At 28.8% G+C, this 58,466-nt stretch overlaps 5 protein-coding genes and 1 non-coding gene across 9 annotated transcripts; 2 read left to right on the top strand and 4 right to left on the bottom strand.

Moving 5' to 3' along the window:
• Window positions 1-6,647: 6,647 nt before the first annotated feature.
• On the bottom strand, window positions 6,648-10,431 carry LOC137812230 (protein neprosin). The gene is made up of 7 exons (XM_068614149.2): window positions 9,675-10,431; window positions 9,000-9,086; window positions 8,640-8,900; window positions 8,362-8,526; window positions 8,208-8,261; window positions 7,940-8,086; window positions 6,648-7,330 (listed from the first exon to the last, which is right to left on the bottom strand). Exons 1-7 carry the CDS (start codon window positions 9,837-9,839, stop codon window positions 6,953-6,955), a joined length of 1,257 nt encoding a protein of 418 aa, XP_068470250.1. The 5' UTR covers window positions 9,840-10,431; the 3' UTR covers window positions 6,648-6,952.
• An 18,656-nt stretch (window positions 10,432-29,087) lies between these two features.
• On the bottom strand, window positions 29,088-33,194 carry LOC137812228 (uncharacterized). 3 transcript variants are annotated; one of them, XR_011081242.2, is made up of 3 exons: window positions 32,753-33,192; window positions 30,618-30,668; window positions 30,285-30,522 (listed from the first exon to the last, which is right to left on the bottom strand). XR_011081242.2 is itself a non-coding variant. In XM_090298890.1 (2 exons), the coding sequence occupies exon 1, from the start codon at window positions 33,020-33,022 to the stop codon at window positions 32,753-32,755; it is 270 nt and encodes an 89-aa protein (XP_090155016.1). In that variant the 5' UTR covers window positions 33,023-33,194; the 3' UTR covers window positions 29,088-29,728. The 3 variants fall into 3 exon arrangements, 2 of the variants coding, with proteins under 2 accessions (XP_090155016.1, XP_090155015.1); XM_090298890.1 differs by lacking the exons at window positions 30,285-30,522; window positions 30,618-30,668 and adding an exon at window positions 29,088-29,728 and having other exon boundaries at window positions 32,753-33,194; XM_090298889.1 differs by lacking the exon at window positions 30,618-30,668 and having other exon boundaries at window positions 32,753-33,194.
• A 3,263-nt stretch (window positions 33,195-36,457) lies between these two features.
• Window positions 36,458-40,202, top strand: LOC137812224 (beta-amyrin 28-monooxygenase CYP716A378). Of its 2 annotated transcripts, none has more exons than XM_068614145.1 (4): window positions 36,458-37,232; window positions 38,202-38,657; window positions 39,004-39,191; window positions 39,730-40,202. In XM_068614145.1, exons 1-4 carry the CDS (start codon window positions 36,740-36,742, stop codon window positions 40,027-40,029), a joined length of 1,437 nt encoding a protein of 478 aa, XP_068470246.1. In that variant the 5' UTR covers window positions 36,458-36,739; the 3' UTR covers window positions 40,030-40,202. The 2 variants fall into 2 exon arrangements, with proteins under 2 accessions (XP_068470246.1, XP_090155014.1); XM_090298888.1 differs by lacking the exon at window positions 36,458-37,232 and adding an exon at window positions 37,884-38,010.
• A 721-nt stretch (window positions 40,203-40,923) lies between these two features.
• On the bottom strand, window positions 40,924-44,120 carry ZKT (protein containing PDZ domain, a K-box domain, and a TPR region). Its single transcript, XM_068614147.1, has 7 exons — window positions 43,460-44,120; window positions 43,027-43,133; window positions 42,819-42,916; window positions 42,590-42,666; window positions 41,918-42,038; window positions 41,352-41,411; window positions 40,924-41,279 (listed from the first exon to the last, which is right to left on the bottom strand). The coding sequence occupies exons 1-7, from the start codon at window positions 43,864-43,866 to the stop codon at window positions 41,139-41,141; spliced, it is 1,011 nt and encodes a 336-aa protein (XP_068470248.1). The 5' UTR covers window positions 43,867-44,120; the 3' UTR covers window positions 40,924-41,138.
• A 594-nt stretch (window positions 44,121-44,714) lies between these two features.
• Window positions 44,715-50,767, bottom strand: LOC137812226 (Protein kinase superfamily protein). Its single transcript, XM_068614146.2, has 6 exons — window positions 50,038-50,767; window positions 48,661-48,959; window positions 48,364-48,499; window positions 46,040-46,176; window positions 45,532-45,655; window positions 44,715-45,305 (listed from the first exon to the last, which is right to left on the bottom strand). The coding sequence occupies exons 1-6, from the start codon at window positions 50,099-50,101 to the stop codon at window positions 44,926-44,928; spliced, it is 1,140 nt and encodes a 379-aa protein (XP_068470247.1). The 5' UTR covers window positions 50,102-50,767; the 3' UTR covers window positions 44,715-44,925.
• A 5,237-nt stretch (window positions 50,768-56,004) lies between these two features.
• TRNAQ-CUG (transfer RNA glutamine (anticodon CUG)) lies at window positions 56,005-56,076 on the top strand. Its single transcript has one exon. It is a non-coding gene; the product is annotated as a tRNA-Gln (tRNA).
• The last annotated feature ends 2,390 nt before the right edge of the window (window positions 56,077-58,466 follow it).

Here is a 58,466-nt window from a genome sequence, read left to right as displayed (position 1 = left end):
AGTAATTCATTCTTAATTTTTATTTAAAGATGTTCCTATCCTATGTTTAATTTTTAAGAATGCTGTAATTAAACATTCGTATTAATTATGATTTGACTAATTCATATCCACAGCTTCGAAATAAATCAGTAATTTTTGTATTTTATTTTTTCTCCTTTAGCTTTAATTTTCTTAATAATTATTATTTCCATGCTTTTCTTAACTATCTTTTTCCACTGTTACATCTTCTTGCAATTATTTTTTTCCTTATCCTTATTAATTAAATGTACTTTTTGATTATGAAGCTTTCATGATTTGTATTCCTTTATTTAATTTCCGTTAATGGGGATTTTTTACTCTTCGGCTTATCTTTATTTTCTTTTATTACATTCCTTCCAATAATTTTTATTTTATACGTAACAATTTGTTATTTGAATGCACCTTTGTTAAGTTCTTGTTTTTACTCCACATGGAAATTCCATAATTCACTATATTTAACTATTTTATTATTAAATTTACTTTTTATAACTTATAGACTAATATAACGTTATAATATTCTACAATTTTTTATGGATACATATTGTTTTACTCTAAAACACTTTACTACATCCACATATGCAAAATATGTTAACTTTCATTCCACACTATGATAATTGACATATTTTTTAAGATCTTAATTTGTTAATTTTCTTTATTGACAATAATTTTTTATCTTTTCTTATAATTGAATTAAAATTGTTTTTATACAATTTATAATATTAGAAAATTTCGAGTTATGTTACGTATTTTTTTATCATGTTTAAATTAATAATATATTTGATTTTGATTTGTGTTGAACTAAATTTTCTATAAATTGTTGTTTCCAAAAATAATATAAAAGTATTTTAATTTGTAAGATTTACTTAAATTTAAAAGTTCACTTCATAATACAATATCATAATTATTTAAAACATATTGTTAGATTTGTCAGACCACCAGACAACTCATTACATAGTCTTCCACACAAATTATTAAATAAGAATATGTATTAGAGATTTCATATCAACTAAAAATAAAAACATTTCAGAATAGATAAATTATTTTCATATAAATTATCCATTTTAATTTATTTCCTCCTATAACAAACATAATTTATACAATACTCTTTTTTTTCCTGAAACAATACTTTAATAAGTCTGAGGGTAAATTTTAAAACGTGCTCCTCCGAGTGAAAGATATTTTATGTTATATGCATAAAATTAACTTATAAAACAACTTTCTAAACTTTGCCATTTTTTTATCGTATAGTTACAAACTCGACAGCCATTACGAATTAACTATATTTTAGCACAGTTGCATGTGTTTATGTCTTTTAAGTTGTTCCAAGGTTGTCTGTTAGTTAAGATCAGTTATTCAAAATCATTTATATTCTAAGTTAGATTTTATATATTTTCAGTTTTACTGTTTTTAAAAGTTCAAAGGTAAACACAACAGATTTTAAAAACTGGCCATTTAAAAAATATCTTAACGAAAAAGCTATAACAATTAAACTCTTAAGGTGTATTTAGATAGAAAATTCTAAAGGGATAAATTTTTTTATAGAAAAATTTATATAGTTTATAAACAAAATAATGTTTGGGTAAGATTTTTGTGGAAGAAAATGAAAATTCAGAATTTTGTGATAATAATTATATTGCTTCAAATTCCACATAAAAAAATAAAATTTTGAAATTATTCATATTTAAGCATGTCTCTTTTCTTCGTATTCTCAATTTGATTTGATTGGAGTGTGATCCAATTGACTGAAATTGAGACATTATATTTTTATTAACATTGATATGAGTTTTGTATTTAAATTATTAGACTTAATTGTGTTATTATTGTAAATCATTGTTATTTTTGTTTGATATTAATCAAAATCATTGTGGTAAGGAAACTAATTTTTTGCTGTGTATGAATTAGATATTTCAATTGACTTGTGTTCCCTTGTTAGTTTTTATATATTTGTACTGATTATTTTTTATTATTAACATAAATTAATAATATTTTTTATCAATAATTTGTTAGAATTATTTTTCAACCAATAATAATTAAGATTTTCTTAAAAAAAACCAAGTTAGAACATCTTTTCGACAAACATCCATGAAAAGTTGATCAACAACATAATAAAATAACTCTTGATCAATGTTATTAAACAATTATGGTCGATATTAATTTAAAAACAATACTGATCAATGAAAAAAAAATATCAATAATAGATCAAACATCCTATTATTGATATTTTTAAATTATTAATAATTATCTTCTTCTTTTTTTGCATTGAGTGCTAATTGAAATATTTTATTGAAATAGAAAGATAAAATTTAATGAATTTGAATTATTTTATCCAAATAAAATTAAATTTCTTAAAAAAAATTAATAAAAAATTTATTCAACTAATAATTTTATTAATGAATTAAGGAAAATAAGAGGTATGTGGATTTGGCTTTCTACATAGATTATTTAGTTTTGATGCCTTATTGTTTAGTAATTGTAATACTTTTATATCTAAATAGTTTTTCATTTTATATAAGTCATTGCAAGTATACATAGAGACTATGTTGAGTGATTATGTTCATTATAGATCAAACTCATTTTAATAAAATGAAAAACTTTTTAAGAGGGTGTGTTTAACCTTTTCATCAATCACATTTTAAAGTACAACATCCATTTGTATGTGTGTTTTATTTAATTAAAGTTGTGGCTAGTATAAATATTTTAAGTGAAAAAAACATGACAATATTATTACAATTCATTCACCCTTTTTAATGTACACACTAATTATACTTTATTTATAAACTTTGAAATAATTATTTTGTTTTTACTTTTAATTTTAGTATAATAAATTCATTTGAATGTCGTTATTACATGTATTATGTATTGTATCATAATCATTATTTGTGCAAGCATTATATTTACATATTAGGTTAAATTTATATTTACTTTTTTGTATGATAATTGAATGTTAATATTAGTTGAATGCTTCAAGATTAAATTTCATTATCGCAAGTTTATATGTTGAAGAAATTTAATTATAATATTTATTTATTTATTTTATATTTCATAGATTCAATAAATAAATATTATTTTGATTACAAATTTTAATTTTTGTATGCTATATTTAAATATTAATTAATAAATTAATATAGTTTTGATCAGTAGTTCAACTGGGTTATACTTAGATGTAAATTCAATTAAACTATAATCATTCATAAATGTTTGTATTTGTTATTATTGACAAATCTATCAGTAACTAATATGTATAACATGGAAAAAATATAATTATGTTTAGTCAAAACAACTTTGTTTATTTTCCTGTAGCTGAAGTAATTTTCAACGTGATAAAAAATGCGTCTCACATTAATTGTATTTACAATAATAATTTTTTTCGAAAAATATTGAGAAATCTAGTGTAAGTCAATTACAAAGAATTTCCAAACACGTATAAGAGATATTTTAATAAATTAATAACCTAATTAATATTTCAAAATATATTTTTATGATTTTTTAAATACATTTAGAAAATAATGAAAAATGTGTGCATAAACGAATTAACATAGGCATTATTTAAAAATAAATACAAAGATTTTCTATGAATTTTTGAGTTTTTTTTTATATCATTTTTTTTTCTATACTCTTCTGGCTAAAACAAATATTTTCTTTTCACGATTCATTATTATATGCAGATTAGTTTCAGATCACCCGTGTAAGAGTTGAAATTTTAGTAGAAATCAATTTTGAAGGATAAAAACATTTAGAAATAAGTTATTAGCATCCATAATTTATTTTATTAACAAATTTATCTTTAAAATATTTTTTTTCTCAAAACTCTGTAGAATATAAACAATGGTGAAATTGCTACCGAAATAGCATACTCAAACAATTTATTTTCTTTAATAACATACTTTGTCAAATATTTACCCACAACATATTGTGCCAAATAAATACTGAAATAACATGGTTTGCTCTAACAGTTTAAAATTTAACTTTATTTTGAATCTGACTCTTTTATTTAAAATAAATGAAACATAATTTGTAATTTTAAGTTTCTTCAAAAATATTTTAAAAATAATTTAGAAAATTTTATTTTTAAAATTTTATTTAGGAAAATAATGATATAAAATATAAAAATTTTAAGAAACAATTATTTATAAAAATACATACTTTAAGCAGTAAATATTTAGAAAAATATGTAAATAAGAAAAAATTGTTAACAAAAAGTAACATTTATAAATTTTGAAGGATTTTACTTCAGAAATTGTTGTTTAAAAATTTCATAGAAAAAGGAAAAATAAAATATTTAAAAATAGTGGAAACTATTTTTTATAATTTAAATTATTGATCTGTGAATGAATGATATAATAATTACTTTTGTAAATGATTATTCAAAAAAGTAATAATTAATAAAAAAACTTTTATATTATTCCCTATTTTTTATCCATATCATTACTATCATAATTATTTTATTAATTGTATGTATAACTAAAAAAAAAAAAATTATATCAAAATTTGAAAATACTTTTAAATTTAGGATTTCTTTTTACATTGTTTACATTTAAATTTATTTAATTTATATTTTTTATAAATAAATAGCTATTTAATATTACATTTATTTAATTCAATACAAAACTAAATAATTATTTTTTTAAATATTTAACTTTATAAAAAATTAAATTATCACAATTTTCTATTAATTATTAGTTCTACAAATAACTATTTTTTAAAATAATTATTTTTTAATATATTTATTTAGCACTGTTCTCTAATTTTTATCCATATCGTTAATATCATAAGAATATTATTAATTGTGTATGATTATAAACAAGTTTTAAAATTATATTAATAAAAAATTGAAAATTAAATTATAAATTTTTTTAACATTGATTCTTTTTTACATTTTTACATTTATATTTACTTAATCTATATTTTATTTATACATAAATAGCTATTAATATTACATTTATTAAATTCAATACAAAACTAAATAATCACTTTTTTAAATATTTAATTTTCTAACAACTTAAATTTTCACATCTTTAGTTTTTCAATTAATTAGTTCTTAAATAATTACTTTTTTAAGTTATTATTTTTTAATATATTTATTTTTCTAAATTATTATTGCTCAATATAATTATATTTTAAAACTTTTTTAAAAAAAATTGTCAACAATTTTCTTGCAGATTTTTTTTAAGATAGTATTTTAATTTTAAAACTATATAAAATTAGAAAGAAAAAATTAAGTTAAAAATGAAACCAAATTTTAAACTGATATATTAAAGGTGTTATTAGGTTATTATTTAACACAATATGTTATTTAGTTAAATATTTAACACAATGATAATGGAGAGGAAGAGATATTTAAATATAATATTTGGTTAAAAATTTATATTGTCATTTTTTAAAAAATACGACGTAAGAATCAGGTTGAACTAGTAATATTATTGGTATGGTTAAGTAATTCATCCCCTAATAAAAGTTTAATGTCCTTTCTTATTGTCTTTGAATGTTATTGATGATGATTATGACATGCATACATGTGTATGATATACATTGTATTTTATATTGTATGTGATATTTGTATGATATGATGATATTTTATATTGTATGTGATATTTGTATGATATGATGATATTTTGTGAATGTACTATCATTTTAGGTGGATTGTGGTCCTTTAAGGGGATGTGAGGAAGTTACCTCAGATGTTATTGTGAGTTCAAGGTTATAGTACTAAAACGAAATTCATTATAAAGTATATATCTTATATCTTATGTTTCATTAGTGATCTAATCATATGGATAAGATATCACATAGAGATGTTATGAGAAGTGTTTTTTATCACGACTTTCTATAACAAATACAAAGAATCACCTTGATAAAAGAATCCGGATATTTTTGACATGTCAAATATTATTATCATATAGGATATATATTCAATACAAATGTTTTAAAAGATATTAAATATAAAAATATACCATTTTAATTAAGATACAAACTATAATTCTTGTACTATTGAGTGATTTGGTTGTAATTTACTATATTTGTTATGGCTGGGAATGTGATATAATAATTTGTATGTGTGTGGTGTTGTACATGTATATGATTTTGTATGATGATTATGAAATAATTATAGCTTATCTTTATGTATATACAGGTCTAAACTAATACAATCTTACTTGATATGAAAGGAATGATGTTCCAACAAGCTATTTTGATAGGTGTTTTCATTTTTATAGTATTATATATATATATATATAAATATATTAAGGATGTAGGATTTGATCCAATATTAGTGACATGGTGCAAGAAAACTAAATCCAAAAAAGTGATGGACGAAAGACTTTTGGCACCGCATGTTCACATGGTTGAATGGTATACAACGATGGATTTGCAGGGTGGATGAAAGCGATTGAAAATGTGTGGTGGAAGAAATGGGTCACTGCTGCCAAAAAAGTAGGAAACACAACAAATAGTACTGTCAGCTACTCACATGCAACACTTTCCAGCATCTTTCACTCCAAAGCTAAATACAAATTCATTTTTTCTTCCACTGCGGTCGCACTAACTTTCACTTTTTTTTTTATTTCACTTCTTTTCATTCAAAGCATGGTCTTATGTACCATATAATCATTTTAAATTATGACTCATTCTAGTTTTGGTAATCACAAAAGACCATTGCCATTGACAAACACTCCAATAGGGAGAGGAGTGGAGAAACAAATAAAATACAGAGATGTTATAAAGGCAGGCCTGTTTCTTTAGGCTTTTGAGAAACTTGGCCACACTTCTCCACTTGCTTACATGGAGAATCTTTCAATATCAGAAAAAAAAACAGTCAAAACTTTCCACTACAGAAAAGGGTATACAAGATGGTAGAGAAGAGCTTTAACACTAGGATTGAATGATACAAGAGGCTGCAATTTTTTTTCATTTTTTGTGTTTCATCACATCATTACTCTCATTGACAATTAGGATTTTTACCAGGGCCACCATAGTAAAAGTAATGACCCCAATCCCCATTACTGCCTGTTTGAACATCATAACAATTTGATTGCTCAGTGAAAACGCCTAGGCCTTTGGGAGCTTTGAGATTGTTGGAGCTGTCAACCACTTGAATGTTCCTGAAGTAACTTGCTTTGCCAAACCCCTCTTCAGGAAAATGACCACTGCCCATTTGAGTTGAGGTGTGCTGACCATCAGGCTCAGAATTCACAACTTCACCTCCCCACTCGATCATGGAAGCACTGTCAGCCAAATATGAGAAGAGGAAGGAAGGCCAATACCCCAACACATAGTCATTCCCAAATTGCATCCACCAGTGTCCCTCTTTCGGGTCCTACAAGAGGGAAAAATAGAGAAGATAACTAGTTAATAACAGTAACAAAGTTCATGTCTTTAATTAGTATATTGTTTAGCCAACATTAGCAAAGGATGTTTTGTACGATTCTAGCAGTCATGAAGACTTAAATTACAACATGTATTATGTGCTGGCATTTATAGCACGGGTATAAGCCTCTCTTGACCTTTTCAAAGTTACTGAGGTTGAATTGTAAACAGTGTCCCCATCACAGATTACAATTGGGGTCCATATCCACCTCTCGATAAAAAGAATTTGGGAGAAGATACCAGTATAATAAAGAAGATTCTAGATATGGTGGTGATGCTAGGTAAAAAAGCTTTTACTAGCGAGTTAATAAGTGAGCACAGGAAAAACTCAAGATTCTTATACTAGCTATGAATTATCAAACACATGCATCTGGTATTTTCCACACGTTATGTCTCATTTGGTTGGTTAAAATAAGATATGTTTCCAAGAATCCAAACACTTGGGACATTACAATGGTCCACAAGTCAAATACCTTGTTAGAGGAATGATGAAATCCATGATGCTCAAAAATGGTTTCTTTTTGTAGATTAATAAGTAGGAGAACTCCTGGGAATTTACCTTCCAGATAAGTATACTGATATCGAACTGCGAGTTTCGGTATCCAGAAACTGGGGTAATAGTTGCACCCATTGCTATTTCACTGTTGACTTGAATAAACCCCGAGCAGAGAAGATTGTAGCAGCCAGTTGCTTGATATGCATCACTCTACAAAATGCAGAAAGTGAGTTAGACAAAAAAGAAAATTATTCTTTCACTAACAAATACAATAGAACTAGAAAAAAAAAGGCACATAGTTCAACACACAATCTCAAAAGTAGAAGCTTACAGTCCAGTATGTGAATAACCGCGTGTTGTTATCACCGTATAAATCTGGGCTAACCTGTTATCATGCACAGAGAGTCATTACAATTTCCAAGTATAATTCAGAGTTAAAAGCATAGTTTGCACATTCAGACTAAATGAATGATGATCCTTATTACCTGCCAGCCAGCTTCAATGCTATTGAGATCTTGACCAAATGAGCCTCCCAATATCCACAGCTGAGACAAACTGAACTCATTAGGTTGTTGAATCTTGGGTTCCCACACATTTATAGTGGCTTTGGCTCCAAAATACTTGTCTCCTTCAACATATGCTATTGCATGCTGATTAACAACAACCCACAAAAATACAATTAGGAAATTAGGCCAATGCTACGGATTAATAGAGGAAACAAGAAAAATTGATAACACAACAAGGCCCTCAAAAAATTTCTCACCTGATGACCACTCTGGTTAATTAGATCAGGCTCTGCAGACCTAGGCTTAGGAATTGCTCTGTGCTTTTTCCTACCATACCTTCTGACTGAACTGGCTCTAAGAACATCCTCCTCTTTTGTTCTCCTGATGGGTATTGTGTCCTCAGGGCATCTACCATTCGCATGCCACGCCTGATTGATGGGGGTATGAACTTTTGCTTTGGGTTTTTCAGATAACTTGTTATCATCAAAAAGCCCTTCAGGGTGGAAAGTAGGTCTTGTCTGTTAAATCAAAGCATGGTATTGATGAACAAATATTCATAAAAAAATAAGAAAAACAATGAACAGAGGAAGCACAGATTTCGGGTGAAGAAAATGGACCTGAATCTTGTGATCTTTGAGGAATGGATGATCAAATGCAGGCTGCTTCGAAACTGGCACACAGTCTATCGTATCCCCATCTGGACTCTGCAACACAGAAATAATCAGGTCATGTTACGAAAATGAAAACACCGTGTACAAAAATTTGGAAACCCTGTCAGCATCTAACAACTACTTCAAATCCAGTGGCTCATCAAACAGAAGATAAAAAAAAGCAAATCATTACCACTTCTTTCTTTCAGTACTCTCTAATTACTGCTTCAAAAATTCAATCAATAGCTCCATCAAAAGGGCTAGGGCTATAATTTTCCTTTTCTACATTCGAGCGTTCACGTAGGAGAAAAAAATAGTTCGTTTAAGAAATCAGCACACCCACATAAAGATCTACATTTTACAGAACAGAGAGAGAAGAACCCACAAAATAAACCTAGCAGAAACAGAAAGAGCAGCTAGCAAGAAAGGATATTTTAACTGAAAGAGTTTGAAAGGTAAAGAACCACTTCAGTAACATCTCACCTACATTGAACAAGGACCAACCGAAAAAAGTAATCTTTTTTATTCACAAAACCATGTTTTTCATTGGGTTCCAAACAGATTAAAACAAGAAGAAACACCAAAATGGGGTGGATGAACAACATCCCAAGACACACAATAGAGAAAGGGAGAAAGAGAGACCTGAATGGTCTTAACAGGAGACTTGTTCAAGCGATTCAAGTGCTTTGCAACCTCAAGCTTCTGCCTTGAAACACTGAGCCTAGCAGCAGAAGATAGGGAGATGAACACACCCCATAGACAGAAAACAAGGAGAATAGTGACACCACAACTACCACTAGAACCCATCACAACACCACCCTTCAAAAAATACACCCTCAACAACCTCAAATACACCTAAAAACCTTTCAAGAGTGAACTTGCCCCCTTACACCTTCTTCAGCCACACAAAAAAAACTCCAATGGGGACTAACAACTAGCCTAGCCACACCCCACTTTCTCACTTTCTATGAAGGCAAAGGGGCACCCACTGAACAGCCACACTAAGCTAACCCTCTTTTGTTTTATTCCTCTTTCCTCAAATCACTCTTTTCTCTCTCCTTCCACTTTCCATCATAATAATATATTATTCATTATTCATTATTCATTCATTAAATAGTTAAACAAAAACCGTCACTTTCTATCTCCCTCTTCTCTATAAAAAAAAAAAAGGTTTATTTTTTATCTACTTTTTATAATAATAAAAATGGTTGCACGGGGAAAATAAAAAAGGGTGGCAAAAGATTAAGAAAAAAAAGAAAAGAAAAATGAGAGTGGAGTCATATTGTGGGTCTGTGTGTTCTCAATTTTCATGAATGTGTGCAGTGTCTTCACGCTAGTTTTTGTCGTTTAGATAGCCACTGATGTGAAACCGCGAATTGTGAATTGAGAGTGTGTGTTTGCAGACCCCAATGCCTTTACCCTTTTAACCTTTGCATTTCAAATATCAAAAGGAAAAAGAAAAGGACTTTTAAAATACCTAAATAAATAAAAAACATATTTTCTCTTTATACTTAATTTAATATTTAATAACAAATTATTTTGTTAAAATTTTAATTAAAAAGAAATTTCAAAATTTTGAATTAATGGTCTAAATAATGTACTTTAAAAATACATTTAATTCTATGAAATGTAACCATGAAGGGTTTCTCAGACGGCAAAAGGGTTAAAATAAAATACCAATAACTTTTGAGGCTGAAATTTTCTCTTTTTCTCACTTCTTTCTCAACAAACGAGACTCTGAAATGTTTGCTTTTTAAACGTAAAAAGAACAACTTTTGTCCTGCGTTCTGACTGTGACTATCCGTTACTCTGTATTTTTATTCAAGAAAGATATTTGTTTTTCATAAATAATATATTTTAAGAAAATAAAAAAATATTATTTTTACAATTACAGAAGAAAAAAAATCATTCATTTACAACTGTAATGCAATATAATATAATTTAAAAAATTATGTCATTTTAATAAAAAATACTTTTCTTTCAATTATAATCCAATACAAAATTATAGCATATCAATACTCAAACTAAGTTTGTCTATTACAGGAATGTTGACACTCAAAATAAGTTTGGTCTAGAAGAACTTTATTTTCTCAAATCCCATTAAATATTTGATTTTTGTAAAATTAAATTTTCACCTCAGTTTTAAGTTCGTTAACCTTTACCTTTACTAAAATGTAAACTTTTAAATTTAATATAATTTTATAAAATAAAATTTATGTTTACTTATATTGATTGATATCTCACATCGATATTTCTTTGTGTATATATGGTATATAGTGGATACGAACGTTACCTCATGAATCGATTTTATGTACCGATTTTATAAGATTGAGTTATTTTGATTTGTAATATGGTATCAAAGTTATTTTGAGTCTATCTTATCGAATGTTTATTAAGTTTATCAGACCATCCGGATCACTTATAATATATTATCTCATAAATTATTTTATAATTTTTAAAAAAGAATGTTATTGATGTAAGATTTTTCAAGAAAGAAGTGTATTTTTTAATTAACAAAAACATTAATATTCTTTAAAAACCTAACTAATAAATATAATTTAATTATAACTGAGAGAAGAATGTGGATTATTATTAGTGTTCAGAATGTGCAGAGTTTGAAAGAGCACAAGGTGATTAATTTGTTGACCCATTGACTGCAATAAGTAGCCACTCTTCCTTGAATGAAGCATAGAGGATAATGTGAATGAATAATTGATGATTTGATAAATGAAGAAGTGGGTCCATTTCTGAGTAAAAATAAAAGATGCATTATGTTTAATCATTCAAAAAGGAATCCTATGAAAATAATAATAATTCTGGTGATATTGCTGCATGCACATAACATAATAATAGTGCAAATCTCTCAGAGAATCACCATCTCATTAATCCTTTCTTAAACCACAGACAAAGATTCCTTTGTTCCAATTCTTAAATATGTTTTCCTTTTCAATCCTGTTCCATTATTTTAGGAATCCTGCTGCAGTTCCACCTCATCCAATTCATTTTCAAGAATCAACTTTCAACTTCATTGCCATTGATAAAGTAGAGTAAATATAATAAAGAAAATTTACCTATTATCTGAAAGTTGAGTTAGAACTTGTAATCATAATGAACACAGATTTTAGGTTTTTATTTTGACTCTTGAATAATTTCTAATATGGTTCTTATATTTTATGTTTGTTACAAAAAATCATTTTGGTATAATTGTGTTGCCTTTACGTATCAAAACTGGTGATAATATATTCTATGAAAATGAAAGCACTAGTTTGCAGATCTTGCTGACCACGTGTTCTTTGGAAAGTAGATTTATCAAAATAGTTTTTTATTCACTGTGTTTTCCACACAAAATTAATATAATTTTTGTTAAAGAAAGCATGTTTTGGGACTTATTGGCGCATTTTTAAATTAAAACGAAAAAGAAAAAACATTTAACGCCTTAAACTTTCTTTCGTTTATAAATACATATTTCAAACTTTAATTTTACATAAACTTTCTTTTATTTATTTATAAATAAATATTTTTGTCCTGCACTATACTAAAAGATTTGGTATTCCATTTGTTCGACTGACATGTTCAAGTTAAACTGTACGAAAAAATTAGGTAATACGTTTTTAATAATGATCCAAACTTTAATCTGGTCCAACGGTCCAATAATAATGGATCATATAAATAGTCACAAATTTTAAGAAAGATGTAAGTCATCATCATACATTAATTGCACTGAATACTTACTTAAGTGTCAAAGCACCTTTTGCAGGTGTCATTAACTGAATGCCTACAAAGAAATAATAGCTTAATTAGAGTGGAGGAACGATAACAAAAGAAAAAAGAATAAGTCAAACTAGTATGAAAAGTGCAAGGAGAAGTGTGAACCCACGTGAAAGAATAAATTGTATGGTAGGTAAAGTTCTTTCAGTCTCTTTTATACGAGAACAACTTTTTTTTCTCTAATTCATTTTTTAAATTTAATTTGTTCTAAATAAATACCTAATTTTCCAATTTTATTATAATTTTTTAAAAATATTTTTTTTAAAGTTGAGTTAAATAAAAATAATAACAATATAAATAAGTAAGATTAATAATGATAGTGTAACATATCCATCTATTTACCACATAAAACTATAAGATACATTAAATATCAAATAAATATTTACATGCATATACATATTAATTATACACTATTTCAAAATATATCTCTCTTCATACAAATTTTTATTATATATACACATTTGTTCTGCTCACAGCAGAGTTATAGTTATGCTTATGTGTAAGTACATCACAAATAAAAAAAACACCAAACAAACAATAAGGTAAATTTGTTATTTTTAAAATCTCAAATATAAATATAACTTAAACTAACAAACATAAATGCATTCATCCTCATATTTTTTTTTTAACAAATCAAATATTTATAAAATTCATAATTTACATTTCACACAATTGCATACTTCAGCAATACATCATTAACTCACAATCATGAACTCACATCAAAGTTTAAATATTTAAAATAATTTAATATATATCACAAATTTTACATAAATACTAACTTTTAATCACATAATTAAATAAAAATATAAAATTATAATCAATAACAATAAAATTATTATTAGTAGTGAAGATAGTAACTTAAAATTTTGAAATGATAAAAAGAATACATTATAAGGATTAAAACCAAACTTCAATATTACAGTCAGTTTTTATAAAATTTACAAAGATGACCAAATTAAATAAAATTATAAAAATTGGAATAGAAATTTAAAGTATACTCAAGCCAATTTAGAAGTGAAAGTAAAAAGTGAAAACTTTCTAAAAGTGGATGTGTATATATATACAAGAGGGAGTAGAAAAATATTAAAAACCATTATATATGACAAAATCATCACTTTGACAAATCCCATTATGTAGGATAGAAATATTACTTTCTTATTATTTTTCTAAGAGGACAAACAAAGGAAAAAAAAATCACATGGGATTTTTAAAAAAAGTCTTCTCGTCAAATTAACATGCAATGCAGAAGAAATAAACACCTCTATTTTGCAGTTATACATTTTTTAGTTTCTTAAAAAAAAATTACTCTTTAAAAAATCCCATTTTAAATTTATTATAATATTTATTTATTTTCACTTCACTCGTCTAAAAAGGTATAGAGAATTTTTTTTTTTCATTTTTTCCATTCCTACAAACAACATATTTTTTTTATATTAATAGTATATTTTTATTTTTTTATATTCAACTTTAGCTGAAGTGATACTTTCACCACCACCCATTTTTTTTTCCAAATTAATAATGCAAAAAATAAAATTCACCAAAAGAGTTTTTAAGACCTTTGCACCCAAATAAGTGAGATTATGTAATTTTATTCTATTTCTTTTCGTTTTCGTTTTATTTAAGGTTATTTCCATTTACTGAGACGGTATTAAAAAATACCATTCCCAAACAATTATGTTCCATCAGAATAAAAGACAACTAAAACATTATTAAAGTAATTAATTATTAAATAATTTGTACAATAGATTGAAATTGGTTGCGATTTAGTAATTTGCATCTCATATTGATTGTTAATGCATCTAATTTTCTGTTAAATATGAAAATTAATTCAAGTTATTGTCACACGAAGAGTATTATAACGGATAATTATTACTTAGGGTTGTAATTTTCTTTTTATCAAACATGAACATACCAGTTTACTTTTACTGTTTCAATTAAAAAAATTAATAGAATGACATCTTTTGAAAAAAAAAATCATTATCAGCAGTAAGTATCTGCCTATAGTCAGATTCGGAAAAAAAGACCATAATAAAAAAAAAACATTAGAGATAATCTTCCACGTATTTCATAAATTAATTAATTAAATCTACTAAATTATAAGAAAAACATTATTTAAAATTATAAAAGATAAAAAAAAATAACAAACATAAAACACAGCACACCTTCTTCAATTTTTCATCGCTTTATTAATTTATGTGGTATAGATTATTAGTAAAACCATGATAACTTTTTTTAACTAATTTTATGTTTAATATTAAACAACATCATCATTCATATATATACCTAATTTTTATTAACTGTTCTTAATTTTTTTTCCTATTTTATCCTTATATTAATATTTAATTTTATTATTGTATTATGGTCATTGTGTCATTTCTTATTTCCCTCTTAACTGCTCTTAATATTTTTTTCATTTTATCCTTACTTAATAATTTATTGTATTAATTTATTTTGGTTATTTGGACATTTTATAATTTTAAAAATTAATAAAATATTTTTTAATTTTAAAATTTATTTTATTTGTTATTATTTAACTGGAGAGTGGAGAGAATGTAGAGAGTGGGGAGAGTGAAGAGATTGATTAATTACTTTTCTATTTTAAAGATCTTCTTCACTATTAAATAAAAAAATTAAATTAATATTTTGTGGACCACTTTAGCAGGAGAGTGAAGATTTGGTACGTTACTTTTCTGATTTAAACTGATTTTTTTTTTATTAAAATTGATTTAATAAACAAATTTTATGATTCTCCACTACACATAACCCATATATCCTACTTTCCACTCTCTCCTATATAGGTACCTATTTTCCATTTTCTCTCTCCACTACTCTTTAACTTCTCATTTTAATGTTATTAAGAGAAATTGTTTTTGAAAAATAAAAAAAATACTAAAGAAATAAAAAATGCGGATATTCCCGCTAGTAATAATAGTCACAATCCCATATTACGTGTATACATACATTACAATATCGTACAAATATTTATATACAATATTTATGACATACCATACATATTATTATCATCATATATATATTTCACCAATTAATCATTGTGGGTGGAGAGGAGACTAATATCAATTTGTTTTTTAGGTGCCGAGTTGTTTGGTTATTATGAAATCATTGTTGTGCATGGTTGAGAGCGTGCAGAGGGTGTTTCACAACGTTCAATTGTTAATTTTTTTTTCAATTTAGGATGAGCAATGCGCCTGCTTCGGTAAATGAGGTTTGGAAAGTAATTTGGATCGCAATAGTCAACGAGATTTGGAATCATAGAAACAAGATAATCTTTAAAAAATGAGTAGTAAATGTACTGGAAACTTTTGCTTTAGTTTAATTAAAAGCTTGGTCATGTGTTACATCCAAGTCACAAACTACGCACTTTTCATTTTCTGATTGTTGCATAGATTAGTTGGTTTGTATGAGGATAATCTCATTATGTATTAATTTGAGTTGTATGATTGTTTGCCTCAGGTGTCTTCCTCTGAATTAGCTATGAGAGTTCTGTATAGATAGACATGAGAGTAAGTCTAATAAAAAAAATTATGGTTGAGTTCATGTATAAGGATTAGATTATCTTTAAAATGATTCATATTTATTCATTTGTTTATTATCGATAAAAAAAAGCAATTAATCGTGATAACATCAAAACATACATCACAGTTTGGACAACCTTAACCCCTCAAACAAGTAAAGATTTATTTTATTATAAAAATAAATTTGCAGCTAAGGTGTTTGAGTTTTGGTTGAATTGCAGCCAAGGTGTTTGTGAAAAAGCTTCAATACGGAAAAAGGATTATTGAATTCTGCTGGCACCGCTGGCATGGTGACATAAACTACTGTTGCAAAGCTAGTGTAACTTTTGGTGCAGTTTTTGTTTAACAAACTGATTTAAAAAAAAAGATTATACAACAATGGGATTTCGACATTCATTGGTTTGGATTAAATTCTTGTTTAGAAAATTGATTCTGGTGCAGTAGAAAGTTACTAATATGAGATTTAGCACTTGGTTGAAGTTAAAATTTCATTAGCAACATTATGGTGGGGAACCCACGCGATAAGAGAAGAAAATTTTGATACAAGGTTTTCCATTTTGGTCCATTGACACCATTTTTGTGAGGCTACGATTATGTTAAATTAATAAGTTGCCTAAATTTTTGGCTTCATGGGTCAATGATAAATTCTTGTAATATTCTATGTGATATCTTGCAGCACACATCTTCGTTGGTTAGTTATAAGCAATGCACTATACAATTTTTTTTAAAAAAATACCCAAAATACACTTGTAATCTTGATTTGAAACACAACAAGAGTGTGAAGTTTAGTTGCTGGCAATGGTTGATTTCAGCGTAAGTGGAGGCATTAAGAATGAGTCTTTGAATAAATAAAATAATTAATTAGTTTTAATAATTAATTTATTAAAATAATAAATTCTGTCAGTATAATAATTTATTATTTTTTTTTCTTTTACTTTCCAATTTATCAGTTCATCGATGTTTTTTCTCTTTAATGCTATTGTAACAAAGTAAATTAAAAAATATTAATATTTAATATTTAAAATCCAAAGTTTTATTTAAAAGTGGAGTCATCACCTTATGGATATTTTCATAAGTGAGCTCAATGTTATTGTTGTCAAGCCAAAATTCAGCAGCACTTTAGTGTCGGTTATACACAACAAAACTTATGTGTCCACGTATCTAAAGCTAAGCCCACACTTTATTCTAATTACACTCTTTACTCAAAGCTAAGCTCTCACTTTATATTTATAATTTTATTGCCTCCTATCCACGACTAAGCTCACACTTTATTTATAAATTCATTGTCCCCTCCTCTACGACTAAGCCCACACTTGTGTAAATAAATAATATAAATTATAATTTTGTTCGGGCAACTTATAGGCTAGGCCGACGCAAAAAACATCTATTGTAATGCTCATGTGACTGTCTGGCCAATGGTAATTGTGTCCCAGACACCTGCCAAGTTTTTGCGTTGAGGATATTAGGTTCCCAAGTTCGGTAAATGCAAAGGTCACGCTAATTACATCTTTGTGTCCGCTATTTATAGCTAGTGTCTGCTTTTGGCCCATCCTAATAAGCATATTTTTTGGAGTGTATGAACATAATTGGAAAAGTCAAGGAAGACGCTAGGCCTTTCTTTTTTTTAGATTTATGTTTGATGGTAAGTGCATTTTTTATTTTTGTTTTCATGTCTAGACTTGTGATTATTGTGATGTTTGCTTGTGTATCACTAATGATATGTATTATATTGTTAGTAAAATTAGTAAATTATTATATTGATTTAGTAAAATTTTGAAAACTAGTATAGTCATGCCGCAAAATGTTGGTTTTCTGATACTTTTGTTCAAAATGACGAATCTTCACTCAAGTGAAAACATAACATGAAAATTAGCAATTGCCTTTGAATCGTATCTATGTTAGAGTCAAAGTTTTTCACTTCAGCAAAAATGGAGTAGGAAATCAGTTTTGCTCTGAACCCTATTTCAGCTTAAGCAAAATTTGTTTCGCTCAAGCTTAAGTAAAACATAAATTCAATCCTGCTTCTACTATATTTTCTTCCAAAGGCATAAGTTTTCGTTCAAACGAAACAGTTTTCACTTAAGTGAATATATTTTCACTCGAATTAAAAAAAATATTTTCTTTTGGCGCTCTAGTGGATTAAATGTGGATGTTAAATGTAAATATAAATAGAATATTGATCACACACACACACACACATATATATATATATATATATATTAAAATAGTTTTTTCCATTGAGAGAATAATGCATTAAGATATTTAAGTTGGGTATTGGATTTGACTTTCGATATGAAATATTCTGACTCTATCAATATTAGACTCGCATAGGTGATGAGAGTTAAAAGAGGTTCCTATGACCTAGTATGCGGTGTTAAAATGACTATGTCTGGTAGGTCATAAGGATTTTCTTTGTCATACGAGTGTACTATGTTTCTATTGTGTAACTTTGTTTTCATGACAACTTAGTGAAAGTGCATGACAAGTCCATTTAAGCCTAATTCAATATTCTGATTCAATTTTATAAATTCAGTTTATAAAGTGAAATTTAAAGTTAGTTATATAATTTGAAATATCTTGATTTCTAGTGGATTTGAGATATTTAAGAGAGTTTCTCATGCTAAGACTGTCAACTTATATTTGAACTATATAATGAATAGTTTAACAGTAGATGATCTAATCAGTTAAACAAACTCTCGCTAATATAGATTTTAAAATTAAGAGATAAATTTTAAATTTAATTCAATATTATAAAATCGATATATAATGTGAAGTTTACACTCACTTATATTATATTATATACTATAAAATATCACTTCAAGAAAATCATGAAATAAAAACCAATTTTAGAAACAAAAAATAATTAATTACTATAATGACTAAATTAGAGACTATTTTAGAAACTAAAAAAAATTGATTTTTAAATTAATTTATATTATTATTAAATACTTTCTAAATTATTATCTAATTAACTACCAAGTTTTTTGCTACCAAATTTAGAATCAAAATAATTGGTAATTAAAACTCGTTAGTTAATTAAATACCAATTTAAAAATTATTTAACAATGATAAAAATTAATTTAGAAACCAAATTTTGATATCTCTAATTTAGTTACTATAAAAACTAGTTATTAATTTATATTTTGTAGTGTATCTTTATCTCTAATTAATATGTTAAATATCCTATATCCTTAACCAAATGAATATATAAAATGAAATAATGTTAAAAACCGATCAAAATTTGGTTTATGAAGAGTTAAATAATTTTGACAAAATTCTTTTGACATAAAAGTATATTTACCCGTAAAATAATTTTGGCATAAAAAAAACATTTGGATATTTATGAAAAGGTATTTGAGATGTCATTATCATTATCCACTGAGAAGCAGGAGCAGGATTCAGTGACAGAGGTTTGGTCATGTTGCATTGCATGCTCATCACTAACAATTACACAAAACAAATAAAAGAGTTTATTTGGACCCTTCAACCCAATCTCATCAGTACCCTACACGTGTACCATCACCCATCACACGCACATCACAGACGCGCCCGTGATACAATCCATCACTGTACGGTTCGAGGCGCTCAAATAAAAAATAATGTAAAATGCAAATAAATTACGCAACGGTACAATGAATCTTCGAAACTCTCAAAGGGAATCCAATGTTCTTTGCTCATTCAAACATTAACCATTTTTCTGCATTTTTAAAATGTTTTTTATTCCCAAACTTTTTTTTACAATTATATACTTAAACACTCTTAACATATTTAAATTGTCTAATGATTGTAAACAACTTTATCTTTAAATGTGTATTTCAAGATTTAATCTCTATTTTGCATTTATAAAAAAACCACATTTGGTAGAAAGATTATTCCATGAATAAAATTGTTACTATCTTGGAAATTTGAGGCTCAACAAATATATTTTTTCATGTTTCACTTACCTTTTAAAAGATCACAATTCTCAATTATGTCAATAATTTCTAACTAAGCTTCAACAAAAATAAATAATCATATTTTAAAAAAAAAATCGAACTAAGTTTTCTATGGGTGTGTGAGAATATTGCATTATTGTTATTAAAATCCTTTAATGTATAATAAATTAAACATTTTATTCACATTTTTATTCTTTGATTTATTTTTTAAATCATGGTACTAAACATAAGTTGAAAATATTAGTTTATACACAAGCGAAAACAAAGTCAAGAGTGCAGAGTTTAAATAAAGAAAGTTTGTATAAATTAGTTTATATGGGAATTAATTTTAATTAGGTCTAACATGAAGTTTGAAAAAAATATTTAATTTATGATAACTATCACATCTCATACACCCATAATTCATTCGTAATCTTAACTTATAAACATAACTTTTATAAAAAATTAGCTTGAACTTATTAACATGTTAATTTATTTTTTATTTTTTATAAGTCCTTATGAAAAAATTGTTTATATTTATAACTGAAAAATCTTATATATAGTATAATTATATTGTATTTAATGACACGTATCCTCGTTTTCCTAATTATTTTGTGAAGAAGAAAATAAGTAAAGTCTACATTTTTTTTATTACTTGACACTTTTACCGGTATTATTCACTTCATCTCTTTTGTTTCTTCTTCCCTTTTTTAGTTTTTATTTCTTATCAAATTCATCATAAGTGAGTTATTCTTGCTCCTAATCCTTCAAATTCTCATACCTTGTTGATGAGAAATTATAAAATTTCAAGGTATTTTGAATTAGTTCGATTTGAATTAGTTCGATTTGTATCTAAATTTATGAAAATTACTTTAATTTATAGGATGTTACCATATTATTTATCATTTATCTTTATTTATTATTTGACGTGACTAGTATTATAAAGTGAACTTTAAACCTAACTTATTCTTATAAAATCGGCTAATGAGATAAGGTTTGTCTTCACTTTATATAATGAAATACTCTAATTTTTATCCGATTTAAGCAACCACTAATTCGACTCGATAAAATTAAGGATATATATATATATATATACTTACATGTACAATCTTTTATTTCTTTAATCACGCAATATACAAAATACAAAAGAAAATGCAACCTTTCATACATAACTCCAACACATGAATTATAGAACGAACCAAACAATAGTCATATTCTCGAACCTTCTGTCTATCTTGAATTTTCCATAGTAATGAAATATAATTAAAAACTATAGCATTACTAAATGAAATAATTAATTTAGTGAAAATCTAACCTAATTAATGAAAAAATTAGGTCAATTTAAAACCTTCTGGCCCCTAAAAAATGTAGGTTTTGTGGATTGAAAAACACTTAATTTGACAGATTAAGCGGTGAAATTAAGTACCCAATTATTTAATAAGAAGGAACTTTCGTTTCATTTGATTCTTACAACTATGACATAAGAAATTTCTCTTTCTTCTTCTTTAAGCCTCTTTTTCCTTTTCATATTTTTGCTTAAACAACTTTATCATCATTGTTCCTTTCGATGAATAAATGAGAAAATGGTTTGTTTTGTATAATAAAATTGTGCATGAACACCTATATATACAAAATGTTGATTTTTCAACATCACCTATAATGCACAAACATATCATGTTCTTGTGTCAGTGTCGGTGTTTCCTCCAAAGGACACAACACTGCTTCATATAAAACCACATTTATACAAACAAAAAATCATTACAGACTATTTTGATCGAATTTAGAAGAAAGAAAAGTTCGAACTAATAATTTCTGTTAGTTTATTTTTTTGAAAATTCAATTATACATACATGATTTCATCATTAAACCTCATAATATACAAATATACAGTGGATATTAACTTTTAAATATATGATTTAACTAGTTTAATCTAGTTTGATTGGATTATATATTAAAATTAAAACATGAAATAAACACTAAAAAAAATTATTAAATCTAAAGACAAAAAATAATTAATCAAAAAATTAAAAAAATTATTAATATATAATTTTTTTATTAATAAAATTTTATAAAATAGTTTTTAAATTTGTATTTAAATTAATTACCAAAATTTTACTTACTAATGTTTTAGATTTTAATCTTAAAAAATTAATAGAGACTAATTTACAATATAAAATAGTTAATAATTTTAATTTAGATGGATAATAATTAAATATCAATTTAGAAACTATTTTAATTTTTTTTATTAATATTATAAAGTATTTTACATGTCAGATTCTTTATTTTAGTTTATAAAATATCTATAATTTAATTAATATAGTAATTAATTATTTTTTAAAAAATAATTTTTATTTAATAATTTTCTTATAATATGAATGAATTGTTTTAAGTTGGATTCTTAAGTTAATTAAAACCCTTTAAAAAAACAAAACATACACTGTTTAAATATTTCAAATATTGTAAAGAAAAATGAAATAAAAAAATTAGACAGAGAAAAGAATTAAAGCAAAGCCGTAAAGGTATTGACACAAAATCGACTTTATAAAATTATTGTGCTTTTAGGGTTCTATAATGGTAACCAAGTTGGAGACTTTTTCAAAGGGTCCTAGAAAAAGCTTGAAGGTGGGATTGAAATATTGTTTTAGAAAAGAATGTGGCATATGGAAAAAGTTTAGGAATGCATAAGCTGGAAAATTTGATCATAATAATTGTTTGGGGTCTACACTTTTCCATCTTTTTGAGTTTGCAAAGTATGGTTTTTCTTTTACCCCAAAAAAAGGTTTATAAGGAATCATGATGATGGTGTGTTGATGGTTATATGATGATTACAAAATGCATTTGTACTAGAAGATATTGGAAAGTAGCAAAGCATTTGAACAACTTAATTATTAGCAAATATGGTAGGTTTGGTTGGAAATGAATGAACCAAAACAATATTCTTCTTCTTCACATAGGATGTGGACATTTTATTCTTCATATCTATGCTATTTGCATTAATGTTACTGGAATAAAATAAAAAATCGTTTTTCAAATATTTTTTTAGCAAAAATGTTAATGCTAAATAAATAAAGAAGTATATTGTGAAAGAAATGTATTACGAAATGGACTTTAAGCCTAACTCAATTCCATAAAACCAACTCATAGGGTTGAGGTTTGCACTCACTTATATATAATGAAAGGCTCTAATTTTTAATCGACGTGGGATCTCTAACAAAATATACAAATGGGTATTTTTTTTTACTAGATTTTAATGTGTACTTTGGTAGATACATGCTCCTAAGAGGCAAATAATGTTATGTTTATAGTTACTTCAATGATTCAGCAAATGACATTCTAATTAATAGAAGATAATTACATCATTAATAGACTAGATTTGTGTGTGTGATAAATCTTATGGGGTTTTAAACGAAAATTATTAAAAAAAATCAAATTTTGTTTGTAAATGTTATACAATTTAAGAATATTGAGCAAAAGAAAAAGAAGGTAAAGTGAAGTAAAAGAACGAATTTTATAAGCTTTTAGATAGAAATATGATCAATATTATATTTTAATTGGTAATATATATTTATATTATTATTTTTAATTTTGACTTTTAATTATTGTGAGACTTACCATTAATCACATATTAACATTTTTCAAAATTAAAAAATAATTATAATGCTAACATTAACTTGGACTTATATATTAAAATAATATTTTTCATGATGTATGAGAAATGATATATTAATAGTCAGAACTAGGTCAAATGTTAGAGAATTAACAAAAAAGAAAATAGTATTTACTCATAAAGTTTATGGTTGATTATTTTTCCGAAATGGTGTATGATTGAAGTTGAAAAGGCACATAAAGTTAAGAAATAGTTTTTGAAAGTTTTGGATTGATGAATTGATTTGGTGTGTGAAATGCGTAATTGGTGGTACCCATTCATTCGCATTTCATAGTCAACAAAGTCTTGGGACTCACCCCACCAACCAGAGACAATACTTACTCTACTTTAAAACCTATTCTTTGTAAAACTTTTTTTATTAAAGTATATTATCATTATATTCGATTATAAGAATAAAAAAAAGTATTATATGCTAACAAATATATTTTTTAATAATTAAATAAAACATTAATAAACTATTGTCATACTCTTCTCACATATTATACTAAATTTAAGATTTATGGAGTTATTATTTTATTTTAGAAATATATCAATATTTTGAGCGGTCAAAATATAGTTCTACATTTTTTTCCTTAACTTACTGAGACATCTTTTAAAGACAAAACTGTGACGGAACACCGACTTCTAAAGCGGACAATACATTGGATGTAGTGATTGACTCTAACGATGTTATCTTTTGAATTTGAGGTTGGAACATTGGTGTCGTATGTGGGAACGGAAATGTTCCTTAACCCTTCAACTAAGGGGAAGCCACTCCCCTTAGACCTCGACTGAGGGACTTGTTTCGGTACCGCCAATATAGTCTTATATCGTTCAGGAGTCGAGGCCAAAGACAGTCTATATACTCATTTCTCCTCCAATTCACTAAGACACCTTTTAAGGACAAAACCGTGATGAAACATTGACCTCCAAAACAGATATTTTTCATAAAAAAGTAAAAATAAAAATAATATAACAAAATGGATTTAAAAAATAAATTAAAATGAATAATTTATAGAGTGACATATATAAATAACATGATGATAACCATAAAAATAAAAGATTTAATTAAACATATAAATACAATAAACATATATACATATATTCCACTCATAAATCTGATGAAATATTACAAGTTTTTTTCACATAATAATAGTTTAATGTTTTAAAAAAACTATTATTAAGTTTAAAGTTACTTTCTAATACTGTGATCAAAATTTGAATACTTCATACTTATATCATATAACAAAATTTTAATAAAACATTTCCTCATTATTCTTTATACATATATTAATCATAGGATAAATATCACTTTGATTATTACTTCCAAAATTTTACAAATTTGTTTCTTGATTATTATTAGCTTACTCAAACATATTTTTAATGTTAGCAAAAAATATAATATAATATACGAGTGACGATATATTCTTTACTTAAGCAATACAGTATATATCTTGAATGACATCTCAACACTTCAGTGTCTTCTCTCATTCCTTAATTGATACTTCAAAAAAATGAAAGAAAATTGATTCACTATTAAACGAATTTGAGGGTCAAAAAATAAAGAGATAATCAACACAAACTATTGTTCACTAAAACATAATTTTATCACTTAATGTCTCAACTTTTGTAGCACGGTCCAAAGTTCTAAATTCTGCTTGCATAACCAAAATATGTATGTTTTTTTTGCAAAACAAACCTAAAATCTCAATACCAATTATTAAAATAAATCAAAACAATAACTATACCATTAATTTCTTATTATATTTTGAAAATCTTAAACGAGTCCAAAAGAACATACTACCTCATTTAAAATCACACACTTACGAAAATTTATTCTTATACAATTTTTGTTGTAATTTCGGAAGAGATATGACAAAAGATATCACTTTTATATGTGAACGTTTGTACATCGAACGTGGATATCGCAAGTAGATTGTCATTGTTGCGTCTTTTCTGGCAACCTCTTTGCACATGTTCTGATTTTCTTGGAGTGTTTTATGGACATGAGATCCTCTTCCACAAGTCTCGATCTCCCTTGGAGTTGGATCTTCGATGCAAGATCCTGTCTTTTGAATCTCCTTTGTTGGAACTGGATTTCATGCGCTTTTGAAATCGGGAATGGATCAACGACAATTGTTTTCTTCTCCCTTTATAAAAGAGGTCTCCTATGCCTCTTCAACACATCTCACTCATGACTTCCTCTTTTCTTTTTCACCCCTTCATTCTTTTATTTTACTTTCTAATATTTAAGTGTTATGAGTTCTTATTCTATAGGAGTTTATTTACTTGTTTTGGTACTCGGTATTATTCAAGAAGTTTATGTTATATCATAAAAAAATTTGTGCAATACATCGCATATAAGTTTTTATAAGACAATAATCACTCACACCTCAAAAAAATGATTTTTGTTTTTGGTTTTTAAGTCTATTTTAACTACAATTTCAATAAATACAATTACTTTAAAACAACATCATTAATCATTAATGCAACTACCCTTACATTTACAATTGTTTGTTTTCCAATCAATAACAAGTCCAAATTGGAATTGGGAGAAAGAATTTAAAAACTTTCAAAGTCCTCATAACTATAAGTTATACCATATAGATAACCAACCAAAACATTAATTAATGAAAAAATAGACCAATTAAAAGAAAACATTTTCACCTTGTTAAACATGTGAAACCCTAAAGTATTATGAGACAAGCCCAATTAAAAAAAAACATTCTTAATTGGTTAAACATGTGAAAACCTAAAATACTTGGACATAAAGTTAAGAAAAAAACATATCCTAAGTGGATCTAATCAATTAGGACCAATCTAATATTTTTTTTCTAGTATAAAATATTTGATGAAAAATATAAAAAAATAACTTAAAAAAACAAGAGAGAGAAAAAATAACATAGAAAACTATTAGTTTTAAAATTAAATAATTAACGTTTCACATTTTATAACTTTTTACCTTTATATGTTTTAATGTCCTCTCTACTTATCTAGAAATGCAAAATCCGTATGTGCATTATTTTAATATATATATATATATATATATATATATATATATATATTTTTTGCTTTGTACTTCCTTTTAGCACACTGTATTGACCACTTGATTTAAAATGTAAGTATTAATATTTTAGTATACGTTATTTTAAAAGAACTAATCTTAGTTTCTTTATACATTTTTCGTTAAAAGATCTACTTATATTATTAATAGATTGCAAGTCATTTTATTGGCAATTTTCGTATCATATTTTTTAAAGTATTATTTTGGTTACGTTTAGAGAGAAAAATCAAAACAGTTTTTTTAATAATAGAAACTACAAAAGATTAATTTTGAATTTAGAAAACTGAAATAAATTTATCAAAAATTTAAAATACCAACAAAATATTTAAAACTACTAATATTAATGCAGATTGCTGAACAATATGTAATTTCATAGGACAATCCTGAATAAAACAGTTACATAAAATGAAATTAAGTCTATGTTTAGAATTACAGAGACTTTATGGAAGGAAGAAGAATATTGTTTCCTAAGTTTTGTATAAATTACACGTAAGAAGAAAAAACTTAGCATAGAGTGCGATCACCATTTATAAGTTTCGACTTTTTAAGAAGATTATAATTATATTTTATTTTTTTAAAGTTAGTTCTAAAAACTACTTATTTTATTTTTAAAATAAACCAATTTAAAAAATTCCAAGGGTATAATGCTATATAAAAATAATATTAATGTCGTCACTTTTCTTTCAAATAGTATCATAAATCATAATTGTTAATCAACAGTTTTAATTTTTGCATAACTAGATAATGAGAGATATATAATGACAATTTATAAAACCCGTCAGTTTTAATGGATAAAAGAGTTATTATACTATATTTTTAAAAATGGAGGAACTTCATTTAATCTTGAAAAAGTTCTATGCTTATACTTTTAAAACTGAGAGATTTAATTAAATATTTTATTAATAAAAATTTTAAATTGGAGAAAATAAATTAATATAAGGAAGAATAATTAAACCTAATTTTTAATTAGACAATAACGTAAAACTATTTTATTCTATTTCATTTTTTTACATTATCTTCTAAATCTTACATATAGAAGCTAGATCAGTTCTCACTCAATAAAAAAATGAAGTTTGGGTTACCTATTTGTTGGGCTGAGTCCAATAACACACATAAATGGGCCTATTACTGTACATATTAGCCTTAAGGGTATTGCATTCCGCACCCCACACATTATAGAATTTGAAATTCCAAATCTATTATTATGAGGCAATTACCTCCTGCACCCGATCTGCTTCCTGTACCCGATGTAACTTTTTAAACCCAACTTTGCCCTTGTCACAAATTTGCTTATGGATATTAATATCCGAAAGTGACATATTTGCTTATGGACATCAATATCCAAAAGTCACATGCCTATGGATATTGACATCCGAAAGTGTCAGTTTTGCCTATGGAATATTGACATCCGAAAGTGTCAGTTTTGCCAATGGACATTGGTATCCAGAAGTGTCATGTTTGTCTACGGACATTGTCATCCGAAATTGTACTATTTAACTACGAACATCTTTATCCGAAAGACACTATCATACTTCCGAATATACATATTCAAAAGTCTATAATTTTGGTGTTTTTAATGGATTAAAACCCACTAAACTAAACAAATTTAAAGAATTAAGTTTTGGACTTTAATAAAAAACCATTAGAAAAGACAAAATAAAATTGTGAAACCATGTGCCTAATTGTCATTGAAGTAGCAAACCAATAGTTTGGTAAGCACTCTCGAAATTCTTGGATGGAAGTGCAATGAAAAGAAATGGTTACATTCCTCAAATCAATTAGGCCAAGAGAGTGATGTTTGTAGAACCTTTTATCCCCCAACGAATGTGTGTCATGTGTTGGGAGGGGCACATGAGATTCAAAGAAAAAGTTAAAGGGGTTGAAAGGGGCACATTCCGAATCTTTTTTATTCAGAACAAATCAAGCAATATATATATATGGAAGCCAAAAATTTTACTGTTTTACTAGATGCAATTAACTTTAGGCAATTGCTTCTTGCACCCGATCAATTGTGACTGGCACCCGACGTTTTTTTTTTAAAAATCCTATTATGCCCATGTCTTCTTCACTTTTGAAAATATTGAATGGTGAATGTGCTACGGATAAAGATATCCAGAAGGCAATGTGCTACGGATGAAAATATCCGAAAGGCATGAAATGTGTTACGAATGAAAATATCCAGAATGCATGGAATGCGCTACGGATGAAAATATCCGGAAGGCATGAAATGTGCTACAGATGAAAATATCCAAAATGTATGGAATGTGCTACGGATAAAAATATCCAAAAGGCATGGAATGTGCTCCGGATGAAAATATCCAAAATGTATGGAATGTGCTACGGATGAAAATATCCAAAATGTATGGAATGTGCTACGGATGAAAATATCTGTAGCTCAAACCATCAATTATGGATAAATATATCCGCTATCCAAAGTTGAATTCTGGATAAATATATCCGGTAGGCACAAATGAGTTCCAGATGAATATATCCGCAGGCATACATGAATTCCGAATAAATAGATTCGCAGCACTTACCTTGTCTTCTTCGACGATGCTTCCTTCTCCGAAGTTCATTCCTGGGTTTCGCTGCCTCAGAGGTCCTGCTTTGCCTACGACGGTGCTGCCTGCAACGGTAGCTGTGATGGACGAAGATGAGTGTTGCGTCGTAAGGTTCACTGTAGAAACGAAGAGGTCCTGCTCTCCCTACGACGGTGCTGCCTGCAACGGTAGCTGTGACGGACGAAAATGAGTGTTGCGTCGTAAGGTTCACTGTAGAAACGAAGAAGAGAAAAACGTTGGGTGCGTGTATTGGGTGCAAATCTCTCACTAACCTAATGTCAAGTTCATTAAGAATAATTTAGTTTTCCTGTTTACAATTGGGTGCCTATTCAAAATAATCGAGTGTCTCAACCTTCTTCTGAAAGTAAATTATCAATATGTTCTCATATTCCAGATTCAATATTGTTCTCATATTGCAGATTCAGTTTAGGGTTTAGGAGTATGCAATCTGCCGACTTATTTTGAAATATATAGTCCAAAAATAAAAAATTGTTTTTTAAATTTATAATCCGGAATACAATTTTTTATTTTGAAATGTCCATTCTAAAATATAAAATTTACAAAGAAGAAAATAACATTTGTCCTCTCATTTTACCTCCCATTCAAATTTTTCAACTAAATGCTATATATATATATATATATCTTCGAACCAAACACAGTAAAGAATACTGCACATGAATATTGTGATAATATTTATTTTATTCTTTAGCTTCGTGAGCAGATGAGCCTTATATATGATATACTAAAGGAAAGAAGCATGAATATGTGATGAGAAAAGTATATACTGTATACATATTTACTAAACAAAGTTCAGTTTTGAACTTATATCACAACACCCATTTCAAGGGCACCTTAAAATTATCTTACCACTCACAAATCACTCTTTACAAGGGTATAAAATGTGAAGAGATGAATCAATCAACTGCAATCATCTAAGTGTAAAATATGCTTTTATACAATGGAGGCAGCTTGAACACTTCTAAAGTCCTTGGTGTCATCTTATTCTGAAAAAGAAAAGAAAAGAAAAATATTTCACCATCTATTACCACAAGGGACTGAATGAAAACCAGAGACAGCAATTGAGGATCTCGTGTCTTACCACCCAAAGTCTAATTACATCACTTCATACAGATAATTAGCAGGCAAATTCCTATCCAAAGGGCACAAAGCGTGGTCAGTAGAGACACAATCAAAAGTCTAAGGATGATAACTTGCAGCAGATGATCTCAGAATTTGTACGACCAACCAAAAGTCCTACTTGTATCTCTCACAATCTAAATTCCCAAAAGAACTTTTCATCGAACAATCAATGGTAATATATAAACTCAATTTCTAGCATGTCTAAAGTTCTGACTTCTAAAATTTCGCTTAACTGCCGGAGTAATCACGACAACATACATCTATTGAGTAATCAACAAGGCGAACACACATTGCAGACTATTTGATAAAATTTTCAACCATAAAACAGCAGCTCTTGTGATAATATTGACAATACAATAAAGGAAATGGTATTCTGTGGATTTGTATATGAAACTATTAGCTAACTTTTGGTTCACTGGAATGGTTTTGACGGAAAGAAAATGAATGCACTTCTCACTCCTCTTATTATCTTTGGTATGGTCAGGAAAATAATCATTCCGAAAGTTGCCTCGGTGGTGGTGGTCCTGACTGTGGTAGTGAGTGATGTTGTTATCTAAAGAAAATGTACCGTGGCAATTGAAATGATTCCAGGAATGGTATTCCCTTATTCTGAGGGAATGAACTCAAGATAACTACCAATTCACTATGAAAATTTTCGAAAAGTGGAAGTCAGAGATCTTATGCCGTCACTGGATTACTAGTGCAATTTACTAAAAAATTCTATCTTTCTGAGAAGGCAATAGATGAACAAGGATTGACTTTATTTGAGAATAGGAATAAATCACTGGATTGCTGATGCATTTGCATCAAATTCTTATGCTAACTCGAGCTTCATAATTGAATAAAGTACATAAAATCTAGCCAACGGATCTTAAAAATGCTAAAATGAGCCAAACTTAGGCATGAAGAAATTCTTCCTGGCAGAGAGGATAATAGAAAGATTCATCTTGCACCATACTGACAACATCAGGCACAAAGAGAAAGCTTCCCAGATCAAACCGGACACTGTGCCTCCAACCCTCTTCCAAAAAACTATAAACTAAAATCTTTCAGAGGCACAGCTCACCCCGAAAGAAGAGACAACATACACGCTAACCTAAAAACCTTCAATATAAAATGACACTACACTCTTTTCCAATAAAAGTTGTTAATTTCAACATCGTTCTACAATGATAAGTTTCATCTCCTTCACACACCTGATAATGGAATTAGAGTAAAAGTAGGTGTGCATCAAATAGAACTATTTTTGGATAAATTTGAATGCACAAAATATATTTTCTTTTGCTGATAAAAAAAAAAACCAAAATATATTTCCTGGGATCAAAGTTACATATTCCCCTCCCTCATGAACAAACAACAAAGCTTCTACCTTTTCTTTTTTCGTTTGTTTTCAACAAAACTTAGATGCAATTCCTTTAAAGAGTTTTTAGCATTGCTCTGTAATCCAAATTACGATCTGTGTGACTAAATAACAAATACTTACACAAAGAGAAATAAAAAAAGTTCTCCATAAATTAAAATTAGTTTTTATATAAACGAGTTTGAAACAAACTCAATTTCACCACAACTAATTTTAGCTTATGATTCTATTTATTTTTTTCATTTTGGATAATTTTATCCAGAAATATCTCTATGTTCGGTTCACCTCGATAACTTAAACACAGACTTTTACTTAGCAAACTACCGAAAAAAAAGTAAAAATAATGCCAAAATCATATAAAAAACCACATCTAAGTTTTTCTTGTATTTTATCTTCTCCTCGAAAAAAAAAAAGATAAAACCGTAAAGACTAGAGAGAAAGTAAAATACCTAGTCTTATGATAATCCTAATTTCAGAGTCTAATTTTCAATTATCGAAATACAGCCAAGCGTATCCCTAGATTGCAATTTGAAATTCATGAAACGAAGAAACACACATTCGAATTGCACAAAATCTTGAAGCAAGCATTTGCCTAATCGAGATAAACGCCGGTAAAATTCTAATCCAAACACAGCGTAGAGAAATCAGATATAGCGTTTGCGTGAGAGTGAATGAACGAATAAAACAGAACGAATAAGAAAACAAGCGGAAGAAAATTGAAATAGAAGGAATACCTATTGAGTTGAGTCGGAATAGGATTGGTAGTAGTAGTCGAAACGAGAATAATCATCATCGTCATCGTCGTCGTCGGAATCAGAAGGGAAATAGGAATAATTGAAGTGAGGAGCGCAGAAGAAGGAGTAGAGACAGAGAGCGAGTTGATGCAGAGGGAAACAGCAAACCAGATCCAGAATCTGGTCACTGCTCAGAGGCTCCGCAATGCATTCCCAGGCTTCCGCTGACGCACGTGCCACCGCCAACACCACCATGCTGTTCCACACCATTTCCGATCGTTATTATTCCCTTTCCTTTCACTCAGTCTCACCATCACAATCAATCCACCACCATCATCCCAATTTGACCTACCCAATCTCTAACTTCGGATTTCATCCTCCCACTTTATTCTTCACGTTTCTTCCATGGAGTTGTTGACTAGTCTCAATGGTCGCACTTTAATTAAACACTGTACATTCTAATAATATTACTTATTATACTCTTTTATTTCAAGAGTATTCGTAATCGATTTTAATCTTTTATTTTTTTTACATAATTTCAGGTAGACTTATCTATTTATCTTCGTTTCACTAGTAATACAATATTTTCATTTTTTATTAGCAGTTTTTAAAGAACAATTTTATTATTTGAAAGAAAATATACGAGAGGATTCATTCTAACATGTACTTATTTTTGTCCATCATAACTTTTTTTTTTATTCTTAAACTTTTAAAAAAATAAAAAAAAATAAACGAACAAAAACACAATCATCAATTAAAAAAAAACACTATAAATTTTATTTTAATTATTATTGTTCGCCACCAACTACCATAAATAATCACTATTTAAAAATAACAAGAAACCGCCACATTCTCCAACGTCCTTATAAGGGTATTGTTGAAATTAAAAAAATAAGAAGATGTATGAAATATTTGCCAAAAATACTAATGCAAGTGTGACCAGACACAAATGTGTGTCTTTTAAGGTCCATAGCAAAAAGTCCATAATTATTTATTTCCTCTTTCTATTTGTATTTCACGTCATGGGTGGTTGAAAAGATACTCCTACAAGAAATACCCGAACACCCTATATATCAAATACATCACCAAGAAACCGAGCTGCTAAGATGACAGTACAACTTCCTAATCTCGAGTCGAGTAAACGAAGTGGTTTGCGACTGTCTTTCGAGAATTCCTACGAAAAATATCCAAATATCCCGTATGTGAGACATCTCACCAAGAAATCGAACAAGTTATGACGTAACATACTAATTAATTAAATTTTACAAAATAGGAGGGAAGTTTTTATTTAAATTATATAAAAAGGAGATAGAATTATAGATTTTAATATTTATTTTTGTTGAATCAGTGTGGTGTAAGGTGTGGTATGTAATTAAGGATAGAAGATTTATAGAAAATGGAGAGTCAACGAATGGATTGTGACCACATATATAGAAGGGAAGGGGGGGTTTGAATTAAAGGTAGATTCCAAGAAACGAAAGAGAATGGTTTACAAATGGTTAGGTGTGGTGGTGATCTTGGCTTTATGCATCACATTGGTTCATGGGGCTGAACAAGTTCTTACCGGAAGGATATCCTTCTCTGCATGCTTGGGAAAATGCATGAAGATATGCATGCGCATTAAATATGCAATAAGGTTAGAGTGTCAAAGTGGCTGCAAAATGGGATGCAAACAATTGCAAGGCAAAGGTTCTATATTCTACAGAACTATAGCTTAATCCATCAATCTTTTTACCTTTATACTTACCTCTCTTCTGTAATCTCCTACTCCCATTTCATCTCCATATATTTATACTACATCATTATCTTTCTTTTTCTTCTTCATCATTTTCACATCTTTATAATAATAATTTCCTTGCATAAAACGTTATTAATAATCTCATCTGGACAAAATTATCTGATTTTATCTTTTATTTTCTCCCTTCACACACAAAAAACATCACCTCACTTTTTAAAATGTTTTACAAAAGCAGCAAATATATATTAAAATCAATCAATATGTATTTTTATTCTGTTTTATCATCATTAGTCTAAAAAATACCTAAAATCAATAAATAAAGTATATATTGAAATTACAGACAAAAAAATATGTTCTTAATTTCTTATCCATTAATAATTAACAACACCCTTGAAGATAGAAATTGTTAACCATTGCACATGACACCACTTTATGATAAGTGGTAGAGAGCAAAACTCCATCATCACGTGTCTTTGCAACACCACAGAATAATCTAAAAAAAAAAAAACAAACACTACTAAAGTCACCATTTAACACCACAAGGTTAGTTATGACATAACTTTTCATATCACCAATTTTTAAACAACTTACATTTCAAGAAAAAAAATTCTATTTTCTTTTAAATGATTCCCAATTTTATAAGCGTATATATGTGGGTAAGAAAGGTTTTGTCCACAAATATATATATATTTTTTTTACACTTAATAGGTTTGACTATTGGTTTTTAGTGAGAGGAGGAATTCTTGTAAAAGATTATCTGATGTTTAAGTTAATAATCGATATTCGATGGTTGAAGATAATCAATATGACTAAGTGTGTACTTTTACTTGACGTTAGTCAATCTATTTTTAAAGATGAGTTGGATCTAAGAGGTGTTGAGTTTAATTAATGCTAATATTGTTAAGTATTCGTATTAATCTAATATATGATATCTAATTACAAATTAATTATGTGGTTAAAAGATATGAACGAGATGTGTACTTGACAATAAAGTGATACACTCTTATTATGAGTGCAGTCGGCCACAACTCAATCATAGAATACTATATATATATATATATTCAATTTTAAGTAAAATATTACTTTTTTTCTTAGTTAAAAGTGTATTTTAAAAAAATTAACAAGTCTAAATATTATATTAAGAATGATTTAGTAAAAGAGTTGGCAATTCAAAATTCAAAATTTGTTGAAAAAACTCCAAAATATGGGCCTCAAGAAAAGAGACGATGATGGTCTTGGAATCCCACTAAGCGTACTGTTCTATCCTTAACCCCCATTTTCTTTAGTGCTTTCTTTGCCTCCATTTGTCGGTTCACCACAGGTATACAATTTCTGTAATGCATGTATACTTCTGTTTTATTCTTCATCATTCATTTCCAAATCATCAAAATATAAATTAAATATTATATCTGTTCCTATGTTTAACATTAATATTTAGAACACATAATAATCACACTAATAAAGATTTATTCAACTTTTTTTCTCATTGTCATAATGTCTAGATACCAGATTAAAGAAGGTAAATGACTGATTAAATTCATTAAGACATATGAAATCTTACTTACTGATGAAATAATGACATGCAAACAGTAAACCAATTATAATATTTTGGAATTAATTTGCTCATTTTATACATTTAAGAATCATATTATATTTATGCAAAAAATTATCATGATTAAAAAAAATATTATTAGACCTGTATTTCTTTTTTATTTTGAAAAAAAAGAATACCTTGGCATCTTATTTAAAAATTCCAAATATCTGTAGATCTAGTTGACCATTTTAAAGAAAAGAAAACTGCTATCAATCATTATATAAATAACATTTTTCTTAATTTTTTATTTATTTTTAAACCTTAATGGTCTGCCATGAGGACTAGTTTGATGATATAATATTGAAGTGTCACTTTCTTGTTTGGTGATTGGAGGACTAATTTTTTCTTTTAAAAAGTTCAGGATGAAAATTAACTGAAATTGCAGTTCACAGTTGAAGTGCTTGTCAAATAGTTAGAAAGCTTGAAAGTGTAAAAATGTCATGTTATGATTGAATCACATATTTGCCATAAGCTAAGTTTTGAAACTTTTTTCTTTTATATATATATATTCAGTCCTATTCCATAGAGCAAGCTCTCTTTTCTCTTTCATCCATCTTACATCAAAGTTTTTCTGCTTCCCCCAATTCTCTTTCTTGCTCTCTCTGCTGTGTTGTTCCCTACATCAATAGTTAAGGTCTTAAGGACACTAAACTTTATGGAGGTGACCAATATGGTAGTCTTGTCAGCAGTTTTGGCATTCTTTGTGCTTTGTCTACATTTCATCACAAGGAGGGTCAGACTCAGAAACCTGAATCTTCCTCCTGGAAGATTAGGGTGGCCTATTGTTGGAGAAACCTTTGAGTTCATGCATGCAATGCTTGAGGGAAACGTGTTAAGGTTCCTAAAAGAGAGAGTGGAGAAATATGACTCAAGGGTGTTCAAGACTTCAATGTTTGGAGACCCTGTTGCTGTGTTTTGCGGACCAGCTGGCAACAAGTTCCTATTTAGCAATGAGAACAAGAATGTCCAAGTGTGGTGGCCTAGTTCGGTGAAGAAGCTGTTAAGGTTGTCCCTTGTTAACAAGGTTGGTGATGAGGCAAAGATGGTGAGAAAGTTGCTCATGAACTTTCTTAATGCAGAAACACTCAAAAACTACTTGCCAAAAATGGATAGAATTGCTCAGCACCATATAGACACTTATTGGAAAGGTAAGACATGTAACACAATACCTCAATTTGTTTGCTTGGTCATATGAGAATTGTGCTACCAAAATCAGATAGTTAAATGATACTTTGGTGATTAAATATTTGAATCAATGATCAAGGGAAATCTTGGAGTTGGTGGTCCTTTTTCAGTTTTGGTGGGGAATACCACGTCTTTGAACCTTATTGGAAACTGTCATATCCTCTCTTACCATGCTTACATAGTTACTAGTGAGTGTGAACAAGTATCACAAACAAATCCTAAACAATTTGTAGTGGTAGCCCAACTTGCCTACTGACACTTACACAGATGAGAAGTGTCAAATTTATGATCAAAACAAATCTAGCCAACTGGACTTCTTACTGTGCAATCTCTAATAGGAATCTTACATATTTTTTCAAATCTCTCATCTTTCAAATACATCCTATACCCTTTTGAATATCTCTCACATATATTTTGTTAGTAAAACCAATCTTACATATTTATCAGTATAATAGTAAGGATTTAGCTCTGATAATACACAAAGAAAGACACCAATAATCATTTAATTGAAAATACTGTAAAATCAAATATATATGTATATATATTGAAATATAAAATTAATCACAATCTCAACTTTTAACTTTTTTTATTAATGTTTATTATTGCACTTTATGTTTTAAAAGACACTTTTCCCACTTAGAAAAAGCCAAATCCTATAGCAAACTATGGATAACAATCTTCAATGAAATTTGGGTGAGATCCAACACTTGCAATTGCATAGGATTAAGCATTATACATAAGGTTATATTCTCTTGGATCAGAGCTAGTCTTAATAGAGGCTACCTATTTTAAAGCTTTTCTAATGATTAAAAGTGTTGATTGGCTATATTATTTTGTTTCATCAATAAAAACAGGTTATTCATTGGAAACGAAACAGAAAATTTATGCTTTGATCAATAGTTTAATACTTTTGTTGACTTGCAATTTTGTAGGAAAGGAGCAGGTTTTTGTGCATCCAACTGTAAAGCTATATACGTTTGAATTGGCTTGTTGCTTATTTTTAAGCATTGAAGACTCTGATCAAATATCAAAGCTTTCGTTAAAATTTAATGCATTTCTGAAAGGGATCATTGGCTTCACCCTCAACATTCCTGGAACAAGGTTTCATCGTGCAATGAAAGCTGCAGATGAAATTAGGAAAGAAATTAAAATGATTCTAGAGAAAAGAAAAGGGGATTTGGAGGAGAAGAGGGCATCACCTACTCAAGACCTTCTATCACACATGCTTGTTACATCTGACCCAAGTGGAAGGTTTATGACCGAAATGGAGATTCTTGATAACACACTTCTTCTACTTTTTGCAGGACATGATACTGCTAGATCAGTTTTATCATTGGTCATGAAGTATCTAGGACAGTTGCCTCATGTTTATGAACATGTCTTGAAAGGTTAGTAATAAAATCCTTAACCAGTTTATTTGGACAAGTTTTTCCATAAACACTTTTATAAAAGAAAATAAGATGAGAAAAAAATAAATTTCTTCATAAGCTAAAACTAGTTTATAAACAAATTAAAAATAAGAATTTAAAGAAGATGTGTAAGAAAACTTATGCAAATTAACTTATACATAAACTAATTTTAACTCATGGATCATGGAGAAGTTCATCTTATTTTTCTTGTTCGAACACACCCAAAGAAGATTGTTATAGCAAACTGTTGCTGCTGACAACTATTTTTCAGCCACTCTTATCTAAAACATGATCAGGATAAATGTTGAAGTTATTTTTATGACAGAACAACTTGAAATTATTCAAGGGAAAGAGGTAGGGCAGTTGTTGCAATGGGAAGATATTCAGAAAATGAAATACTCTTGGAATGTTGTATCTGAAGTCATGAGGCTGTCTCCACCAGTCAGTGGTGCTTATAGAGAAGCTATAAAGGATTTCACCTATGCTGATTATAACATCCCTAAAGGCTGGAAGGTATTTTTCCTTTCTTTTGTAGAACTTCCTTTGCTATAACCATGCTTTCTTCACTCGGCATTCATTGGAATCACTTTTAGTTCTTGAGACTTGTGAAAAACTTGTCTGTGATTGCAAATAGCCAAATACTATTCCATCTTAAACATTGTTAGAGAACTGTAAAGAAGTATAAATAAGTGTAGAGATGTTGAGTTCAATTGGTTTGAACTTTTTGTACGATAATGGATTCAAATATTACTCCACGTATATGATTAGTATTCTTTTCTTACATCGACCAAAAATTGTTTTAAATCAAACCACTAATTCAGTTCATGTTCCATTTAACCTTGTTTCAATCTCTTTATTTTTTTTGTCCTGTTTGTTTCCATGAACTACTTGAACTGTCTAATGTTAAATTAGACCAAAAGCTTCCTTCATTTTTTGAGACTCAACAATACTTAAGTCTTGCCTTTTCAAGACCATTGAAAGAAGTTCTTGTATGCTAAAGGAGAGAACCTTGTCTGATGTTGATCATGTTATCTATGATCTTTTATGACAGTTGCATTGGAACACTGGTTCATCACACAATGATCCAACAATCTTCTCGAATCCCGAAACTTTTGATGCTTCAAGGTTTGAAGGATCTGGGCCTACACCCTTTTCACATGTTCCATTTGGAGGTGGCCCCCGAATGTGTTTGGGGCAAGAATATGCTAGACTAGAGATACTTGTGTTCATGCATAATATCGTGAAACGGTTCAAGTGGGAATTGGTGATTCCAGATGAAAAGTTGAAGTATGATCCCATGCTAGAACCAGTAAAAGGACTTGCAGTTCGACTTCATCCTTCTAGTTCCTAGTCAAATAACTGGGCTATAACATAATGCATGGTTTAGAAGCTTTCTAAGTAGTCATCTTATTTTACTATATTTGAATAAAAAAAATTTGCTTCTTTGTAAGTTTTTTGTATCTGCTTCCATGATTATTCTGTTCTGTATTCAGTACACATATAGTTCATGCCTATGCTTTGTGATGCCAGCGTTTTGGAGTTGTTTTTGTATGGGAGCAAAAATCTTAGTTGATAATTAGACACCAATTTAAAAACCATTTAACAATAATAGAAACTAATAAAAACCATTTAACAATAATAGAAACTAATAAAAACCATTTAACAATAAAAACCATTTAATTGATTTTTTTAGTCTCTAAAATGATCTCTAATTTAGTCATTATAGCAACTAATTATTTTTTGTCTCTAAAAATTGGTTTTTATTTCATGATTTTCTTGTAGTGATTTATAAAATATGTAAAGTTTTAGAAGCATATGGGATTTTGTATAATGAATTAAAAGTTGAAATCAGTAAAAAAAATTTGGCAATCTTATAGAAAGGTAATTGTTGATGGTTGAAAACAGCTACGTGAAACATCATTGAAAATAGTAACTTCATCAAAAGTAAGGCAAAATCAATGCAATTTCATCAAGTTAGCAGTTAATAATGATTTTAAGAATCACAACCTAGCAATAAAAAATACAACTTCAGAGTACAGTTTAATTGGATCAAACATATTTTGAGGAATCAATATTATGAGAAATTCAAATGTAAATTCACAAACACATACTCATTGTGTTAAGGTTTTGGTATACGATCTCTTATGTGGATTGGCTCATAACTCCTCGTATTCAAATCTTTTGGATTAAGTATCAGACATTCTTTTTGGTGTCATATGAAGGAAGCATGCAACAAAGTAGAAGGTGATAGAAATGCACAATTTTATTGATCATAATAAGCTTCTTAAAATTTTGCTTGATTATACTAGTAGTACATAAAGCAAAATCCCAGTGCAGGGACAAAAAATGAGGAACCTGTGTAATTAAACTATAAAGTTATACATACACGGAAAATACTTACCATATTGCTCAACCAACCCCTTGGTCAGCCAAACAGTGTGCTTGTGTCCACACAACAGGTTATTTCTTACCAAATCCAAAAAGAGATTTAATGGCATTGATGGCATTCTCATTGATAAAAGATTCATCAAATCGTTTCAATAAAGGATCAAATTCCTCTGACGCCCTGGCGTTAGCCAGGTCAGGATCAGTTCTCAGTCTCTGTCAAAATAACAACAATGTTAGATGGGTTAGCCAATATGATAATGGAATAGCTTCAAGTAGGTTGATCACCTTGAAGTCTTCAAAACCAGAATTCAGGGCTTCTTCCAGTGAAGAAAGTGCAGCTTGAATCTGTTAGAAATTTATTACTCTCTATTAGTGTAAAAATAAAATTTAAATCCAGGAATCAGATGCTTTTTGTAGAGATCAACAAGGTGAACAAAAGTAAGATAATTGGAGACTTAATTTTCACAGGTTTTGTTTGGGATGGATTGGTCAATGGTATGGAACTTTGGTGAATCACTTAACCTAGAAGGTGTACGTGTGTTTGTGCGTGTGTATAAGATTTTATCAGAAAATTTTACAGCTAGTTTTGATAAGTGGATCAGTCCCAACCCAAGACAAATTAAACAATTACGTCCTTCATTAGTCTAAAAGTCTGATTTGTTAGTCCATACACATAATTATGTCCTTATTTATACATGCTAAGAACTGATAAACTTTTAATTGATTGGGCAAATTAGTAAGACACAGACATATATAAAGGGATTGCATCTATTCAGCAAGAATAATAAGGAACTAATCCAAAATCAGGTCAAGTTACATGTTCCAAGTAGCAAATGGCAGGAAACATATACCTGGTTTAGCTTAGAGTAACAACAAGCAACGTTGTAACTTGCAACTGCTGTTTCCTCAGGTTCTGGCTTTGATCCCAAAATAGACTCAAATTTCTCTAGTGCTTCGTTATATTTCCCACTCCTTCAGCATTTAATCCAGCAACAGAGTGCACAATAATAGTATCAGTGAGATAGCATCACTTGTAAGACTTTTAATTAAGATATGGAGCAAATTTAGCGTTTGGAAAGCAAAGCAAGTCTTTTCTTTAACCAGTTGTTTAGGCCAAGGCCATAATTAGATCAGGTTTCAATCAGTTAGACAAATGACTGAGAAACAGAACAGCATTTAGGATTCAAAACTAAAATTCCCAAAAGAATTGTTAATGAAGGACAATATATCAATTATCAATTTAAGACCATTGCCAGATACTAAATGCAGATTAAAATTTTATATATAAACCTTTTTTGCCCTACCATGTCTCTTGTCAAAATAAATTTCACACATGGTGCAAAGTGCAATAATTACAGCTATTGAATTACAATTGGAGATAAGATGTTGCATTTCATCCCTTTGGAAGAATAGACTAACATTCTGAGATGTTAAGGGCTAGATAAACAAAGGACAGAAAGGTTAATCCTTACTGGATACACTATAAATGGTAAAAAATAATGATTTGATTTGTTAATCCTTACTTATATAGTTGCAATCCTTCTCTCAAATCCTTTTCTCTGCGTTCTTTTTGTTCCTTTTTCCTCGAAGCATTGAGCATCTGAAATTTTGCAAGTTTGAGAATTGGCAATGAATATTTGTACCCGCACGTAGCAGTGACATGTCTATGTAGAAATGAAAACATCTCATACAAAATGGTTGGTGAATGTAAGGACTACAATTTTACAGTTTAATCATTACGATAAAACTTACTTGAATTTCTCTCACTCTGTTGCTGATTACCCCAGAGTTCCTCTCAGCCCTGATAATCTCTTTTTCAGTTAACTCACCACCACTATCAATACTCTTTCCTGTCAAAATGAGAAACCACGGCTCTGAGATCACGAGCAAATTTCACAGGTGTGGTGTCTACTCACTATAGTAGAACTCAAACATAGCAAAATTAACACATTGAACTAACCATATCTCTTCTGCATTTTCATGAGCAATGGACCAATTCTTTGGCGAATTGTGTACATTGTCCTTCCATATTCCGCAGCTGGCCAAATTTCAGTCCCAAAAACTGCACTGCGGATATTGAACATATTGGCCATATCTCAACGACTCAAACACAATGAGACAAACATAAATACCACAAGTTTACTTCTCAAAAGAATTTCGAAGCACATGATATACATGTAAACTTTACATTAACAGTGACTATAAATTAAACTCATCAAAATCCACATCCATAAACCAACCAAGAATAAATAAGACCTCCAATAAGTCTCTTAAGCATGAAATGAAAACAACCCCTAAACTAAAAGCTATACCACATCCTCCATAAACCTTGTATCTAGTTCTCCAAATAAAGAAACTTACAGAAAGAGAAAAAAAAAACATGAAGAGCATACCTGGTGGCAATTACTTTATCCCCAACAGTGAAAACTCCAGCCTTATCAGCTGATCCTCCTGGTGCAATAGCATCAATGTAAGTTCCCCCATCCCTACCCTTTGCAAATTTGATTCCAAAGGGCTGCTCAATTTCCACCTCGTACTCTTCATACGGTTCCTCTTCTTCTTCACTCTCCTGTTTGGATGCTTCTGACCCAACTCCGGATGAGGCCTTGACAGCAAAAAGCAACGGTCTTGACAAAAGGGTGTTTGAGAAACAAAAGGACACACCCGAATACAAGGGGCTTCTGGAAGAAAAGAACTTGGTAGAGGAAGAAAACAAGGTTGGGTGAATTTGGGTGGTTCTTGGCAATGTTAGTGCAGAGTAAAGAGATGAGTGACCACTAGTGGTGGTTGGTAATGACATGGTTTATGGTTATGCACAAGACTTTGAAAGTGCCAGTGCTAGTTTCTATGTTGAGTTTCTTCTATGAGTGGAACATCCCTTAGGTACTTGGAGTTGTGCTTGTGCATAGTTAACAAATGGAGGTTGTGTTGCTGGGGCCACAAAGACATGGATGAGAGGTTGTGAATGTAGATTGCTGAAGTGGTTATGAAGGCACATCCATTCAGTTCACTACAATGATGCCACGTGTACTTTTCGATTTTGCCATGTTTGCTACCTCTTCTACTACTCCAACAATTTGCCCAGAGATATGGAAAATTAAAAACAAAAATCAAGAACCTTGATCATTCTTCCAGGAATCTATTGATACATAATCGATATTTGGAATGAACAAAATACTTCAAATAATAACATAAAATTAATATTATAATTTTGATAATAACATTTTGTATAGACAAATTTAAATATTTAATAATATTATTCAAATATTAATTATCTTATTTATCATATCAAGATATTTTTCAACATTATTAAGACTTTTTTAGGTGTTTTTTACAATTTTTATATTGTAATAAAAAAACAGAAAAACTAACTACACTTTTTTTGCGCGGAAAATTGTAAAAAAATGTTTAAGTGTTTTTTCATGCAACACAAAATTTGTTTGAAAACAAGCTAAACATTTTAAATATTATAAGAATATATCAATGCAATTAAGGAAATGGTAAATTTTTTTATTGAAGTTATCGCAAATTTTGCAAGAAAACGACAAATTGATAAAGAAATCTACAAAAATAGACACACACAAAATTGTAAGTTCAGTTCATATTGCATAAGTATTTCCATACAAGAAGGAGGTTATAAGAATCATAGAAAAATTAAAAAGATAAATGGTTTATATTATGAGAAAATCAGTAATTGATCAAATGCATAAAAATTGCATTAGAATATGTTTATACAGATCATACAGTAATCCAGTTGCCTATATGTCATGTTTATAAACACAAGTTAAGGCAAAACCTCTCTCCCAATGAACATGAGAAATGAAACTGAGGAGAACCTAACACAACACCCTCTTTAAAGTCATTTTGCATCTTTCATTTTCAGACCAGATTCAGGAACATCACTGATTATGGTCAGTGTTTTAGGGGCCTCTGTGTGTGCCTGCAAAGGCTCCAATGAGTCCACAATATCTCGCATCAGAGGCCTTGCTTTTGGATTGCGGTTCAAGCAATGATATGAAAGCATTGCAGCCTTGTGAACTGCTTTAATTGGATAATCTCCATCCAACCTTGGATCAATTATGTTTAGAAATTTCTTCTTTTCCTTGAGCAAAGGAATAGCCCATTCTGTGAGGTTCTGCTCTCTAGCAGGTCTTAACTTGTCTAAAGATTTTCTTCCTGTAAGAAGTTCAAGAAGAACAACCCCAAAACTGTAAACATCACTTCTAGGAGTCAGATGACCTGCACAACAACGTATGATTATGTTGTCAATTTTTTCAAACATATGATAGTATTTGTGACTGATAAGTTTGTTGATTTTTACAAAGATTATCTTAAAACTCTTTGTTTATGACTAGTGAAAATAATGAGTGGGGCATCCATAATTTCTCTACATTGATCTTTGTTTATGACTAGTGAAAACATGAACTTGGTTTCACATGAATCCAGAATTCAGAATATACTTTACCTGTCATTATGTACTCAGGTGCTGCATAACCATATGTTCCCATTACTCGAGTAGAAACATGTGATTTGTCTCCAACTGGTCCATCCTTAGCAAGGCCAAAATCAGAAAGTTTTGCATTGTAGTCCTGTTTTTGAAACATAAATGACCAAGATGGTTAAAAGCTGGCTTATTTTGGAACCACTGGGGCTTTAAAGCTAAATGCTTTCTGCTTGAACACCTGAATTCTAACCATAGATATCACAGAAAACTAGCTTGTGTTGTGTATGAAATCATAAACATCAAAGGTGATGGAAATCTAAATAGTTTATCATTGAACTCAATAACCAACATGACCTCAACAACAATATTCTACAGTTTAGTGGCCTTGTAACATTGAGAAACTTTGCATTCTTAACTATCAAGTAAGAACTCCAAAGAATCAATGAAAAGCACTATTTATCCACCTCCTAAAACATACTCAAATGGCCATAATTTAAATCTGTGTAGTTTCTACACAAAATTTGCTGACCTTATCCAATAAAATATTTGATGTCTTGAAATCACGATAGATGACAGGTTTCTCTGCTTCATGAAGAAATGCAAGTCCCTTAGCAGCACCAAATGCAATCTTCATTCTTATGGACCATGGCAGGGGAAGCAAGATTTCTGGAACAATTAAGTGAAGACACATTAGATGTACAAACAAAAACACCATAATAAACATTAAAGTGTCTCCTTTTGTTGATTAAAGACACAAATAGTCTTGATTTTTTGGTATAAGTAGTGGATTTTATGATTATAGCGTTCGTGGTGAGGTCCTTGCAACATTAAATCTTAGTTATCTTCCTCCAAGAAAATAACATTATAAATTCAAGTAGCTAATATTTGATTATATAATGCTATATGAAAATTACACGGTAAAAGTTGTAAAAAACAAATTCAATGTGAGAGTATTTTAAATTGAGAAATAAAAAAATACACATACTTTTGAAAAAAAAATTGATTAATATTCCTTACATCAATTCATTTAAATAAAACGACTTGTCCAAATTAAAAAAAAAATAAAAAAAATATATATATATATCAACTTTTAAAAAATAAATAGAAGTACTGAAAATTTTCATAAAAATTAATTATTTAAAAAAATATAAAATTATAATTACATGATAATATACTTTTGTCTCAAAAACACAAATTTTATTTATATAATCAAGTTTATGTGATTTTATATTTTTGTCATTATACATTTGTGAATTAGTTAATCAATTAATTTAAAGAATATTTCCAATATAATAAATTAGACTTATAAATTAAAATTTATCATCTAGAAGTTATTAATTTTGGCAAACAGATTCTTTAGTTTTGTTACTTTGAAATTTAAAGTCATGTACTCAAATCCTAAAAATAGTTAGGATTAAGACGTCTCCTATTTTTTTCAATTATTTATTGGTAGGATATTTTGTCTAATTCAAACATAACCGTATTTTTAAAAGAATAACATTAAATAATGCTTTAAAAATTGTATATTTAAGCTAGTTATTTTTTTATTTATGCCCAGGAATACTTCGACATTTTACCTCTCATTATGTGTCACTAGGGAAAATACAAATTTCTGGATGTCTGATTTTTATCATACTACTTTATTTTATTAAGTTAAAATTTAATTGTTGTAGAAAAAATTATTATTTTACATATTAATTTTAAATTTAATATATATTTATTTATTTTTTATGTTGTTTTGTTTAAATTTGAGATATTATTTAACAAATTTAAATTTCAAGAGTCATGCTAATTTTTTCAGTGATTAAACCAGTTATGCTTATCCTTGGAATTTAAAGTTTGTAGACTGAAGTTAAATAGCTTGGGTATCCATATAACTGTGTGTTTCAATGTAATAATATTAACTAACCATTTCTTCAAAAAAGTATTAGAAGAATATAATTTGTAATTATTGGACAGCATTTAGTATATAAATACTTAAATTATTATTTGATATATGCAAAGTTGTAATAACCAAAATTATTTTTAAAAAATATATGCTTATATACGTATGAACTAATAATTTAATTATTCAAAAGATCTTGTGATAAACCGTGATTGATTAAGAAGTTTTTTGGATTAAAAGTAGCTTCTCAAAAGATGTAGGTATTATGCAAATATAAGTGATTCTACCCAAGAGAAAACCCTTGTTTAAAGGGCAACCTCAGTGACCCTTTGATCCCAAAGAAATAGTAACTCAAACATGAATAATCTAGAATAAAATGGTTCTGAAAAAGTTGTGAAAGCAGAAAACTTTGCAGCTAAGTGGTCTTCTGAGCACATGAATACTTCTTGGTTCATTGTATTGGACAATTGTGTAGGACCTACCAAAGTTTTACACTAAGAAATCTCTCAGATGCTCACTGAGGTAACTTCTATTGTTTCCTTATGTTTATGTCAAACTTATGTCCTTATCAAACCATCTAAAGCACATGTCTTGGTACTAGGTAGTTTTCCACGAAGCTACCAAATGGAACCAAAATCACTTCATCTTTAAATTCCTCACTTTAAATGTCAACATTGTCGGAGAAAACATAAAAGGGAAAGCAAGTAAAAAGTAATGACAGATGCTTCTACAAAACCAAAACAACATTTTTCTTTACATTGGTTAAGCAAAACCAAAACAACATTTTTCTTTACATTGGTTATATTAAGAATGGTAAGGCTAACTCAATCTTATAAATTGCACTTACTTATAATATGAAATGTTTTTATTTTTAGTCGATGTAAGATCTCCAACCAATTAAACGATTAAACAGATAAAACAATGTCTGGATAAGGTTAATAAAGGTTAAGAAGGGATGATATACTTACTTGAGAACAAGTTGTGCTCCACACTTCCCCGGGACATGTACTCGTATATCAGTACCCTATGTTGATCCTCGCAGCAGTATCCAACTAATTTGACTAGATTTGGATGTGAAAGCTGCCCCAAAAATATGACTTCTGCCTAGAGAAACCAAAATCTTAATTTAATCAACCTTACAACAAGAAGTTTGTTTTGTAACATTAACAACTTCTAATAGTATGTGCCAGTAGTAGAATAAACATAGCATGTGAAGCATCATGATTTTGCAGCTAGATAATTGTACATAAAGACAAAAAGTATACCAGCCATTCTCTGTGCCCTTGATGACTATTGTCACCATCATGAACCTTAACAGCAACAGCAAGGGTAGGAAGACCCTGCCTTAACTCCTCAGAAATGAACCCTTTGTACACACTTCCAAATCCTCCTCCCCCCAACACACGATCTGGCCTAAAATTTGCAGTGATTGTCTTCAACTCATCATAACTGAATACAATCAATGGATTTGCAGCTGAGTCACGGCGTAGGTCTTCTACTTCCTCAGGGTTTGATGGTAACTTGCTATCATAATCATTCCTTTGCTTGGTTACCTGGTTTTGTTCTTTTCGTGAATCAATAAGAGAAATGAGAACAAAAGATGATATGCACATTTAAACTATGAAAACAGATTAGTTATTCTTCTTATTCATATCTACGTTCATCCTTTTTCTCAGAAAAACTAACCAGATGTTACATTAAGCAGTCAAAACAAATGCAATGGTATGATATATAGATCACTGTTATTTTGTTCTAAATAAAAAATTTAAACACTGCTTGGGGACTGAAAGAGGAAAATGAACACTGTAACGTGCTCAATATCATGCAAAAAGATTAAGAAGTCTGCATAAACATCTTTTCTCTTATTGTTGGATGAAGAGAAGAAAATTAGTATACTGTTTCAAAAGCAATGGATGGTGGAAATATATTATAATTGTGAAGGAGTGAACTATATTTTAAAAACCCTCAACCAATTTCTTAGAAAATTTAGTTGAGATGATACTGAACCAACTAGAGTTAAGAGTTTTCACTAATCACGTGTCGACCTACTTTTGAAGTAGACACATCAAGAAAAGGTGATTAAGGGTCATATTAACAGATTCTACAATAGAAGTGACTTTAGAAAAGTTAAAAAGATTTAAAGACAACATGTAACTCATATATGCAGATTTTTGTTATGTTTTGTTCTCTTTGTCTTTCAATGATCTGCATAATATCAACTTGCCTACAAGATTGAGATATATGAAGCTAACACTAGATTCAAATGATTTAATAACCTCAACACACAAATTTTCAATGAAAAAGAACCTGATGAAAGGGTGATCAAGAAAACCAGGAGGGAAAATTGGAAGGTTCCAAAACATGAAATCCTTGAAAACATCATCCATCAAAGACAAAATAGTGTAAAATAAAGGAAGATAAGAGATGAATAAACAACTTTCAAAATAGAACGAAATCCAGAAGGAGGAAAACAAGGTTGTACCATCCACCAAAAAAAACGATTTTGCTCAAGAACTCAAAGAAAACATGCACTAAAAATACTTGCCCATTCAGGAAATGATAAACAATAAAAATAAACACCAAAATCATAGAAAATATCCAAAACAGAAAAAGGAAAGGTTTTTTTTTGTTCGTAAACCAACCTGACTTTACATTGGATGAAACTCTATAATCTGATGACTCCCATCTACACCAGCAATTACCCATTATACCAAAATACAAACACACCCTTTGCAGCAGCAGCACCTCCTTTAGCAACCCCCCATCACAAAAACCAGACTTTTTGACTTCTTTTTTCTTTTTTGTGTGTTGCTATCTCACTCCTCCTCAAGAAACAAGGCTTAGATTTAGGAGGAAGTAGAGACAGAAATGAGAAAAGCAAACAAGTACAGAGGAGAAAAACAACATGGTATCTGCTATCTAGTGGTTAAGTGTTGTGATCAAATGTGAAAGGGGACAAGTCTTTTGGTGACAGAAAGGTAGGAGTGGGGGATAATTCAGAGATGGCAATGATGTTGATGAGTTGGGTGTTGGCTTGGCTATGGGGGAAGATGGAAGGGCCCACATGAACTGAGGTGTAGTGATTCAAAATGTGGCTTGGTGCACTTTGATGCTAGTGCGCACATAGAAGGTGCATGTTTATGATAATGCACACCCACCAATCTTTTTCCATCACTCTCACTCACTCTTAACCCTTGTTTTTCTTCTTCTTCTTCTCTTTCTCTTTCCCTTTGTCTTTCTTCTCACTTCTCTCCAATTACTCCTTCATCTCTTCCACACACAAACTTGCAACCACCACACCCAACCACCCTTTTTTTCATTCTCAACCTTTTGCTTCCTTTCATAAAATATATTTTTTTCTTCTTTTGTGCTAAGCCAATCAAAAGGACCATGACTCATAAAGTGGTTTTTTTGGTTAGAAAATGGCATTAGAGTATCTGTTAGTATCATCACTTTCATTAAATGCTTATATTAAAAACATGTGTCTATTAACTATTGTGTTCATATTGTGTTTTTCCCCCTTAATTCTTATTAAATTGTTGCTCTTACAACATGCACTTTTATGGTTTATCCTTATGTAGCCAATGACATTTAATAATCTTTATATATTAAATGTAGGACAAAAAACATATGGCTATTAATTATTATGATGGTATTACATTTTTGCCTTAATTGTTTATTATAATGCTTCTCTTAAAATATACACTTTAATGGTTTATCCTTAGTACCCAATGACATTTAATAATATATATATATATATATATATATATAAAACTTACATACATGTATCGTGCTTTTGCTGTAATTGAGGGTTGTTGAAATGACAAAAGTTAAATACATGCACTGTATAATCAGTCCAAAAAATCATGTACTATATAAAATTAATTTGTATTATTCATTATCTATTTATTAGTATACTGATGTTTCAACTTGTGACAGGGCGGTGATATATATACTTTTATATATAAAATAAAAAATATTATCTTTCAAAATAAATGTAATTATAATAATAATATTTTTAAAATTGATAGGATAAATCACAATTATAAAAAATTAGGACATACAAGTGAAGTGCTTTTAAATAAACATTTTCAAATATAAATTTTAAAGTTGTACCTACTCTTTTAGTTAAAGTTTTGAGGGTGTTGGAAAATAAGTTAGCCACTAAGGCTAACTCGGAAAGACTGGAGATCACAGTTGCAAGCTCCACGTGTAATCTTTGTGTAGTCGAGGAGGAGACTAACACTCATTTGTTTTTTAAGTGCAATTTGCTTGGTTATTGTGAAACCATTATTGTGTATAGCTGGGCGAATAAAGCGTGTGTGAAACATCCTTGTTAAATTTTTCCCAGTTTAGAATGAGCAATGCGCCTGCTTCGATGAATGAGGTTTGGGGAGTTATTTAGAAAACAGTAGTCAACGAGGTTTGGAAGCATAGAAACATGTTAATTTTTAAAGGGAAGTAGTGGATGTACGGAAAACTTTTGCTTTGGTTCAACTAAAGGTTTGGTCATGGATTACATCCAAGTCACACTTTGCGCATTTTCCTTTTCTGATTGGTGCATAGATCCGGTTGATTTGTATGAGGATGATCTCATGACGTATTCATTTAAGTTGTATGATAGTTTGTCCCAGATATCTTTCTTTTGGGTTAGTTAGGAGAGTTCTATATAGGCAGACTTGGAAGTAAGTCTAGTGAGAAAAATTATGGTTAAGTTCATGTATAAGGGTTTGATCATCCTTAAAGTAATTCATATTTATTCATTTTTTATTGTCTATAAAAATATATATATATATATAAACAAATTTTAAAGCTAATTGATGTAGTTCGGTATCACTTTTTTTTTCAAGTTCGTCCTCTTCCAAATTTTATTCTGATTTGCAGCACTAATATAATAATACTTTATTTTCCTTATTGTATCTTACATTTATACATTTATAAAATTAATCTAGGTTAGATTAATTGACTTCAGTGAAACGTAAATTTCTTCTCTTCTTACCCAAACAGGTCATTAGTTTACCGTAGAAAACGTAAATACCCGAGCACCAAAAAAGCGCGTTACGAATACCTTTCACTAACTTAATTCCTTCCTTGGATCAAATTATTTTTATTTGTTTCTCACAACAAAAACTCATTGACCCAATAGCTTTTTAAAGCTTTTAAAATGTATTTTCAGCACCCCTCAGTCAAACAGTGCCCATGGCATCCCCATTTACCAACTTTTGCCTAACAAATATCTTCACATTGCTACTTTATTAACCAATTAAAAAATTATTATAAAGGTCGTTAAACATACCACTGTTATCAAAAATATGTTACTTTTTATTATTTTTTTCAGAAAAGTGAAAAATACATTTTTCTTGATAATATGAAAAAACACATATAATCACGAATCAACCGCAGAAAATAAACAACACAGAATTTTTATTTTTGTTCTGTATTACAAGTACAATGATATTTTTAAATAAAAATTATAAAGAAAAACTCACTCACTAAACATAGTGTTTAGTCAGTCTATGGCTTCATACCCAACCCTTGACTCACTTTCTATTCCCGTTGAAGTTAGGATTGTAATAAAAAAAACAATGATATTATGTACAAGAAATTTTGAATATATTGATAAAGATAACATAATTTTTACACTTACTCATATGAAATATTTTTATTTATAATAAAGATGAAATATGCAACATATTCTTTCATATACTTAAATTTGTAACTATATATTTATGGATGGTCTGATAATAAGTGATAAGTCCAACTAATTATTGTTACGATAAATTCTAAATGGTTCTAATATCATCTTACAAGATGAATCTTAGATCTAACCCAACTTTATAAAATCGGTTTATAAAAAAACTTAAACCAAATAAAAAATAAACATTCATATAGTTTGAGTTATATTTAAATGATTTAAATAATTTGTTTTCATGATAACTATAGGAAAAAAAATCTGCATTAACCTACTCATATTAAACAAGATAATCTGTTTGTGAATTCTAACTTCATCACCAAACTAGTCGTAGGAACTGATTTTTTAATGATAAATAAATAGATAGTCTATAAAGTTAAATATATTTCATTTCTAACATTCTAAAATCGATTATAGTCTTTAAAAAAACATTTTTGTCTTTTTAATTTGAAAATACAATTGTAGTTATAAAAATTTACGCTATTTAAAAAATAACAACAAAGCTAACTAACTATTTTATGATTTTTTTTAGACTTAAAACAAGGTTTAATCATGATTTAAAGTTTTGAAATAAAAGTAACAATTACGGATAATTTTTAATTAACACAAAATAAATAAGCAATTTTAAAAAAACTTGTGAATATTAGATGACAAAATTGGTGACATGTTTAATCTATCTTTACCTGTTTTGTCAAGCTCATTAGTCCACTGAACCATAGGAGCAGAGTAGGTTAGTCCTAATCCATTTATATTATTTATTTATTTATTTATTTATTTATTTTGTGTATTTAATTTTATTTATTAAAATTAAGATATTTATAATGTTTATACTATATTGTTTGAAAGGTGTAGATTTCCAATAAAACTATAATTTAAATTATAAATACTTATAAATTTAATTTAATTATTAATTTAAAATAAATAAATAAAAGTTAAAAATATATTTTTAATATATATATATAATTCAAACAAGATTTTAAAATGTGGTGTATCAATCCCTCCTACTCTCTAGTGAGGCAAGTAAAAAATAAGAATGAACTTAAATAAAATATATGAGCTCATTTTCTCATTTCCAAAAAAAATGTCATAAATATCCATTTAATTAAATAGACATGTGAATTATAACAAACTTCTGGGATATGTTTTACTTTTACTAGTTAAAAAAAACAAGTAGAAACAGAAATTTAAAAAACACACTTAATCAATCTGCAGAAAATTGTGGAAGCGATTTGCATTTCCATTCTGTTAGAAACTAAATCACAATCCCAACCACAAAGATTCGTCAATATAAATTTTTTAAAAGTTAAATATTTTAGAAATTTAATGAAGACGTGAAATTTTTTTAAAAAAAAAAACTCAAGTAAACATTTTAATTTAATTTTTTTTAATAGAATGAAAATTGTTAAATGTTTTCATCTCTTGTATAAAAATATTATATTTTTTAATGCTAGATCTCTATTTCTTTTTTTTCATTCTCTCTCTCATATTTACATTTTTTTTTTATTTTTAAGTTTTTGTTGTGCCTTCTCTTTGTCTTTATTTATTCAAACTTTATTTCTATGAAAATTTGGTCTCTCCTTAAAGAAGTAGTTAGACAACTAAGGATTGATTAAACTTTAATATTTTTATGGTTAAAATTTTAAAGTGTTGTTTCTCTGTTTAAACTAAAAAAAATTTATAGAGTGAAAAGTTTCAAGTAAGAGAAGCTATCCTAAATTATCTCAATCGATGAAATTGATATAAAGTTTTTTTTTTTGTAAAGATTTTAGTAGAATGATCTTGTGTTACATGTTGAATGTGAAGTTCGTAGGTTACATATAAGTCAAAGGCTCTTCAACTGAGTTTGAAGATCTTTTGTCGTGTGTGAGTGTAATGTTCCTTAGTTATATGCTAAGTTTGAAATTCATTTGTTGCATGTAAGTTTGATGTTCTTTAATGGTATATGTATGGAGTTCAATTGTTGCATGTAAATATGTTCTTCGATTGTGTGTAAGCTTGAAGTTCACCCATTGCATTTGAGTTTGATATTCCTCAGTTACATATGAGTTTGAAGTTCATCTCTTACATGTAAGTCTGATGTTCTTCAATTATACGTGACTTTAAAGTTCATGTGTTGCACGTGATTCTAATGTCCTTTAAGTGTGTGTGAGTTTGAAGTTCATTTGTTACATGTGAGTCTAGTGTTCTTCAACTATATATGAGTTTAAAATTCATATGTTTTTAGGGGTTTTAATCTCAATGAGGTTTTAGACTCTCTTTTCTAACTCTATCATTAACTCTCTAGAAAAAATATTTACAAATAAATATCACCAACTATTCATAATTTATATGTGCGTGAGTTTCAAATTTTTGATAAATTTTTAATGAGTTTTTTTATGTTTATCTCAAAGAACTTGAAGATTAAACAAGTTTTACTTGTAAATTTATAGGTTACTTACTAAGATTAATTTAATCTAATATTTAATGTTTTTATTTTTATTGATTGTACATATTCTTTTAGTATGCTGATGTTGATATATAAATAAATATTAAAAAAATTGACGTCTTTTTGTGGATGGATCTACCCATTTAAGTGACTCTAATTCTAATTAATATTAATGACAATTTTAATAATAGAAGGATTTAAGTAATAAAATTATATAAAAAAATAATATATATATATATATATATATATATATATTTATTTATTTATGAAAGTGTATACAAACTCCGTTCATATAAAATAGAAAATAAAATTTTAGGGAAATACGAGATAATCTTAATTAACATGAATATAAAGTTTACAATTAAACAAAAGTAAATTTATAGATTAAAACATTTAAGCAATATATTCAAAGTCTAACTGGGTTTGGTATTTTTTTCACATTACTCATTCAAATTGAAGTATTAACTATTTGCAGATAAAAATAGACAATAAGGTCCTATGGTCTAGTGGTTAGGACATTGGACTCTGAATCCAGTAACCCGAGTTCAAATCTCGGTAGGACCTTTATTGAAACACTACGTTTTTTTTTGTTTTGGTAATAACAAATATAATTAATTTTAAAATACTAATGATCAATTAATACATTTTTTACCTATAAAAAGATAAAATAATTTGCCAATTATATTGAGTAAAAATAATTTTGTCTGTTATTTAACTTTTTATACTTAAAAATAATAATATGCTTATATTTCTATATATGTGATTTAAATAATCACTGAAGTTAGGCTTTTACAAATTTCATTTCTATATATATTTAAACGATGTTTCAAATATCATTTTAGATTTGTGATATTAATTTTATATATTTCATACATGTATATATTCATATCTATTTTTATAGTTATTTACATTATATATTTATCAATAAACCTATTTTCAAACATCTCCCCAATATTCTCAAACAAATATAAGATTGTGGTACAAATTATATTGTTGAGTGAAATTAACTTATAAAATCATTTAATTGCTTTAAATTAAATTCACTGTACGAATTTAAATCTATTAAGTATAATTTGAAAAATCTACTAAGGATATTGAAATTCATTGAGATGATTCCAATTTGAGAGTAAACTAAGTGAAATTTTATTTATGGAGCAAAACTATGCCAAATAGAAGGGAAAAAAAATATGCATGACTTCATTTTCCATAATTTTAAAAACTAACTCCAATACTCAACTCAATAATTTTACACATTATGATAAGTTTAAAATATAAAAATACTATGATATATACATAAATTTCATATCCCACAAGGTTTCAAAACCAAAAATATCATTCAAATCTCAAGTTATACTTCTTTTTCTAATCACCACTTTACCACTTACCTACTACTTATTACCTACTACCTGTTATCTACTACTTGTTACATCTTACATGTTACCCCTCACCTGCTAGCAGTTACCTCTCACCTGCTAGCAGTTACCTCTCACCTACTACCTGCTACCTACTACCTACTACCTGCTATCGGCTACCGGCTACCTGTTACCTATTACCTGTTACCTGCTAGCAGTTACCTCTCACCTACTACCACCTTATACCTGCTACCCTTTACCTGTTACCTGCTAACAATTACCTGTCACCTGCTACTACCTGCTACCTTGTACCTGCTACTTTTTACCTGCTACCTTTTATCTTTTACCTGGTACCTGCTACATGCTACCTTTTACCTGCTACTTGCTACCTGTTACCTCATACTTGCTAAATGTTACCTCCTACTTGCTACCTGTTACCTCCTACTTGCTACATGCTACCTACTACATGCTACCTGTTACATGCTACATGCTACCTGCTACCTTATACCTGCTACCTTTTACCTGCTACCTGTTACCTACTACCTGCTACATGTTACCTGTTACCTGTCACCGGCTACCTGTTACCTGCTACCTGATACCTGCTACCCGTTACCTGTTACCTGCTAGCAGTTACCTCTCACCTACAACTACCGCTACCTTGTACCTGCTACCTATTACCTTCTACATGTTACCTCATACATGTTACCTGTTACCTGCTAGCACTTACCTGTCACCTGCTACTACCTGCTACCTTTTACCTTTTACCTGCTACATGCTACCTTTTACTTGATATCTGCTACCTGCTACTTGCTACCTATTACCTCCTACCTGCTACCTGTTACCTCCTACCTGCTACCTGTTACCTGTTAGCAGTTACTTGTCATCTGCTACTACCTGCTACCTTTTACATGCTACATTTTACCTTTTACCTGCTACCTACTACCTGTTACCTGCTACCTTTTTCTATTACCTGCTACTTGCTACCTTTTACCTACCTGTTACCTACTTGTTACTTGTTACCTGTTACCTACCTATTACCTATTACCTTATACATGCTACCTTTTACCTGCTACATGTTACATGTTACCTCCTACCTGTTACCTGCTACCTGTTACCTGTTACCTGCTACTAGTTACCTGTCACCTGCTACCTTTTACCTGTTACCTTTTACCTTTTACCTTTTACTTTTTACCTTTTACCTTTTACCTTTTACCTCTTACCTGCTACCTGCTACCTGCTACCTTATACCTGCTACCTTATACCTGCTACCTTTTACCTGCTACTTTTTACCTTTTACCTGGTACCTGGTACCATTTACCTGCTACCTTATACCTGTTACCTTTTACCTGCTACCTGTTACCTCTTACCTGTTACCTCTTACCTTTTACCTATTACCTGCTATCTGTTACCTGCTATCTGTTATCAATTACCCATTACCTGTTACCTTTTACCTATTACCTGCTACCTGTTACCTGCTACCTATTATCAGTTACCTATTACCTGCTACCTGGTACTTGTTACCTGCTACCAGTTACCTGTCACCTGCTACTACCTGCTATCTTTTACCTGCTATCAGTTACCTCCTACCTGATACCTGCTACC

Source organism: Phaseolus vulgaris, chromosome 2 (assembly GCF_051622355.1).
Source record: "Phaseolus vulgaris cultivar YP4 chromosome 2, ASM5162235v1, whole genome shotgun sequence".
NCBI classification, from domain to species: domain Eukaryota; kingdom Viridiplantae; phylum Streptophyta; class Magnoliopsida; order Fabales; family Fabaceae; genus Phaseolus; species Phaseolus vulgaris.
Note: the sequence above shows the minus strand (reverse complement) of the source record. Positions and strands in the feature narration are given on the sequence as shown.

Coding starts and splice junctions, on each gene's coding strand:
- LOC137812230 (XM_068614149.2), bottom strand. CDS start 9,839: ATGGGTTCTAGTGGTAGTTGTGGTGTCACTATTCTCCTTGTTTTCTGT. Junction 8,527..8,639: donor TTAACCAGAGTGGTCATCAG/GTGAGAAATTTT, acceptor GTTGTTAATCAG/CATGCAATAGCATATGTTGA. Junction 7,331..7,939: donor TCAGTATACTTATCTGGAAG/GTAAATTCCCAG, acceptor TCCCTCTTGTAG/GACCCGAAAGAGGGACACTG.
- LOC137812228 (XM_090298890.1), bottom strand. CDS start 33,022: ATGGTGTGGAACAGCATGGTGGTGTTGGCGGTGGCACGTGCGTCAGCG.
- LOC137812224 (XM_068614145.1), top strand. CDS start 36,740: ATGGAGGTGACCAATATGGTAGTCTTGTCAGCAGTTTTGGCATTCTTT. Junction 37,233..38,201: donor TATAGACACTTATTGGAAAG/GTAAGACATGTA, acceptor GCAATTTTGTAG/GAAAGGAGCAGGTTTTTGTG. Junction 39,192..39,729: donor ACATCCCTAAAGGCTGGAAG/GTATTTTTCCTT, acceptor CTTTTATGACAG/TTGCATTGGAACACTGGTTC.
- ZKT (XM_068614147.1), bottom strand. CDS start 43,866: ATGTCATTACCAACCACCACTAGTGGTCACTCATCTCTTTACTCTGCA. Junction 42,667..42,818: donor ACAGAGTGAGAGAAATTCAA/GTAAGTTTTATC, acceptor GCAAAATTTCAG/ATGCTCAATGCTTCGAGGAA. Junction 41,280..41,351: donor CTGGTTTTGAAGACTTCAAG/GTGATCAACCTA, acceptor TTATTTTGACAG/AGACTGAGAACTGATCCTGA.
- LOC137812226 (XM_068614146.2), bottom strand. CDS start 50,101: ATGGGTAATTGCTGGTGTAGATGGGAGTCATCAGATTATAGAGTTTCA. Junction 46,177..48,363: donor GGAGCACAACTTGTTCTCAA/GTAAGTATATCA, acceptor TAATTGTTCCAG/AAATCTTGCTTCCCCTGCCA. Junction 45,306..45,531: donor ACCTGAGTACATAATGACAG/GTAAAGTATATT, acceptor GTTGTTGTGCAG/GTCATCTGACTCCTAGAAGT.